Raw genomic sequence first — 72089 nt, forward strand, 5'->3', positions numbered from 1 at the left:
GCGTGTTTCCAAGCTTACTTTCCTTTTACTTTCTCATACCTTCCCCCTCAAGCCCAATTTAGGGCCTTAGAATTAGCAGTTTCCTTTGCCCCAAATGCTTCTGTGATATTTGCATGTCTGTTATGCAAACCGCTTCTTAAATGATTCCTCCTCAAAAGGGCCACTCCATTGCAATCGTCATCACATCATTCCTTGCATTTCTTTTGCGTGGAGCTTAACATCGAGATATTTTTCTCCCGAGGATGCTCAATCGAGAGTCTGAATAGTCCCTAACATAGAAGCTCAACAAAAATTTGTTAAGTGAAGAAACGAACATATGAATATGCTCTTTCTTCCTTGCCCTCCTCTCTTCCAACCAAGGCAAAACTCATGACGATGCAGTTAAAAATGTCCTCATCTATCAGGTATCTCCACTCTTGAGGAAAAGATGTCTTCGAGGAGGCTGCAACTTCACTGGACTAGCCTTCCGATTCTACCTTGATTCTAAACATATTAGCTTTTCATCTCCGTCTTGATTTCTCGGTGATCAAGGCTTTACTTCCCGATTCTGACATCGCCTCACGACGGAAAGGTGAGCACTAGGGCCTGGAGATCCCTTGATGCCAATTGTTGAGGTCTGCACGGGGCCGTGGGCCTGGAGCGCTGTGAGTGGTCCTCCGGGAAATGCAGGGAGGAAGGGGCGGAGCTGTGTCAGAGGATGAGCCCTTCTAGAGCCATCGGATCTCGAGGGGCTGCCGCTATGGGAAGGGGCCCCCGGAATCAGAAGCAAGCACAAGCTAGGGGCGAAGAAGGAGCCCAGCTGACCTCCGGCGGTAGAACCTAGGGGACGAAGGAAAGGAGGCAGGGCCTTACACCCGAACCGCAGAGCAAGCCAAGGTTTGGATATTTTGCCAGAGGAAAGGGTTAAACGGTTCCCCAGGTAACGGACCAGGAAGCGCGCAAGACGTCTGCGGGAGGTTCGTAGGTCAGCCTCGAGTTTAAAGCTCCCGTGGGCCAAGCGGACTCTGACCAATGGGAATGCCGCTGGGCGTGGTCACGTGACGCGCGCGGCCATCCGGCAGGCAGCCCCGGAGCACGTGGGAAGGCTTGTTCCTGTTCCTTCTCTCCCGTTTAAAAAGCCCACCCACTTTTTGCGCGGGCTTGGTCGCGGAGTTCTTCTCGCGAGAGGCGGGGAGTCCTCTCGCGAGAGCGAGTGGGAGGCGTGAAGACTCTCGGAGGTGTTGCGGGGTGGACCTGTGGTGGCGGAAGCCGGGGGCGGGCGGGCCGGCCGCGGGGCGGGGAGGGGGGGAGGGCTGGGGGCCGCTGCGGGAGGGGGGCGCCCGCCTCCTTGGCCGCTCGCGCCGCTGGTCGTTGCGGGCGGGTGTCATGCTTGTGAGCTGCGGAGGCTGCGGCCCCCCAGGTGAGCCTTGGCGCGGGTCCGCCAGCTGAGGTGAGCGGCGCCCGTTGGCTGGGGCGGCGGCGGGGCGTGGGGCCTCGCTGGATGGAGCGGCCGGGAGCGGCCCGCAGCCCAGGCTCTGACTGCGGGGCTGCCCGGAGCTGCGCCTTCGCACGGCGGAGGGAGGAGCGGGGCGGGGAGAGGCGAGGAGAGGAAGCCCGAGGCTCTGGGCCTGAGGAAACGGGGACGGGCGACCTCGGGCTTCCTGGGGTCTGAGGGCGGCGGCGGGGCGGCAGCTCTTTGGGTGACAGACAGGCCTAGTTTCCGTCCCCTAAGGTGGTCTTCAGAGCCGGGGCCCCGCCGTGCGTGCTGCTGCGTGTGCCTCGTTGGTGTGCGTGCTGCACGCACAGAAACCTTTGCGGGAGGAATAGGAGGATGCACTTTGTCCCCCGAACCAACAGCCATCCTCTGTCAGATCTCTTTGAGCCCTGGAATCGGGCACAGCCCAAATATTGTGACAAACGGAAAGCGTCAAGCAGCTCCTCGGCGTGCTACTTGGATTTATCCGCTCCCAGATTTCCTTCAGCGCTGTTAAACGGCTCAAATGCAGGCCACCACTCCTCATCTGAATGGACTGGGTAGACTTACTCTTTTATTCCAGGCACTTAAATTGCCTTATTAAAAAAAATACGTGGGTGTGCCCAAAGTGTTAAAAACGTTGGCAGAATAACAATGGGAGTAGAATCTGAACCGCAGTGTATGACGTGGGGACAGGCTTTCTGGTTTCCTTCCACTGAAACCCCTGGTAAACTGGAGGTAGTTTAGCTTAAGATGCTAAGGAAATAACAGGGTGAGAAATACTGCTGAGACATATCTGATGGCCTTTTTGCAGCCTGGCGTTAAACATTCTGGTTCGCTTTTCAGCCTTGTAATTCCTAAGTCCCTTGCAAAACTCATAAGCTTTCCTTACCTGTTTTCCACCTTGTTAGGGATGATGTATTGATTGATACTGATTTTGGTATGTCTGGAAATAGGAAATGTACTCAGAAAATTCAGGGTTCTCAGCAGTTATTTTAATGTCTTATTATTATTTATGGTTTTAGAGGAAATGGCATCCCAGTGCCCAGCACAATCACTGTCAGTCTAGATACTACCATTTTAATGAAGCTCTTTAAACTCACAGTTATATTTTTCAGGAAGTACACTGATTATGCATACTTCTCTATGGCTCTTGTGGCAGAACTGACCCAAAGGTTGACAGTGAATTTCACTCTTGGCTGTAACAGAAGTTTATGAGAAATCTGAGAATGTAAAGGGCAGTCAGAACAAATTCCCCAAATTGAACTGGTACCTAGTGATGAATATCTGTACCCACTTAGCTGCTCTGTTAATAAAGGCCTAGTGGTTTACCTCCAGGCTGATGATATCTCCCAGTTATTGAGGAGATGGGACCTGCCGAAGACCCTGAACCACAGTAAGAAATTATCTAGCTTTTCAACTCTTCAGAGAAGTCTAGAAGCTGAAGAAGTCTTCCTTTGCCTTTCAAGGCTGGAAGAAGGATGGTGCATTTGTTTTTCTTTTTTTTTTTTTTTAAATGAAAAATTCCAGGAACTTAACTGTCTGGAAAAGTAAACCAAATCAGATGATAAATTTTAGGTTATTCTTAGGGAAATTTCCACTAATGAGTAGGCTGTGCTGTTATTTGTACTTGGAGAAAACATGAAAAACTTCAGCAGTATCTTTCTGAGAATGGGCAAAAGAGACTTATAGATTTAAGAAGTTCTCTGCCATTTCATCTTGGGAAGCTGATTTTCAGGGATAGAAAAACTTTTTTTTTATTTTGCTGGTTTTTATCACTTGTTGGCAATATTTTCAGGTTTAGGATGTAGATACTTGTTAATGAAGTCACTTTGGGTAGGGTGATTATTTGATAAGCTAAACTATTCTTTTTCTGGCCTGCATTTTAGTAGTAAAATCAGTGATTTAGAGGAAATGAGGAATGGGACAGGTCAGGAAAAGATCTAAGCTGGCCTGGGCTTGAGTTAAGGGTTAGTGTATAAACTGGTAAAGTAAGGAAAGAAACATACTTCTTCAATTTAGGAACAAATCAGACAGCTCCAAGTGGCTTTATTCTGTCACTTATCTTCATATATTAAAGTTTATTATAAAATATTAGCATCAAGGCATTTGAAATGTATAGGTTAGAGCCTGGACAAGAGAAAAGAAAACATTTTTGGACTAATCAGAGAATGTTTCATGGGAAAAAATAGATAAATGGCATAGAGGATTGGAACAGATTAGATATTACTTGAGTGAAAAAGAGGTACAGTGTAAAAGAAAAAAGTAAAAAGAGTTTGTGTTTGGGAATCCAGCAGATCTGTTCGTTGATATTACAAAGCCTCTTTTTCTTCATCCCTGACAGGAGAGTTTTTAAAACCTTAGTTACTGTGAAGCACATAGTAACTGCTTACCCAGTGTTTTTTCTTTGACCTCTTTTAATGTCTTGAGGATTATTTGCCTGCAAGAAACAGAAACCGTTTGAATTAACTTACTTAAAAAGGGCGTTTGTCAGACAGAAGCGTCTGAAGTCCAGCTCAGCGTTTGGAAACCAGAACAGGCAGTTAACCAGCCTGTTTTCCCCTGGGAAGCCATGACATGGGTCTTGTGTCTCTGTTACTCTGTAATGTCTTGTTTCGACTTCTTTCAGACTGACTCTTTCAAGTTCTTGGTTTCTGTTTCCCCGTACCTTTGGTTTGTATGAGACTTTGGTTTGCTTTAGTGCCGACACAAGATGTTTTGATTTTGCAGTATGGTTCTCTAGAGATATCTTCATGTCTTAATTCCAAATTTCTGGAGAAATAGATAGTCCAGTTGGTCAGGTACCTACTTGTAGTCCTGTTGCCTGAGGGTGGGGAAAGATGGAGAAGATGTAGGTGTGCCCTACACGAAAGTCCCAAAAAAGTCCCACAGTTTGTATTTTTTCAGGCTGGGTACTATAAGTTCTGTAGTAAAGGGGGTGTGAACAGGCAGGAAAAGGTGGGTACTTCCGGTGTACTCTGACCTCCTGCAGTTAGAATTTTCCCCTTAGTAATCCTCTGAACTTGTTCTCAGCAATGATCTCCTTCAGGACAGGTTCTAGGTGTATGAGGGCCAAATGTGTATGTAAATCAGGTGTCCCCAACCTCTAGGATCTAATGCCTGATGATTTGAGGAGCTGATGTAATAATAGAAATAAAGTGAACAATAAATACAATGTGCTTGAATCATCCTGAAAACATTCCCCCCCTCCCCAGCCCTGCCAGTTGGAGGAAAAATTGTCTTCCACAAGACTGGACCCTGGTGCCAGAATGGTTAGAGGACCGCTGAAGTAAATGTTTTGTGTCTCAGTTTTCTTATGTAAAAATGGGTATAAAACAGCAACTTCTGCTGTGAAAAATATGAATTCTGTTTATCAGCAATTCAGCAGTGCCTGCCTGGCAGAGTGTAAGGGATGTGGTGTGACTGTGACTGAGGGCTGTGGGTACTGCGGTGTGGCTCCTGCAGCATTTGAAGAAGAAACTCATTCCTAGCTAAGTCTAGTGCTGACCACTGCATACTTAAAACTGTTTCTTGACTTGAGTGACACCTAAATTCTCCTAAATCTCTACCTGCTTTGACTGCCACTGATTTGGGGTTCTTCGTTTACCTGCCTGGGGACTGTTCGGCATGATTGTCTTCTGTCTTGTCAGAGTCTCTTGGGTCAGCTTTCAAGCTCTCTCTATGCAGATAATTCCTAGATTAGCGTCTCTAGCTCTGACTACCACAGCTAAATGTATTTTTTAGGTGCTCTTTGGATATTACCTTGACATAAAATAACACTATCTTCCACACCCTCTATTTGGCTTCGCTTACAGCTCCCGAACCTCGAAACCTTAAAATTACCTTTCGCACTCTTTTATGCCTTGTGTATTCTGTTGGTTAATAGGCTCTGCACAGAATTTTAGAATGCTTCACATGTGCCAAGCACTGGGCCCATCTGCAAAGGAGATCTGTTCACTCATTCTTGCTGCAGTTGGGGGTAGAACGTTGTTATTATTTGCACGAGCTGCTTAAGTGCCTTTTCAGCAATGTATTAGAGCTGTGAAATCACAGATGCCACTGACATGGAGAAATACGTTCCTGAAGTAAAATTTTGAGCATACTTTTTTGTTAAAAATAATCTTGTAGGTGGGGATTATGCAGAAGGTTAAGAACATTATTACCCTACTTTCTAGGAAGCGTATTCACATTGCGCAGCCTCAGTATTTTAGGGTATTTTTTTAAAAGTTGTGTTTGTTGTTCATACACAGGAAATTATAGAGAAGCAGATATCTTAGCAGATAGTCAGATTACATTCACACTTTTTACATGAATGATTATTGTGTTGAAAGACAAAGGAGTAAGTGATAGCTGTGAAATTTTTAGATTTTATAAATCAAACTGGAGGACTGTACCCAAGGAAAAAGCTAGCATTTTTCAGTTCTTTGTGCATCAGGTATTGTTTTTAAATGTGTTACTTAACTGTATCCTTATAACCGTCCTGTGAAGATGAAGCCTTGGGTTCCTTATCTGCAAAAAGAGAATAGCACCCTTTCACACCACTTTGTATTTGATGGTTGCTCTGGGGTTAACAAGATAGCTTATCAATATTGCTCCTTGTATAGTGTAGGACAGGATTTTTTTCAGTTCTTAACACACGATATGTTTTGTCATACATCATACTTATATGTATGTTGTAAACCACATAATTCATTGTTATTTTCAGTTTAAAGTTATTTTTTAAGGAATTAAAAAAGCAGAAAATATTTTTTATATTACCCTTATATTGACCCTTTGAGATATTATGCTTAGTTTAGATCCAGATTTGCATGTGATATTGTTTTTCTTTCACCTGTAGAAAAAAATTTTTTTAACATTGATTATAATGATGGTTGGTTGGTGATGAATTCTCATAGCTTTTTTTAGTTCAAGTAAATTTATTTTCTCTTAATTTTTGAAAGATATTTGGGAATGCGTATCTGGGTTGACACTCTTTAGATGTTTGCCCATTGTTTTATTTTGCGGTTTGGCATAGTTTCTAATAAGAAATTCATTGCCTTTGTTCCTCTGTATGTAATGTGTAGTTTTCTGTCTGGTTGCTTTCAAGAGTTTTCTCTTTATCACACATTTTCAGAAATTTGGTTGTAGTATGTATTGGTGAAGTCCTCCTCATGTTTGTTTTCCTTAGGGTTTGTTAATCTTACATCTATCAGTTTATGGTTTTCATCAATTTGGGGACATTCTGAGCCATTTTGTCTTCATATGTTGCTCCTTGTTCCCACACTTTTTGGGATTCCAGTTATTCATCTTTTACAGTGAGTCATTTGTTTTTAAGTTTCTCTGTACAGCATTTTGGGTAGTTTCTATTGCTATGTCTTTAAATTAACTGAGCTTCTCTCTTGCAGTGTCTAATTTGCTGTTAATTGCATCTGGGATGTACTTTATTTTTATCTCTAGAATTTCAATTTGAATCTCTTGCATCTTCTGTTCTCTTATCATAATCATGTTTTCTCTCCCTTCTTGACTATATGGAGCGCATTTGTAATATAGTTTTAATATCTTTTCTGTGCATTCCATTATCTCGGTCATTTCTGGATCTGCACTTAGTGACTTTTATCCTCCTGCTTATGGGTCTTATTTTTCTCTTCTGTATATCTGATAATTTTTGACTGTGTGCCAGCCATTAAATTTTATGTTGTTACTTGCTCAGTTTCATTGTATTCCTTAAGTGTTGGAGTTAGTTGGAGTATACAGCTAGATTATTTGTAGTCTGTTGGGTGTTTTGAGGCTTGACTTTTATCTTTGTTAGGGTAAGTCCAGAACAGACTTTAGTGCTGAATTAGTTCCTCAACTGAGGCAAATTTCCTTCTGAGGAGTCCATCCATTTCTTGGTATGTTAGAGAGTTTTCCCACTCTGGTTGGTGGGACTTATTCCAAAAGTCCTGTGTGGCTTAAGGTACTATTTGGCCTACTGCTCTCTGGAAAGTATTTCCCCATACTCAGCTACTCGGCACATATCAGCAGTAGACCAAGGACCCTAGGAAATCCACCATGCAGATCTGTAAAGTTCTGACTCTGAGCTCTTCCTCCAGTACTCTGCCCTGCAAATTCTAAGCACCTTGGCCTTCCCAGACTCTGGCCCCTGTTTCTTTGATTCGGTGAGACTGCCAGACTGCTTGGCATGCGTCTCCTTGTGTTGCGACCTGGAAGTGTTTCTCTTGGATCATAGTCTTGCATAGATCCAGTCTTGTGTTGTCTCTTGTCTGATAGTGTCTGAAACTAATGTTTCACATATTTTGTCCTATTTAGTTGGATTCATATTCAACAGAATATTTACTTTTAACACTGGATATTTCGGATTTGGCCAAAATACGTGTTTGGAGTATTTATTATAAATTGTTCAGAAATATTAAAAAATAGAAATTATTGGAGAGTTATATTTTTAGAAATAATTCTTTAAATGTAGAGGTATCCATTTAAACATTTAAAGATCTACTTTGTACTTTAAAAATAATATTTTATTTTTCCAGCGGATGTTTGAATGCTTACTGTGCTTGAATACAAATACAATAAAACACCTTTGTCTTCAAAACTCAAAAAGAGGGAAGCATACAGTGTCAGTTTTGTATTATATAATTTTTTAAAAAATCACTGAGAGCACACTATTTACGTTCTTCTGTAGCTTTCTTTTTTCCTTAATATATTGTGAACGTTCTGGACTATCGTCAGTATATATTGCTTTCTTTCCAACACAGTCATATGAATTTATTATAATTTATTTGACTTGTTGGGCTTCTAGGTTATTTTTAGTTTTCATCCTTTTTGTCTTAGTGAATATTCTTTCACATATATCCTCGTGAATTTTGTGTGAGTATGTATATAGGATAAATTTTAAGAAGTGAAATCGCAGGATCAAGGATAGGTACAGTTTATTCAAAGTGTCTGATACCTGTTTTCTGTGCTCTTTATAATTGTTTTTCTGCTTTTCATTTGTTTTCTTTTACATTCTGTGGTATTTACTTTTCCGTTGTGATAGTTCTTAAAACTTTCTTGGTTGTTTCCGTTTCAGCAATATCTATTCTGCTTTTTTGCTGCTTCTCAGAAGATTTCATTTATTTCGTGGTGTTTTATATTCTGTGGCTTTCCTGAGCTCTGACAGCTTACTTTTCAGTTGTTTGCCTTGTCCATATGTACTTTTTTTTTCTTTGAGCTGCTTAGTAAAACATTATCCAGGTTCACTCTAATATTTGACTCTAGAGAAAAACCCTTAGTGATTTCCTGTTTAGGACTCTTGTTTATTCACCCAGAATGGAACACAAAACAAAACAGCATTAAGGGAAAAGTTCTTAACATAAAGATGCTCCAGGGAAAAATGCTGTATTTTTGCACCTTTTGTGAAATCTGTTTAAAAGTAATCTTCTGTAATTATGAAAGAGTGAGGAACCCTGTCTCCCTCTATATGCCTTTGTGTCTTTTCTAAAGAGATTTTTGTTTCTTTGCTTTATCAGAAGTATGAGTCATACCATCTCTTGCTGGATTCACTTTTATGGACTGTTTCATAGATATTCTTTGATAAATTTCTTTTCTCTGCTAGGTTAATATTTTGCTTATGTTTTAAGTGAAACACAGAAGTAATACAGTAGGATTCAGTAAGTATTTTTCTTCAGTGAGTGAAGCAGAATGTAAATATGGGATTAAAACTAGTTTCTTAAATTCTAAAAATAGATAATGTGAGTTTTGGGTGTCATGAGTGTGTTTGGAGTTTTTTTTTTCCTTTCTTCAGTGTATCTCGTGTGTGTGTGTGTGTTTTAATGATTCTTTGTAGGTTCATACTGGATTGTTTAGTTCTCAGCTTTGAAAAGGGTGTCCTGTTTAGGTCTGCCATTCAGGAATATTTCAGGTAGTGAGCTGGGGTAGCACATGGTGTCAGATATGGATGTTGTGTCAGAGGCCCTGGCCTTCCCTGAAGGCCTTGTGACTGCTTCTTGCCTCGGGGGCTTGGCCTGTTGCAGCATCCACCTTCTAGTGAGGTAATGGGTCAGTTTCATGTTTGGTGACGCCGCCATTGAGTTCAAGTTTAATCTTTGCTCCTGTTACCTTTATTCAGCAGCTGCAAAGGTAATTGCTGTCTCCCATCTGTTTTAGCAACTCCATCTCTTGGGGAAGATTAGGAGTCAGAGAAAGTAAAGATGCTTTGCACGCTGGTTGTCTGTCCTTGCTCATTGTGTACCATGGCCATCATCATGCCATGGTGGGAAGGCCCTCTCGGGCTCTGTTTCTGACATCTGGGGTGGTCCTTATTGCTATTACAAAGTGTGATGAACAGCTTTTCAGGCCTCTGTGCACTGTAGAGAGGAGGGTAAGCGAGTGGGTGCTAGAGTTTGAAGATCTGGATTTGCGTCTCAGCTCTCTGCTGCTCACTGTGTGGGCCTGGTGAGTGGTTAACTTTGCTCACCTCTGTTTTTCTCGCTGTAGAACTGGATTCTGCCGGTCCCAAGGATTGAATGATACGTGCAAGGAAGTCTTTTAGCACAGCTGTTGGTGTGTTTTAAGCTCTCCTGAGAACCCTGGCTGTTCCAGGGGCATTCTTTCCTTTGATGAATTCCCAGAAGTGGAGTGGCTGTGTCAGAGTGTAGGGGTGTTTTCAGGGTTTTGGCATGCATTACAAAATTGCGCTCCAGAAAGGTGCTAGTTGACTCAGGAACTGAGTTAGAGTTTCACTGTTGTGGCAGTGTTGGCCTCTTAATTGTATATGTTTTATGTGAAGTTTGAGGCAAGTCCACTTGTCTCAGGGGTTTTGGTAGCTGTAGAGAACTTGGGGTGGGGAGAGGAGGAAGGGAGAGTGTCTTGGACTGGGACGAAGAAAAGGATTATTTCTTTGCTTTGGTTACATAAACCTTTATGCCTTGTTTTGAGAATTTTGGTCCTCTTAATCATTTTGGTAGGTAAGTAAATATTTTAGTTCTCCTTTTACCTAAGTTTTATAGTTTTTAAAGTGCCTCTTATAAATTTCTATTTGGCTCTTACAATAAATTTGTCCAGTAAGTAGGGTAGTATACATAGAGGTTAACATGCGTCATATACACACAGATATATACGTAGAGGAAACAGATCCAGAGATAATGCAGTTTGCCTAGAGGGAACAGAGCTAATGAGAGTCACAAGGGGGATAGATGCTACTTTTCTGCATCCCAGTGTATTGCTCTTTTATCTTGTGCTGTCTGGACATTCCTTGTCTTTCTGACAACTCTGCTTCAATTCCAGTCATTAATCACGTTTTACTGTTAGACCAGAATAGAATAGAAATTTATTTTAATTCAGAATAGAAATTCTTTGTCTAAAAATATTAAATTCTGGGACTTCCTGGCAGTCCGGTGGTTAAGGTTGCAGTACTACTGCAGAGGGCACAGGTTTGAACCCTATTTGGGGAGCTGATATCCTCCCCAAAAGTGTGGCCGCCCAAGAAATAAAAAATATAATTCTTTGTGAAAAATTAGAATCTAGGAACCCCTAAAGTGAGGTGCATGTGTGTGCAGGCACTGATACTTAAGTTTTATCTTTGTAGCAAAAGAATATAAAATTAGAACTCCACTATATAATTTAGATTTTCTTTTTTTTTTTTTTGCAGTTCTGTGGGGGACTAGTTTGAAGTTTGGTTTTGTGTATAAATCTCTTCATAGTATACTATCAACCAAATGTCTTGAAAACCTCAACTAGGTAATTCTTGATAAGACCAATTTGACTGAAACTGATTAGACCTGTCTTCAATCTCTGTTCAGATATTTTTTAGTATTAAGGATTTAGAATTCAGTTCTCACTCCTGCCCTTTACAGTAATAAAGCATTTTCCTTGTAAGGCTCTGACCCAGAAGAGCTGTATATGCCCTGTTCTATACCTGTATGCATAGCATCTGGTGCCCATAGATTTTGAACGAAGGGACAAGTTACTGTGGTCAAATGTGGGTATTCAGTGGTTAATACCCAAGTTGATTTAAGCTCTCAAATGTATTACATTAAAGCATTGATAAAAAGTGACATAGCTCTAGTGTTTTCTACCAAGGAGGGTGTGTGTGTGTGTTTTAAATACTGTGGTATTAATCATTTGAATTGGATGTTTTTGTCATTGGTATGCTCCTAAGAGTCCCGTAGAAGGGATTTGTTTTTATCTGATATGTACAGATATCATATTTTCATTTGTATATTATTAAATCTTTCTCCCCAAGAAATAAGAATGTCTAGAGCATTCATGGTTGCTGTAGGAATAGAGTCACTTTAAGGAGACAAGAAGGTTGAGGTTCTTTCTGTGATATCCTATGTTTTAGGTTTTTTAAAAGTTTTTGAAATCTTTCTCATTAAGGCTTTCAGATATTATTTGTAATTAAAAAGGGCTAAGACTGACTAAATATGGGTAATTTTTAATATATAATAATTTTGAACCTAAAAATAACATTTTGTAATGGTTTGATCTCATTAAGGTGCCAGTATTCATAGTTTTCATGAATATTCAAATATTCATGTTAGACTGTTGAGTACATTTTTATGTCTGAGAATCTTTGTTTTATGTTTTCATTTTTCTAAGTGACTGAATTTGAAGAAGTTATTTTAGGACAAAATGCTTGCCTGAATTACTCAGATCAATAAATTAGTTTCTTTTACTATTTTTTCTTTAGGTCTTTAGTGGATTAACTCTTCATTGATTACATACAACAGCAGTATAGTTATGGCGACCTTCCAGTCCTTCAGGAACAATCACATGAAAACTAGAGCATCTGTCAGAAAAGTAAGTTCACTATATTAGATTCCTTTTAGTGACAGTTTTAGTAAAAACGTTGATCTTTTTTGAAGTCAGAGTCTTTAAGCAGCTGTGTTATGATATTACTGTTTTTATTCACTTGATCTTAGCCAAAAGGCCAAGAAGGAATTGATATTACTGTTTTTAAATGAATCTTATTTATTGAAATCAATAATGATAAAATGCAGAGATTGGGATATATGAAAATAGTGATATGAAATCATGGAGACAATAAACTTTATTTCCCAAAGATCAAAATCTCTCCCTATTTCTTCTCAGTAAGTTTTCTTTCTTCTTCTTCACAATATAAGCATCAGGTGTGACTTTTCTTACATAAGCGTTAGCTTTACCTCAAAATATTACTGTTCACTGATTTACTCAGCAGATATAAACTTGAGTGCTGCTAGTATGCCTGGTCCTAGGCTAGGTAGCAGGTGGAAAATAAAGAGCGAGCAAATGAAATGTGATTCCTGATGCTTTCGGGTTTCTAGTCTGAGGAGGAACCCTCTCTCTTTTCCTCTCTTGTGATGATTCTGTTACCCTTTCATTCTTGACATTTTTCTTGACTAACACTGTGGGGGTGTCACTTGACAAAAGGGAGAATGAACACTGGAGGATGGTTAGCAGTCTTTGTCAAACCTTTTTTTAGCTTCATCTCCTGCATTATATGACACTGTTGACAAGTCCTTGCTTGATAAATGGTCTTTGACTTCTTGCATTGTAGCTTTTCCTCGCTGCTCTCTTATGGTAGCTCTTGTCTTCTCTGCAGATCTTCTTTCCAGCTTCTCATTGTTAGTGTTCTTAAAAGCTGCTAGGCCTGCTTTTTCATTTAGCTATTCATTTCTTCAGAGATCTAAGAAACATTTGGGTTTGACTGTAACTGGAATAGAGTGGTTGTCGAAAAAGGTGCCTGCAAAGTTGGAAAATAGAAAGTAAACTTACTTATTTTATAGTTTTTAATTGGAAGATAATTGCTTTATAATATTGTGCTAGTTTCTGTAGTAATTATATTTTTAAGTAATATGCCCCTTGTGTTTTCAGGGACCTTTAAACTTAGTAGGTCCCCTTTTTAATTTGAACAAAGAGACCTGGGTTCGATCCCTGGGTCAGGAAGATCCCCTGGAGAAGGAAATGGCAAACTCACTCCAGTACTCTTGTCTGGAAAATTCCATGGATGGAGGAGGGTGGTGGGCTACAGTTCATGGGGTCGCAAAGATTCGGACACAACTGAGTGACTTCACTTCACTTCACAGTAAAAACTATTTTCTCTGTGTTTTTACTTTTTGTAAACTATAGGTATATTATAGTTTTTTCAGATTAGCCATTGGATCCATAGCTTTAAATTAGTAATTAAATTGTACTGATTGCTTTAAATTAATATTAGAACTAAGAAAATGCACATATACAGAAAATATAATAGTGAGCTAGTGACCATGTACTCCAGGCATTGTACTACCTACCTATTTAATTTGAATTCACCAGTGTATTCAGCCACAGCCGAAACGTCATACTGTTAATTTAATATTGTTATTTAGCCCATTGTTTATATTAGACACATGATAAAGTTCTGGTTTGAATTCTCTTGACTATTTGGAAACCCTTTTAGATAGAAGTGTATGAATCTAAATATTATGTACTCTTTGTATGTATGTGTGTTTTGTATGCACAGTACAACTTTGACATCTTTATTTCAAAAGGTGTATGTGTGTGTGTGTATATATGTACGTATTTATATATATTAGCTGACAGAAACTTCCCTGTTGGCTAATGTGGAAATTGGAAATGTATACTCAGATTTTATAGATTTCACCTTACTTTGCATGAAAGATAAAGAGATACTTTGAATATTATTGGGAATCAGGGACTATGAGAACCAGAAAGAACTGCACTTTCTATTCCATTAATTTTTTCTAACATTTTCTTACGAAAATTTCAAGCCTATAGAGAAACTATAGTACACCCACATGTAAACCTACATACCAGCCACCCCTATTCAGCAGTTAATATTTTTGTTTTATTTCTGTGTGTGTATTTAATTTTTGGCAGAACCATTTGAAAATTAATGGTCTTTTTTTTTAACTATAATTGATTTATAATGTGTTAATTTGAGGTGTAGAGATTCAGATTCTTTTTCATTATAGGTTATCACAAGATGTTGAATATAGTTCCTTATGCTATACAGTAAATCCTTGTAAAAGTTAACATTCTTGATGTCTCTTCACTCCAGACATGATCACATTCAAGAAAATTAAATACATCCCCTTGTATCTAACACGCAGCCATACTCAGATTCCCTTATTACTCTGAAAATGATTTTATAGGCCCTCATCCACCCCGCTTCCATTTTGGGTTCAGTGTAGGCTCCTATTGCATTTGAGCTAATTGCATTTGATGGTCATGACTCATATTTTTGAGGAGTGGTTCTGAAAGAGCTTCTCCTCTTTTGCTTTGTTTTTAAATTCAAGACTGACTGGTTGAATGGGCCAGGCCCTTGTACAGTGTTCCACATTCTGCATTTGTCTGGTGTGTTTAACTTATTCTTCTCCCCTCTCTATATGTTTCATATAAACTAGAAGTGAGGTGTAAAGGCTTAACTTAGATTCAAGTTAAAAATTTTTAGCCAGGATACTAACGGGTAGTGAGAAGACAAAATTGCAGGTTTTCCTAATGATTAGTGATGCTAGAATCGATCAGTTGATTAGGGTAGTAACTGTTGTCCATTTTAAAAGTGTATATTCTGTTTTTTAGTTAGCAAATAATCTATGGGATGACACTTGGTGGTGTGCAAGCATCTTGTTTTTTCAACTTTCATTAACACTTTTGGCATGCCTTGATTTTCCTTTCCTGCAGCTAATTCTTGAAAGTTGCAAAATGGTGATTATCAATTTTCAGATGAATGACTTGGTGGAATAGTCACCTTAAATGGATGCAAGTAGTTTAAATTTATTTGTGTTGCTCTGGAAGCATTGATTTTAAAATAACTATGTTTTCTCATCTTTTATTTATTTGCAGTCATTTATGTATTTATTCACTCGTTTATTTAAGTTGCTCAGATTGCCCCAGACTTGGTCCCTATAAGCCCTTTCAGGCAATGCCAAAGTCCTTTTCTCAGGCTTATAATTCTTTACTTGCTTCCTTGCTTTCTCGTATAAGACTGACCCTGTTTCTGCTTTACCTTCCTCAGACCTGGAATGGACTCTTTCTCCACAGAACCTTTTGATTTAGAAATCAAGATCTGGGTACTAACTGTGACTCTTGTTCTTTTACTGTCATGAGTTTATGTTGATTGCTTATGTTCAGATATCACATTTCATATTTTTTCCTATTTTAAGTTCATGTTCATAATTTAGCCTGAAAATTTCCACTCATCAGTGAAGAGAATCATTTAAAATTTTGAATATTCAGATATTGGGGGGAAAAGCAGTACAATGAACATCACATACGCTCTTCACTTAGATTCACCCTGTTAACATTTTATTAGACCCATTCTGTGTGTACATACACACTTCCCTTTTGAAACCAAATGAGAGTAGGCTACAGACATTATTTTACTTCTCGTCTTCATATGATAGCATGCTTCTCTTAGGAACATCAGCATTATTACCATCCTTCAGAAAATCATTAATTCAGTAGCACAGTCTTAACGTGCAATCCATGCATAAATTTCCCCAGTTGTCTCAGTGTCCTTGTGATGATTTCCCCCTGGCCTCTCATCTAGGAGTCAAACAAGGTTGACATTGTCTACTTGGGTATTGTATCTTTTTGATCTCCCCACCCCCGTCGGCTCCATCTCTGGTCTAAATTCTTTTCTCCTGATGGCAAATCTTTGGAAGAGTTTGTACCACTTATCTTGTAGAACATCTTCATATTCCTAGTTGACTTGTTTTTCCCTGGGGTTAGGTTCAGGGGGCACACCTCAGGATGATGTCGTGGTCATTCTCGTGTGTCGGATCAGAAGTTGCATCTCGTTAAGGCCAGGCTTGACCAGATAGTTAGCTACCCTTAACTACCTTAACTCTGATAAACCACCAGTTATCTCCAGCATAAAGACACATAACCCCTTTATAATTAATACTGTTAATAAGTAATCCATAGGGTGATGTGGCAAAACGCTGTATCTTGTTCCCCAGTAGCTTTTAATCTGGTGGATGAGGATGCACTGATAGTCCTTTCCTGAATCAGTAGTTATATTGGGAGTTACAAATGGAATTCTTAAATTTTGTCATTCTGTTCATGTTTGTTAGCCAGCGTTCTAAGGTAAGGTAGCACAGTCCTCCAACCCCTACCCTTTTATCTGTCTCTCTTAATGGACTTGTAGTTTCTTTTAAAACTCAGCTGTTGTACTCCATTACCATCTGTATTCTTCTGATGCTTAGATTATCCCGTATTTGGCCAATTGGAATTCCTTCAAGTGTTCTTCAAGCTACTGTGTTCTTTTCAGACACTTTCTTTCGTTGTGTCACAGTAAGATGTTCAGCTGCACTTCATAAGTTTCTGCCTCAGACCTGGAATTCCTTCACTCAGGGAACTTCTAGTTCTTTTAATTGGTGAATGGTATTTAGAAACCAAAATTTCTGTGCTGGATATGCTCATTGCTCTTAAGGGTCATTGATTCTATGATCTATCAATGGAAAAAATGTAGTACATACGTTTAAAGAGTCCTGAGTTCATATTGAAAGTTCAGATTTAACATATTTTTTAAAAATTGCCTTGATTTCATATTTGCATCTTTTCTCTTTGTTGAGTTCATATTGTATGTGAGGTACTGAAATCTGGGGTAATAGATTGAGTAAATGACAATTACTTCAGTAATTTGGGTTAACAGGTAGGAAAGACATACTACAAAAGCAGTAATTATAATACATTGTGGTATAGATTAAATGATCTTAATGTGCAAACAATACAGTAGGAAGTTTGGGAGACCTTTATTACGACTAAGGGATGGGAAATCTTCACGGGTCTTGGAATATGTAGGATTTCTACAGGGAAACATTAGGGAATAAGGACATTTTTGCTAGAATAGCGATCAAATCAGAAGGGGGGAATAAGGTAGAGAGAAATTAATGTTCTCTTTATATTCAACTATAATACTCATTTCTTTATGAAATTTTCCTCCTCCTCTGTTTCTTAGCACTTATGACATCTTTTTCTTTCAAATCTGGAGTGCCTGCCTTCTTTCATCATATTGCTGCTTTAAGAACCCTGAAAAGCCTTATTTTGGGTTATTACCGCTTTGATTTTTCCATCTCCAACTTTGCTATGAAATTAATCACATTGTTAGCATACCTTATTGTAAGCTCCCCATCACCATCTTATGAATTGTTGCTTCTGTTCTGCCAGTGGCTTGGAAATCAGGTGTGCGATCTGCTAGGTGTCAGTGCAGGGTGAAAGGGAGAGGACCTGGCTGAGGGCCTCACGTCTCTCCAGGTTGAGAGCCTGGGGTTGTTGAGTGTTGAGCATGTGGAGTTCTGCTTCAGCCATTTGTTCTTTCTTTCTCTCAGTTGATTGAGTTCTGTTACCTCAAAAGGTGCCCAGTGAATACTCTTTGGAAAGTTTGATTCTCGTTTTAATCCATCATCAGGATCTTTTACATTGTCTTAGAATTAAGTAAATTAAGAGTATCTTGTGTTTTCAGAGCTTCAATGAAGATGTGTTCCAGTCTGTGAAGTCTTTATTGCAGAGCGAGAAGGAACTGTGCAGTGTATCAGCCGAGGACTGTTTGAAGCAGGATGAACATGCCAATTTGACTGAGGTTTGACGGATTACTCTGCGTACAGCACAGTGTATTTTCAAGTATCTTTGTAGAACTGCGTGGTCTGTTTGTAAATGCCTAAAATCTCTGCACATTAATTCATGTGTGAGAAGTACCTGTTTAAAGTACCTGCTAATATGGTGGCACTAGTGGTAAAGAACCTGCCTGCCAGTTCAAGAGACGTAAGAGATGTGAGTTCAGCCCTTGGGTCAGGAAGATCTCTGGAGGAGGGCTTGGCAACCCACTCCAGTATTCTTGCCTGGAGAATCTCAGAGGAGCCTGGCGGGCTATAGTCCATGGGGTCGCAAAGAATCCCACACACCTGAAGCAATTTAGCACGCACACACAGCATAGTCATTACTGACCACTCATCAGACACACAGCTCTGTATTAGATGATTTCTACTATGTTCAGTAATTGGGACTTAAGTTCTGAAATTTTCTACTCTGAAACAAAATATATACTTATTTCTAATACTCATTTATTGGTTGTTTAAATTCAGTGCTTTGATTCAAAAATGAAATAGTAGTGATATATTTATTTTGAAGTAAGATATTTGCCACTTAAGGATATGATATACTACTTGCTCACCTTTTTCTCTGTTGCGTCAGTGTTTCCAATCTTTGTTTGAATTTATTACTATAAAAAAGGGGTAAAGTTTTTTCCTACAATATATAACCATAGTCCATCTATACATTTATTTACCAAAGAAGAGAGACAGGGTACTGGGGTCATTGAAGCTCAAAACTGATAAATATGTTGATTAAAGATTCTTTTTTGGAATCAGGGTTCTAATAAAAATATTGGTTATTTTGTGTATGGTTTTCTTTCATATTCCTTGAGGAACTGTTTTTGAAGTAGCTGCATAGGATGGTGAGCACAGCTTTCAGGCCTGCAGTGGCTTCCGACCTGAGCCTCTTCTTTTTGTGTGAGCTCGGTTCTCTGGCTCTGGGCTGCTTTCCTGTTTGTTACCCCTTTCTGCTTTAGTCGAGCTGAGCCGCTCCTGATCTCGGCTGCTGCCAGGCATGGCAGGGCTTCTGTGTCCTCTGCTCCCAGCCGGTGTCCCGTTTACGCAGTGCCCTCTGAGCCCACATTCCTTAGGCACTGTGAAACGCAGTACTCTGCTGGCAACTTCAGACCTCCATGCCAGCTCACCTTCTCTCTTGTATTCAGTAAAAGGAAGCTTGAAAGAATAGAAGGAATTTCTGTCTCATGTTAGGGCGTATATATTTCCCAGGTATCTTTGTTGAAGAAAGGGAGCTTGTTATTTGAGTATCTCTTTGTTATTGAGTGCCTGTGATATGCTGGGCACTTTCCTCCACATTCTCATATTAATCCTCACAACTGTGGGAGAGGAGTTGTGTTGCCTTAAGATTTATATGTAGGGAGACAGGTTCCTACAGGTTAATGACTTACCTGGACACCTCGAAGTTTACTGTAACATTTCTGTGAAGGTAGTACTCATAATTAATGAGAGTAAAGATTCTACAACAACCCTAAGATTCTGACTTGCTTGTGAGTCATCAGAAATATGTCAAAAGTATATTGAGTGTTGCTTTGTATTTTAACTATGCTGTTTTGTATTAATTCTTGAGAATTGATTATCTATATTGTTGCCACTTATTTCATATTTTTAGTCACAAAACGTACTTGGTAGACAGTTTACTAGTCTCTCTTCAAGCAGTCACAATTTCTTGTTATGATGTCAAAGACAAGGAAATACAAAATTTTTAATTAATACTATTCAGGTTATAAAACTGTACATATTCCATATAGCAAAATAAAAAATACTGAAAGTATTTTTTTAAAAAGTCATTAATCCTATAAGTGAGGAAAGAAAAAACCATAGGGGGGATAAAAGTAGAGAAAGATAAGATCACTTATAATTCCATCATTGAAAGTTAATCCCTCCTTATAATTTGGTATATTAACTTCCAGAATTATTTTCCTGGTGTATATTTTTAAAAATAAGGTTGAAATGGTATGTATAGCCTATATCATTTTTCTATAACTTGTCCTTTTTGCTTAATAATGTGACATTTCCTCAGACCATTAGATTGTCTTTAAAAATTTAATTTCTATAAACTTTTGTAGAGAAATCTCCAGGTAAAGGTATTGAAGGAAATAAATGTGATACCACAGAGAGTCAGTCAGGAGGCAGCTTGGGAGGTTCCCAGGGAAAGCCTCTCTGAGGAGGTGATGTTTAGGTTGGAACTAGAAGAACAGAAAGCAGCTAGACAGGTAAACATGGCAAGGAATAGGGGTCCAGGTTGAAGGCACCACTCTGAAGCCCTTAGGCAGGAACAATCAGGAGTTTCCTGGACCCAGAGAGGGGGCCCATGTGTTTGAATGAAGGTGAGGGAAAGTTGAAGCCACCAGCTAAGCCAGAGCCTTGGGACCTCCATTAGGACTCTGCATTGAGAAGCTTGGAAAAGTTTTGACAGGGAAATGACAGGATGATTCCTGAGGTAGGTAGGAGAGGACTGGGGTCGTGTAGGGGAGAAATGGCTGCAGAGGCTGTGGAGAGAAGAGTCGTGTGCTTTATGTTTGAGGGTGAGGATTGAACTTGCTAATGAGTGGGTGTGGGAGAGGTTCGTGTGGGAGAGGTTCGGGAACCCCAATTATGGAGCCAGACCTTTGGTGAAAAACCTTTGTGATCATCTTTGAAAAAATTAATCATCTTGCAGCAGCATTTTAATGCATTGTGTGCTTTGCTTTCTGTTTCTCAGCTCTGTCAACAATCTAAATTGAGATAAGACTTAAAAATTTTAATGGACCTTTATTCCTTTTTTATTCAGGTCACATTTCTAGGTTTTAATGAAGAAACAGATGCTGCTCATATACAGGTATGGTCGACTTATTGAACTGGAAAGGGACATGAGAGATTATTTGAAACAAATTTTGAGAGCATGGAAAATTTGCCTCATTAGCCCCAAAGTTACATTAAACTCTTCTGTTATCATTCCTATTTAAAGTTAAAAGATGACATTTTGAGGTCATTTTGAGTGTGTCCTCGACATTTTCACTCTTAGTGTTTTCACTGAGTGTTTCTGTTATGGAAAGCAGTTTTAGGTTAGGGGACCACAAAAGTCATTTATCTGAGAAGGTTGCAAACCACAGGCTAACTTTTTCTGCATCTGTCATAACGTAGAATGGAAGATTTATTTTTTATTTCAATGGTTTTTATAATCTAACTTCAACAGTCGTATTCTTATGTTTTTAATTGAGAAAAGAGTTAAAATTGTTAAAGTAAGAATAAACTTGTAAAAAATAATGAAGAACCAATGTAAAAATTTTAGCCTGTTTGATTTAGGCAGGTGTTTATAGAGGGACTGACAGTTGAGATTAGGATCAGCAAAGGAAAGCTGCACACTTACGTGAGGAGGAGTTGAAGCTCGGGTAGATGTGATAGGGGTACTTTCTTTTCACCTTGTACTGCTTCTTAAAACTTGTGCTTGTCGTGTTTCCTTTTGTGTCAGTAAAACATCTAGCAGAAGCAGCAGCACTGGCACTGCATTGTTTGTAAAGATAATGCGTGTCTGGTGATGAGAAAAGAAAACTTTGCTGTGTGTCTTGATCGTGCCCTTGCCTGCAGGAAGTAGTCTAGACAAAGGGCACAGGAGAAGATATAGTTGCGAGAACGTAAGGCTGAAAAGACATATCCAAAGTTATTTCTTTCATACTCCACTTCCTCTTTAAGAATGACTGATAAAACCAAGTTTATGAAGGAAAACTACTGTATGAATGGTCAGAGATGGTAATAATTCTTGCACTGGGCAAAACAGTTGCATAAAAGGGGCAAATGGAAAGAAAAACAGGCATTTTTCTTTACATTTTCATAAAATTTTCCCTAAAGGGAGGAAAGGCAGAAAAATAGACTTGGATTATACAGATATGTAACTTAACCGTCAAAGAAGTGTAAAAGCAAGAATCCCATTTGAGAAATTTCATGGTTAAACTTGAGGACTCCAGGTTTGACATTTGCTGCTGAAAACTATTAAATGCCTCGTTGTTGATGTGTTAGGTACCATGTAAAATCTTGCTACAGTTGGTATCATTATGTTTAAAATGCTACAAAAATTGTCAGTTTTAAAATATTTTAGTACGTTTTATTTTTGAGTTTCCAAATAATCGATGGTGGTCAATAAACTGCAAGTGTTAGCTATTATGAACTGGAAAGTTTATTAACTAGTAGACTTTAGTGTGCTGCAGTCCACGGGGCTGCAAAGGGGCGGACATGATTGAGCAGTGAACAACAGTGACAAGTGGACTTTATGATTTTAGTTCAGGGCCACAATATAAGGGACTTTAAGTGTTATGCTGCAGTGTTATTTATTGTGTATTGCTTTACATTAGGATTTGGCTGCAGTTTCTTTGGAACTCCCAGATCTTCTGAATTCACTGCACTTCTGCAGTCTAAATGAAAATGAAATTATTTGTATGAAGGATATAAATAAATCATCAGATACAAACAGTGATCCTCTAAACCAGGTAACTTTTATATATTATTTCTAATGAGTTTTTGTTGGCACATTTTATAAATGACTTAATTGAGCGTTTTTGTAGTTCACTCACTCAGTCCTGTCTGAATCTTTGCAACCCTATGGATTGCAGCATGTCAGACTCCCCTGTCCTCCATGATCTCCTGGAGTTTGCTCATATTCATGTCCATTGAGTTGGTGATGCCGTCTAACCATCTAGTCCTCTGCCTCCCACTTCTTCTTTTGCCTCAAGTGTTTCCCAGCATCAGGGTCTTTTCCAGTAAGTCAGCTCTTCACATCACGTGGCCAGAGTATTAGAGCTTTAGCCTTAGCATCAGTCCTTCCAGTGAATATTCAGGGTTGATTTCCTTTAGGACTGACTGGTTTGATCTCCTTGCTGTGTGAGAGACTCTTAAGAGTCTACTCCAGCGCCAAATTAGAAAGCATCAGTTCTTCGGTGCTCAGCTTTCTTTTTGGTCCAGCTCTCACACCTGTATATGACTACTGGAAAAACCATAGCTTTAACTATATAGGCCTTTGTCAGCCAAGTACTATTTCTGCTTTTTAATATGCTGTTTAGGTTGATCATTGCTTTCCTTCCAAGGAGCAAGCGTCTTTTAGTTTGATGCCTGCAGTCACTGTCTGCAGTGATTTTGGACCCAAGAAAATAAAATCTGTCACTACTTCCCCCTTTTCCCTTTCTATTTGCCATCAAGTGATGGGACCAAATGCCATGAGTTTTTTTCCATTGTTGAGTTTTAAGCCAGCTTTTTCACTCTCTACTTTGACCATCTTCTGGGTTTGCCAGGTGGTGATAGTGGTAAAGAACTCTCCTGTCAACACAAGAGGCAAGAGACTCTGGTTCAACCCCAGATGGGAACCTCCCGTGGAGGAGGGCATAGCAGTCCACTCCAGTGTTCTTGCCTGGAGAATCCCATGGACAGAGGAGCCTGGCGGGCTACACGTAGCACCCACGCAAGAGATGCTTTTCTTTAGGTGCTCTTCACTTTCTGCCATTAAAGTGGTATCATCTGCACATTGAGGTTGTTGCTGTTTCTCCTAACAGTCTTAATTCCAGCTTATGGTTCATCCAGCCTGGAATTTGGCATAATGTACTATGCATATAAGTTAAATAAGCAGGGTGTCAATGTGCTGCCTTGACGTATTCCTTTCACAGTTTTGAACCAATCACTTATTCCTTATCTGGTTCTTTTGCTTCTTGACCTGCATACAGGTTTCTCAGGAGACAAGTAAGGTGGTCTGGTGCTCCCATCTCTGTAAGAACTTTCCACAGTTTGTTGTGATCCACACAGTCAAAGGCTTTAGCGTAGTCAGTGAAGCAGAAGTAGATATTTTTCTGGAATTTCCTTGGTTTTTCCATGATCCAACAAATGTTGGCAGTTTGATCTCATGTTCCTCTGCCTTGTCTAAATCCAGCTTGTACATCTGGAAATTCTCAGTTCATGTGTTGCTGAAGCCTAGCTTGAAGGATTTTGAGCATAACCTTACTAGGATGTGAAATTAGTACAATTATCTGGTGTTTGAACATTCTTTGGCATTGCCCTTCTTTGGAATTGGAATGAAAACTGACCTTTTCCAGTCTCACGGCCACTGCTGCATTTTCCAAATTTGCTGGCATATTGAGTATAGCACTTCTATAGCATCATCTTTCAGATTTGAAACAGTTCAGCTGGAATTCCATCACTTCCACCAGTTTTATTCATAGAAATGCTACCGAAGGCCCACTTGACTTCACACTCCAGGATATCTGACTCTAGGTGAGTGATCACACCATTGTGGTTATCTCGGTCATTTAAGATCTCTTTTGTATAGTTCTTCTGTGTGTTCTTGCCACCTCTTAATATCTTCTGCTGCTATTAAGTCCATACCATTTCTGTCCTTTTTTGTGCCCTTTTGAAATGTTTGCTTAGTATCTTCAATTTTCTCGAAGAGATCTTTAGTCTTTCTGGTTCCGTTATTTTCCTCTGTTTCTTTGCATTGTTCATTTAAGGCCTTCTTATCTCTCTTGCTATGCTCTGGAACTCTGGTTTCAGTTGGGTATGTATTTCCCTTTCTTCTTTGCTTTTTGCTTCTCTTTCTTGCTCAACTATTTGTAAAGCCTCATCAGACAACCACTGTGCCTTCTTGCATTTCTTTTTCTTTGGGATGGTTTTTGTTACTGCCCCCTGTATAGAGTGTTAAAAACCTCCTTCTATAGTTCTTCAGGCACTTTCTCTACCAGAGCTAATCCCTTGAATCTATTGATCACCTCTACTGTTTAATCATAAGGGATTTGATTCAGGTCATACCTTAATGGTCTAGTGGTTTTCCTTACTTTCTTCAGTTTAAGCCTGAATTTTTCAATAAGGAGCTGATGATCTGAGCCACAGTCAGCTCCATGTTTTGCTTTTGCTGACTATAGAGCTTCTCCATCTTTGGCTGCAGAGAACATAAGCAGTCTAATTTCGGTATTGACCATTTGGTGATGTCCATGTGTAGAGTTGTCTCTTGGGTTGTTGGAAAAGGGTGCTTGCTGTGACCAGCATGTTCTCTTGACAGAGCTCCGTTAGCCTTTGCCCTGCTTCATTTTGTACTCCCAAGGCCAAACTTGCCTGTTACTCTAATCTGGTTATCTCTTGACTTCCTACTTCTGTATTCCAATCCCCTATGATGAAAAGGACATCTTTTTTTTTGGTGGTAGTTCTAGAAGGTCTTGTAGGTCTTCATAGAACCAGTGAATTTCAGCTTCTTTGACATTAATGGTTGGGGCATACACTTGGATTACTGTGATGTTGAATGGTTTGCCTTGGAAGCGAACCAGAGTCATTCGATCATCTTTGAAGTTGCACCCAGTTACTGCGTTTTGAACTCTTTCATTGACTATGAGGGTTACTCCATTTCTTCTAAGGAATTCTTTCCCATAGTAGTAGATACAGTGGTCATCTGAATTAAATTCGCCAATTGCTGTCTATTTCAGCTCACTGATTCCTAAGATGTTGATGTTCAATCTTGCCGTCTCCTGTTTGACCACATCCAGTTTACCTTGATTCATACACCTACAGTTCAGGTTCCTATGCAGTATTGTTCTTTATATATCTGACTTCACTTTCACCACTAGACACATCCAAAACTGAGCACGTTTCCACTTTGGCCCCTGGTCTTCATTCCTTCTGGAGCTATTTGTAATTGCCCGCTCCTGTGCCCCAGTAACATATTGGACACCTTCCGACCTGGGCAAGCTCATCTTCTGGTGTCATAACTTTTTCCTTTTTTATAGTGTTGCTGGGTTCTCTAGGCAAGATTGTTGGAGTAGCTTGCCATTCCCTCCTCCAGTGGACCACGTTTTGTCAGAACTTTCAACTATGACCTGTCTTGGGTGGCCCAGCATGGCATGGCTCATAGCGTCATTGAATTACATAAGCCACTTTGCCACAACAGGCTGCAATCCATGAAGAGGTTAATTTAGAGCATTAAACTTTAAAATGCTTGGGTAAAGTTTCTTTTTGTTTAATACCATCTCAAGGAAATATAATTCATAAGAATCTAACTCATAAATCCTTGAACTCACTGAAGGATAAAATAATTTTGGTCATAGCTTTAAATTAGATTTTCCATGTGTGAAGCTCCATAAGTGGTATGTAAGACATATTAATTTTTTTCTGAAAATTGATTATTTCTGGATTTCTTGAATTTTTACCTATGTGTAAGTCATACAAAATTTTCCCTTTTCTTTCCACCTCCAAATTTATGTAAACATTGAGCTGTATCTTTTAAAGAATATACTTTAACTCATTTTCTGGTTTAAAAAATTTCATGTTAAATCAATACCTGAAGATATGTTCTTTATTTATTTATAAGCAAAAATGTCACCATTTCAGTGAGGTCATTAGTTTCATTAACATTGAACATTTAGGTCTTTACTAAGTGTTAATTTCTTGATAATGCATCAAACAAAAATGCATTGCGTATTTTCCCTCCTAAAACTTGAATCAGTAGGTTTAAATTTAGGTTGCTTATTCCTTCAAGTGTTATAGACTACTGTGTTTTTTACGAGATTTACAGATAACAGTAGAACTGTACTCATTTCCTTCTTTAGATTCTTCATTTATATTTACTTTGTTTTATTTACTAGAAGAGGTGATCAGCTATTTTATCTCATTTCTAGTCTTTTGAACAAGTCATTTGTCAACATTTGTCTTTTAAAATAATATGTATGGGAAAATTCAGTTGACTTTTTATTTTTAATCAAAGCTATAAACCTTGGAAATTGAAATACTAGGAGAATTTAGGAGAAAGGAAGGGACAGTTCTTTTATAATAGAAGAGAATGTATTATGCTGAAAGCTGCAGGAAAATGGGATACAGGAAGACTAAGACCTGGTTCCTGTCCTTAAGCAGTTAATAATATAGTTGGTGAACCAGGTGAATGATTAAGAAAAAGCACAGGGCTGTATAGTAATACAGGAAAGCATCATTGCCACAGAAATGGATGGTAAGTTCTTCTGACATTTAAGGAGACGTAATAGGTAGAATTTGAATACCTGGATAAGAGAAAGGTGAGAGAAGATACTGGAAAGTGAGAAGTGTTGTGGAGAAAGAATGAAGAAAATAATTAAACATTACAAAATCAGGCAGCCTTTTAGGATGCATGTGTTTCTTTTTTTTTTCTTTTAAAATGGTATCGTGTTATTTCTGGACTTCATTTCCAGGTAATATGTCTTGTAAGTGTAGTATATTTTGAAATTAAAATTGTTACCATCTTTTATCTTTTCCCAGAGTCAACATCCTGGAATGCTTTGTGTCATGAGAGTGTCACCTACATTACCAAGACTTAAAATTGATTTTATCTTTAGTCTCCTAAGTAAATACGCTACTGGCATAAGGTACACCCTGGACACATATTTGCATCACAAGCACCAACTTGAGGCCACCAATGAAGATGATGATGATACTAACCAGTCTGTATCTTCCATCGAAGATGACTTTGTCACTGCTTTTGAGCACTTAGAGGAGGAAGAGACTTCAAAGCCATATAATGATGGTTTGTTCTTCACTAGATTTTTTTCCTTGAAATAGAGAATTAACGTTTAAAGTTCAGTTTTAAAAGTTTTAAGACAGACTTGTTCAGTTGAAATTTATTTTGAAATTTGATCAAATTTAAGTATTGATACCTTTTTTTTTTTTCTGATTGAAGAATTAACTTTCTCATGTCTTTTAAGATCATTGTTACCCACATCTATTGCTAGCTGGCAGGGTCACCTAAATATTAGTGTTTCTAACATGTGGCAGCATGCTAGATATTCCTTAGACCAGGTATTTCTAGATGTGGGGTAGAATGAGAATATTTTAGTAATGGGTAAACTCCAATACTTTGGCCACCTGATGCAAAGAGTTGCCTCATTAGAAAAGACCCTGATGCTGGGAAAGGTTGAGGGCAGGAGGAGAAGGGGACGACTGGCATCACTGACCCAATGGACATGGGCTTGGGAGGACTCTGGGAGTTGGTGATGAACAGGGAGGCCTGGCATGCTACGGTTCATGGGGTCACAGAGAGTTGGACATGACTGAGCGACTGACTTGAACTGAATAATTGTTCTTAAGTACAACATGAGATAAATCTGTTAATTCAGTGGTCCCCATCCTTTTTGGCACCAGGGGCTGGTTTCATGAAAAATAATTTTCCCATGGAACTAGGGCAGGAAGGGGATGGTTTCGGGATGATTCAAGTGCATTATATTTATTGTACACGTTATTTCTAGTATTATTACATCAGCTCCACCTCAGGTCATCAGGCATCACATCCTGGAGGTTGGGGATCCCTGTGTTAAAATGAAATAGTATAGACGATACTTATAATACAAATGAGTATTTCATGCTTCAAGTCTACTTATTCCCATTTATTTAAATCAATTAAAAAATTATTTTCAAGAATAATCATTTTCTTTTCCTCTAGGATTAAACATAATTGCACCAAGGAGCCAGTGTGATGCTGCTTCACAGACTATTTCTGGTCACCATTTGGATACCCATGATTTCAGGGTTCTGGTTGGCTCTGAGCAGCAGAAGTCGTTGGCTAAACCTTCAGCTTCTTTAATAAACATTCTGGGACATAAAAAACTGCCTCCAGTGAGAACTTCAGTCACGACATCAGTCTCTGAACCATGGGTCCAGAGGAGTTTCTATAGGTCCTTTGCTGCTTCAGAGAAAGGTAGTGATGCCCAGAAACCGTTGTTCTCCTCTTCTCCTGCCTACTCGTCTGAATCAGAGTGCTCAAGTCCAAGTCCTGTTATTTTCTTGGATGAAGAAGGTTATCAAAAAAGTTTGAAAGCAAAACTTGAGTTACCTAAAATTCCTGTGACGAAAGATGATATTGAGGATTCAGACTCAGAAGTGAGTGAATTTTTTGATAGTTTTGATCAGTTTGATGAACTAGGACAAACTTTAGAGGCTGCTTGTCCGTTTCTGAAAGATCTTGCTATAGGGAAATCATCGCAAAAGAAAGGGCACAAACATGAAAAATTGTGCTCTGTAACCACTACTATGAATCCTCAAAAATTCAAGTTTGATCGGCCAGCTCTCCCAGCTAACATTAGGAAGCCAACACCTCGTAAACCAGAATCCCCTTATAGTAACCTGTGTGACACCCCAGATTCTCCCCGCCCCGTGAAGGCCTCAGGGGAAGACAGTGGTTTGTTTAGTCCTATTCGATCCTCTGCTTTCAGTCCTCTTGGAGGCTGTACTCCAGCTGAATGCTTTTGCCAAACAGATACTGGTGGAGATAGGAGTCATGAAAATCCTGATTCTCTTTATTACACCTATGAAGATTATGCAAATAGCATTTCCTGTGAAGTTCTGGGCTCAGTTCTTCATAGCCATCATACAAATGCAACATCCAACACTAATAGTATTAAAAAGGGAGAAAATAAAATGGTAGCTCTTCAGCATGGAAGCCTTGATCAAAAAAGTAAATCTAAAAATAAACCCTTAATGATTGATAGCATTCAGAAGTTTGCAGCAGATCTCGTGGAAAAAAGTTTTGGCAGTGCATTTAAAGACTTACAGAAGGGGGTCTCTTCATGTACCAATGCCTTATGCCAGTTAGCCATCAAGTTGACGTCATCCGTTTTTCAAATGGCATTTAACGAACTGAGAAGGCAGCGTGCTTTTTCATTGAAAGAACAAGCCATTGGTGGCCTGGCTAGTTTTTTGGTGAGTGAGGCATTCTCAAATGCTTTAAAAGATCTACAGTATGTAAAGAAACAGATCTTCACTAACACCGTCACTAGATTTGCTGCGGATCTCGCTGAAGAGCTTATTTTTGAAGGCATCATGGAAGTGTGTCAGTTCTCGTATCCTCCAACACCTGCGTCTCTGCAGGGTCGGTCATTTCACTATGAAGACAGAGTGGTGAAGTCCTATGCAAGAGATCTGTCTGAATCTGTAATACAGGAAGCGTTCATTGAGCTGTCTCAGGTTGATGTTACCTTCACCACAAAGGCAGCAGTTAGCGTTTCCCCAGAAAACATCAAGTTCGTGAGCACAGAAGATGTAGTGTCAGCGACACAGACTTCTGTGTGTTCCCCTACTTCTAACAGTCAAACAGTTGTGGTAACAAAACCAGTGCAGGAGTATAAAAAGGAATACACGGTGCAGCAGGCCTTGTTCTGTACTTCAGGAATTGTTACTTCAATCCCAGTGCCCTTGGCAGGAAGTGCCCTTCTCCCATACCGTATTTCTTCTAATAGGTATCAGACAAAGTCTTATCCATCATGTGATGATAGTCATTTGAATGGTGGTCCTACTCTAGCAGGTGTTGCCACAAAAAGCAAAGAAGAGGAGCTAGCTTGTCTCAGGAATATTTGTTTACCTTCAGACCACAACTCCGGTAGCCAGAATGAGGTGAAACCAACTAGTGATGTTGTTGAAACAAAAAGCTCTTCAACGTTAACAAATGATCCTGTCATTATTAGCGATTTTTCTGCTGCAATGGTGCATACGATAGTAAATGAAACTATAGATTCAGTGACATCTTCCAAAGTTGCAAAAACAGAAGAACACACAGATTGTTTAACTCAAACAGGAAAGGGAAAAACCCCTTCTTCGATCCCCTACTGGGATCAAGCAACACTGCCACAGAGTGAGGCTAGCAAGAAGGACATGTTCGCCGATCAGTTATCTAAATCTATTATCAAACATTCCATAGATGAAAGCAAGTTAGTGATCCTAAATGTAGATAAAAATGTCCTCCACAAGAAAGACTTGCCTGTTCCTGGAGACGAGTCACAGACCTTGGAAGAGTTCCCCAAGTTTCTTGAAGCTGAAGATCATTTAACTCACTGTTCACTTTCAGAAGGAAAGGATTGTGTTCCAGAAGGTAAAGGTTCTGTGGCTTCTGGATTTTCTTTGGAGACACTACCACCTTGTCTACCAGCAGCAGACCAGAAAGCCAACCTGAAGGAAATTGCTAAGGACAAATCTGTGAAAAAGCAGAATTTGCATAATTCAGCCCTTGAGCCCTTGGCTTTTGGGCAGGAAAACTCTTTTCCCCATTCACATGCTTTCTCATCCACAGTGCTCACCTGTGCAGATGGTTTGCACGTGGAAGAGAAACAGAAAATGAGAGATGGGAACGTAATACCTGACACCCCTCCATCAACTCCTCTGGTTCCATCCCAGGCTCCTTCTGAGTGGGATATCAAGAAGTTAACCAAAAAGCTTAAGGGGGAGTTAGCAAAAGAGTTTGCACCGGCCACACCACCGTCCACACCTCACAACTCGTCTGTAAGCAGTTTGTCTGAAAATGAACAAAATGCAATAGAAAAAGAAGAGTTCATGTTGAAGCTCATGCGGTCTCTCTCAGAAGAAGTTGAAAGTAGTGAAGGCGAAGAGCAGCCAGAGGTGGACGTGAAGTTGGAGCCAGCAGGGAAGAAAGTTCAGTTTGCAGACACGTTAGCGACACACATCGTTTCTCTTGCAACCGAAATGGCGGCTTCCCATTTGGATAATAAAGTGATTCAAGAAGCCAGGGTGAAAAGCCCTTGCTTAAATGTGCAGAGTCAAAGAAGCCTGTCACCTGCTTTTTTAAATTGCTCAGATGAAAGCTTACAAGCATTATGTAGTTTTGCAGGGGATATGGCAGCAGAAGTCATTACGGAAGCTGAAAAAATAGCAAAAGTTAGGAGCTGTATGTTTTTCAGGAGGAAGAGGAACAGTTGTGTTGATGGTGACCAAGATTATAGATCAGAAGAGAAGTCGGATGTAGAGGCTGTAGCACACCCGGGAGGAGTAGATCCGTTTGTTCTTCCTTTACCACCAAGTTCTTGTCTGTCAGGTCTAACGTACAAGTATCCCAGCTGTGAAAGTGTGACAGATGAGTATGCAGGTCACATTATCCAAATACTAAAACAGGAAGGTGGTAATAGTGACTTAATAATGGACCAGTACGCCAACAGACTTGCCTATCGGTCTGTTAAGTCAGGATTGCAAGAAGCAGCTAAAACAGCCAAAGTGAAGTGCAGCTCCAAAATATTCCCTGTGCAGAGCTCACAGATGAAAACCAACGATGAACTGTTACTGTTTTTAAATAAAGAACACCAGCAAGAAGCAGATAAAAAAAGACAAAGCAGAAGTGGTGGAAGTTACCTTCATAAAAACCAGACTTGTGAGTGGACACGGGACATGTGCAGAAATGAGTGCTCAGAACTACATAGTTTTTCAACCTGTCTTGCTCACAGCATCACAAGAGATGTTACAAAAGAGCTGATGGCATCAACAGGTGGCTTGCCAAAATCGTTAACAGATTCTTGCCTTTATGAAAAAAACGCATGTGACGAAGATACTGAGACTCATGTCGGGCCAGAGTTTCCCAAGTCTCTTCAGCCTTCTTCACAGAATCACAGATTTTCTCAGAGTACAGGCAGCTTGAGTGGGTGTGGCTATGGAGAGACTGTCGTTCAAGCTATAGAGCAGTATGCTAACAAAGTCGTGGGCGACACTTTAGAGGTGGGTTTAGGATCTGCCGTCTTCCACGTGTCTGAAGCCACAAAAGCAGTTGATAGGATCACTTACGCAGAAAAGCTGTCGCATCTGGTGGGTCAGGCTTGCCGATACTGTGACCGTAAAGAGCTCCATGACTGCACTGGAAATTCGTCTCCTTGCTTTCCCAGACCGGATTCACTTGCTGGTAGTAAGCCAGTTTCTCATTCACAGCTTAGCAGCTTCTATCAGAAATCTAGGATTTTTCATCTTGATGTCCCTCAAATTCACGTTAATCTCGATAAGAAGGCAGTGCTTGCTGAGAAGATAGTTGCTGAAGCGATTGAAAAGGCAGAGAGAGAGCTGAGTAGTACCAGCCAGGCAGCCGACAGTGGGATCGGACAGGAAGGCGCCAGCTTTGCCGAAAGCCTCAGCACAGAGATACTGGCGTCAGCAGTGGTCAGTGCTGGACAGGCCGTCAGCAGGTAAGCTTCTGATTTCTTTTGGGTTTTGCAGTAAAGAGTTAACTTGATTATTTATGTCTTAGAAAGATGTTCAGAAAGATGTGATTCTTTTTAATCCTAAATGAACAAAAAGAAATACTCCCTATTACATTTGCATATCGTTGCTATCCTACCTGTTACTTTTCGTAGACACTGTCTCATTATCCCCCAGCAGCCCTTTGGGGGAAGGAAGGTATGAGCCATTTCCTCAATTGGAAGGTGAGGCTTAGAGTAGATAGTCACCTTGCCCAAGTTTACACAGCTGTAGAGTAGGTAAGGTTGAATCAAGGAAACAGCTGGAGAAGTTCATACAGCAAATACTGAGTATCACCATATTAATGTACCACTCTGAGATGATGTTTTTATTTCTGTTCACAAAGGTAAGTTTTCTTACAAAGAGCATAATTGAACGTGCCAGGCATCTCTGTCCATGGGATGTCCCAGGCAAGAATACTGAAGTGGGTTGCCATTTCCTTCTCCAGAGGGTCTTACCCACCTAGGGTTCTGTGTTGCAGGTGGATTCTTGACCAGTTGAGCCACCAAGGAAGCCCCGTGAAGAAAGCAAGCATTCTCTAACTAGTTCCCTCCTGCCACCACTCCTCTGGATAAACCGCCGTCTAAGGGACAGCTCTCTGTGATAGTCCTACAGTGTTCTGTGTTTTAGAGGCTGTGCCTTGTGCTCAGTGGTCCTAACAGCTTAGTTCAGATGTTCACTTTTAGCCTTCTCTCTCCCTGGGAAAACATCAGGACTGATTGGTGTTATTAGTTTGTAGGATTATTTTTGTGAGTCTCATGGAAAGAGAAAATTTCTTGAGTTGAGGAGGAATTTCATTGAGCCACATGGTAACCCAGGATATTTTAGTATCTTTTGTCAGTGCTGTGACATGCACTGCCTCTTTTCTTGGCCATCTTAAGATAGGGATATGCAGGGAGCTAGTGCTGGGGGTGGTGTGCAGTTTTGAAGAGGTAGCAGGAAGCAACTCTGACAAAGTGACATTGGAGCAGTGAGCCAAAGGTGAAGAGACAATAGCTAAGTGGAAATCAGGGAAATGGAGTTCCCAGCCAAGGTTAGTGGGACTGCGTATTGGGGAAACAGCAGAGAGGCTTGTGTGGCTAAGGTGGGTGAGCCAGGGAGAGCAGGAGCCCGGTGGAGGTCATGAGAGGTCATCATACCAGATGCATGTTAAAAGGGTTTGGACTCTTATTCTGATTTGATGAGAAGCCACTGGAAGGTTTCGATCAGAAGACTAATACTTCCCCTCTTCATGTTTGAAAATATGGGGCAAGATTGGGGTATAGGGTTAAGAGGCACAAACTACTATGTGTAAAATAAGCAACAAGGGTAAGTTTTATAGCATTGGGAAATAAATATAAGCCATTATTTTTTAATAACTTTAAATGGAATATAATCCTTAAACATACTTACTGTGTTGTACACCTGAAACTAATAAAATAATGTAAATCAGTTCAGTTCAGTTGCTCAGTCGTGTCCAACTCATGAATCGCAGCACGCCAGGCCTCCCTGTCCATCACCAACTCCTGGAGTTCACTCAAACTCACGTCCATCGAATTGGTGATGCCATCCAGCCATCTCATCCTCTGTCGTCCCCTTCTCCTCCTGCCCCCAACCCCTCCCAGCATCAGAGTCTTTTCCAGTGAGTCAACTCTTCACGTGAGGTGGCCAAAGTACTGGAGTTTCAACTTTAGCATCATTCCTTCCAAAGATCACCCAGGACTGGTCTCCTTGAGGATGGACTGGTTGGATCTCCTTGCAGTCCAAGGGACTCTCAAGAGTCTTCTCCAACACCACAGTTCAAAAGCATCAATTCTTCGGCACTCAGCTTTCTTCACAGTCCAACTCTCACAGCCATTACATCACTACTGGAAAAACCATAGCCTTGACTAGACGGACCTTTGTTGGCAAAGTAATATCTCTGCTTTTGAATATGCTGTCTAGGTTGGTCATAACTTTCCTTCCAAGGAGTAAGCGTCTTTTAATTTCATGGCTGCAATTACCATCTGCAGTGATTTTGGAGCCCCCCAAAATAAAGTCTGACACTGTTTCCACTGTTTCCCCATCTATTTGCCATGAAGTGATGGGACCAGATGCCATGATCTTTGTTTTCTGAATGTTGAGCTTTAAGCCGACTTTTTCACTCTCCTCTTTCACTTTCATCAAGAGGCTTTTTAGTTCTTCACTTTCTGCCATAAGGGTGGTGTCATCTGCATATCTGTAAATCAACTGTACTTCAACAAAAAGTTAAAACATCACTTTAAACTGTGAGTCAAGAATAAAATGTAGAAGGGGCATACACAGTAATTGAACAGAAAATGGAATTTCTTGTGAAGATAGAATAAAACTATAAGTGCTTTTTCATTGAGGAAAAAAAATGAGAGGGATTATGATCCGTGCTCAGAATCTTGAAGAGATTTGGCTAGTCTGACTGTAGCCTCGATTGATAGTCCATAATTCCTTGAACTACTTTTTTTTTTGTTCTTAAAGCCAGAAAAGGGGTAATTTTTGGTACAAATAAAAATACTGTTTACAAAGCAGATGTGGCAGACTTAGGAACTTGTGCTCCGTCATAGTGTCCCAGCTGAAAATATGAACTGCTTTGAAGAGAATCTAAATAAGTGCTGTGCTTGGGATGGCCCCGTAATAGATGAACAGAGTAGGTTAGGGATATCAGTGGGTATCTCAGTAAATTTGGAAATTAATAAGCTCTCCTGCCAAGTCTCTTTATTAGCAGACCCAAACAAAGGGTTAGATCGACCACTGGTCTAACTCTGAAGGTCCCATTTCTTGTTTTTGTCATCGTTATCATCAAATGGATAGTCCTATTAATAATACAATTCAGAACCTGATGCTTTTGGACTTATTTTCTTTCTTTTTTCTAGTCCAAAAGAAACAGAAGACTTTCAGTTGGCTGAGTCTCTTGGTAGCCAGCAGATGCATCTCAGTATTGGTGAGGACAGTACTGGAAGCTGGTCCAACTTAAGTTTTGAAGATGAACACCAGGATGAAAGCAGTAGTTTTCACCATCTAAGTGAAAGGTAACTGTGATTTTGAATGTAATTGCATAGTTTAGGTACTCGGACTCCTCAGAAATAAGTTCCAAATTTATACTGAATTTGATTTTAAAATTCTGAATTTGAAAACCTAACCATTATTATCAAAGTGTATTTTGTTCCAACATTATTTCTAATGGTTTGACATTTATTAAATATAGTAATTAGCTGGACTAATTTCTTTGTGCCAATAATTGAAAAATATGTCATACATTTGATTTTACATGCTTCATGCTGTACTTGACTTTCTCATGAACTTTGAGAAAAAAATTTTCTTTCTCACTTTAAAGGACAGGAAAAAGAATAATTATCTGTAAAAGGCATCAAAATGGTCCTGTAATTTTTTTGATATTATAGTAGTATTTTTCTAGGGGAAGGATTCCTTATTTGTCCATTCAGGATCACTGTAACTTGAGCAGTTATACTTGAATGACTGAAAATACGTAAACTCATTACAAAAATACAGTATGATAAAACAGAAGGCACTTCGTGTATCATTCTCTCAGTTAACCTTGTTCCTAAAACCAGTTTTAGAATATTTTATTAATTATAATAGAATTATTTCTTTTATTCCTAATGCTGTACAGGCCTTCCTGAGTAACCTATAAAATGTTACAAAATCTTTATTCACATTAAGTGATACTTGGAAATAGTAAACACTGACCATAGCTGAGCCTAGGGAGAGGAAGGGGTTTTGGGCACTTGTAGAAAGGACCCTGTGAAGCTTCTGCAGAACAGGCCCTTGGAATGGACTTACCAGGAGAAGGAGGGAAGAGGGGATGACGAAGCAGAAGGAAAGGAAATGGCTTTTCAACTGTTAGAACACATCATCTCAAAGTACTTGGTTTGATCCTTGGATTAACCAGTGAGTGTTAATATTTTTATATTTTTATTGTCATAGTTTTTAAAATGTGACACAAGCCACCAATATTTTACAAAATTTAAATCCAGAAAAGGCAGTCTTTAAAACTAGTAGTAGGAAGTGGGGTAATATCACAGATTATCATTTGCCCCTCTCCATACCTTTAGAATGTTTACACTTAAATTCTTCTCTCACTTTGAGAAACAGGCTTCTAGAATTTCAGTGGAGTTAACATTGTTGCTTATGAAATCCTGGTGTTAAAATGGGAGAACTTAGAGGCTAGTGGCCATAAAAGGGCTGTAGCTGGTTGAATGACTCAATATGGAATGCTGTCCAGTATGATGAAAAGAAGGGAAGTGCCTACCAGGGTCAGCCGTTGGTTCTTCCTCTTTAGCATTATTTTATCAGTGGTGTAGAACACTCATTATTTGTGAGTGACTCAAAACAGAGATGAAAAGGTAATCCTGTTAACAGAACCAGAGTTCAGAAAGACCAAATCAGGCTGAGGCTAAACCAGTTGTGTTTAACATGAGTAAATATCTTTAGGTTCAGAAAATTAATTACTTGAATGGGAAAAACCTGACCTGATAGCATTTTGTCCAGGGGAAAAAAAAAAACACACAAAAAAACCTGTGGTTTAATTGACCATAGAATTAATAAGAACTAACAGTACTGTGTGAATTTAAGTTTCCGGCACAAAGAAAAACTTAGTGGGGCTCATCCAGGGTTGGTGGTGTGCTTGCCTCCTAGAGATTAAGATTCGCTGGGTCATTGGCAGTCCCAAGATTCTGCATGCTTGATAAGTGCCTCAGATGATTTTAAAGCAGGTGTATCAGAGACCACACTTAAGATACATGACTTTAGTGTAGAAATGGGTAAAACTTTTAATTTTGTAATTTTTTTCTGTGCTTAGTTAACCATTCTATTAATGGAAGTAAATTATGGTGTTTGAGATCATTTATTTTCTCTCTCTTTGGCTCACAGCTGTCTAACCATTCTGTATTTCCATATTTTCTCGTTTTTGGTTTGTCTGTCACCAGACTATGTAGGCAAAACTGGCTGGTTTCATGGTTTTACACTAGGGCTATATTTGTTTGAATGTAATGTTGAAAAGACATTGATCAATTTAATTTTTATGTAATGCATTACGGTTTGTGACAGTTGAATAGTGCTAATATGTACCTGTTAATTATTGAAATAGCCTGGAAACTCTTTAGAACTTTTAAATAATCAGCCCCTTTTCGGTAACCATATCAACATTTACTGATGCATAAAAGATGATTTTATGTTAATTCATTTTTAGAACCCAAATTTTATATTGTGTAAATATTTTTATAATTGTCTAGCCTACTGTGGGAAAATACAGCTGCTTATCACTGCAAACTAATGTGCTTACTAACTATTTTAATGATAGAATTTTTAAAAATTGCATGTTTAGATTTTAATCTGAAAAACTGAATTTAGTTTTGTTTCCGAACACAGTTGCTTTTTGTGTCGTGTTGCTTTGCTGCACTTGTAGAACGTAGTTGCTTTCTTCTTTTGATTAGGCAGTGTAAGAAGGTGTCGGTGAGGTGTTAGTGACTGGCTGATCTGTCAAGTGTAATGCTTGATTAGACCTTGGCTATGCAATATTCTGAAGAAAATGTATATTATTTGCCACCTGCTGAATTATACATAATGTATGAAATAAAGATAATTGACATAATAATGAGTATCTTAAAATCAGAAGATGTGTTTTCTCCCCGTAGTTAGACAAGGTCTTTTGGGACTATGTTTCAGTGTTTTCCTTCTCATCCTTTCCCCATCCTCCTTCCCTGCCCTGGCCGTCAACTTTGTGCAGTCTCTAAACACTCAGGGAAAAAGACTCGGGAGAATGTTAACCTGTGTAAACTTTATCCAAACTGGATACCATTGGCTTTTTACAAATTATGTCCTAAGTTTTGCCATAGACATTAATTTCATTGTGAAACTTTTTGTTCTTCCATTCATTTACTGTCCTAAAAGTCACTGTCTGAATCTGTAAAATAAATATAAATTTAGGATAATTTTCATGAACTGCTGAGGACAAGTAAGAAAACTCCCTAATCTCTGAAGCTGTTGAACACCTCATGTAGTAGCAACGATGGTCTTCAAATAGCTCCACGGATGCTGTGCCCACTGAGGCAGCTTCAGAACATCCTCAGTTATCAGTGATGGACGCCGTTCCAAAGAAAACCAGGGTTGTTTTTACGATTCATTTTCTAGTTCAGCTCTGTTCTTTTCTTCCTCTGGCAGTAATGGTAACAGCAGTAGCTGGAGCAGTCTTGGTTTAGAAGGAGATTTGTGTGAGGACAATTTATCCTTTCCAACATCAGACAGGTTGGTCCAGTCCAGAAATCTAAACACTGATGAGTCTTTCACCACTAATGCATGATATCATATTCTTAAAAGAATGTGGGTTAAAGTGCCAACATGTATCAACCTGCTTTTCTCCTGTATTTGACATGATTCTGCTTGATAAATTTACATCTAATGAAAAAATTCAACTCTGCTAAGATACGACTGACACCTAATTGCAAAATGTGTTACTTTTATGCATGTGTTGCACTGCTTGCTATTTTTCATTCTACCAATTACTGTTTCATTAAAAAGAGCTTGCTTCCTACAGGATTTCTGTTGCTTTGTTTTTTTTGTTTGTTTGTTTCTGTATATAGTTTTATTCCATTTATAAGAAAAGTATAGGAAAAAATGTGTTTTTAACTGTTAAAAATATACAAATGGCATCAACTGAAGTACTAATAAATAATTATTCATGGCATTCTGTGATATTCAAATGCTGTGTTATCTAAAACCAAATTAGCATATTTTGGCTTTAAATTATTTTAAATTTTATTATGTAATTACTTGACACTGTATATCATGGTCAGGTGGAAATTCTGTTACTGATAACTTCCTTTTAGGCATCATTGGCACTTGAGATTTTAACATGAAATGGTGTGAGAAGCAAAGCTTCCTTTTTTTTTTGTCATTTCTCCCCCTTTTAAATGTCATATGTCATATTGTAACATTCATTTTTTTGGTCACATTTTAAAAATTGGCTTTAATACCATTATTAATTAAAGCTTTTTTTTTTTTTTTTTAACTGCTTTTGCTTCATTTGGTAAGTGATGGGCCAGATGATGAAGAAGAGGAGCATCAGACTGATGAAGAAGGTAACTGGCTGTTTGTTTTTTAAAGTGTTTGCCTGTTTTTTGTATAAGGTATAAAGTTCTTTAGGAAAGTCTTTAATGTTTGTGCATTTTCATCAAATAGGCACTGTATTATTGCTGAGTTATCAGGGTTTTACATTACAAAACATTCTTTTTTGTTTAAATTCATTAATTTATTTGCCATTTTACTAGACTTGGAACATTCAAACAATACAGACATACCAAAAAAAAGACATTTATAAGAATCTATATGGAGCCCTATCAGATGGGAAATACTAACTGAAGGCTGTTAATAATAACCAAAAAATCATTTTATAATTCCATAATGGTGTTTTTTCCCCTTCCCTTTTGGTTATTAATGTCTTTTGAGATCCCTTCAACACATTATTACTCATTTAAACTATTCAGTGTAACTTGAAATTATTTATTAGGACAAACGTTGATTTATTTTTAAATTGTTTTCTATTAAAATTACAGAAGTTTGCAATTAGAGTAGACCCAGGAGAAGTTCTTGTCTACATTTCTTATTACACAGATAATAAAGAAACTGAAGAAATATTCCAAATCAGAGTATTCTTGAACTAATCTATCCAGTGTCAGATCTTTTGCTGAGCAGCTTGTGTTATTTGATTGTTATAAAGACCAAACTACTTTAAAAGAAGTATTCAGTTATTTGAGGGAGAAATTTATAATAGTCTCTTCATATAATTATTTTGTTTAAAATATAAAATTCTTAATGTTATGAGATATAATTATTATAATTATCACATCAGTTTGTTTTCCTTTCAAACTAGTTATTTCTAGAGTTAGTGCTTGATGTCAATCTTATAAAAATCAATAAATAGAAGATATTTTTAAACCAGTTCTCCATTTCATTAATTCCAGTCTTACACTCACACATATATTTGAAGAAAATACTCATTCCTTCCTTTAATGATCATGGTTGCAAATGTGTAAATACTAGAGTTCTGGAATGTGATTTGTAATTCTTAATTAAATATATTAGAATGTCTTAAGTGAATCTCAAAAACTTCTCACGTTGAAATTGAGTTTTCATTATATTTAGATGGGTGTTGAGTTTTTTTCCAAAAATCTTAATTTTCCTTTATTTCTGAAAATACCAATAATGTCTTCTATAGAGTGGCATGTAAGAATATTCATGTTTAGACATTAGTTTTTGAACCAGTGATTCTTTAATCATCTCTTCAGAAATAGGCAAACAGAAAATTGTAGGAACAAATTTCTTAAAATGTACTTTCCACCTGGGTTTCCAGTAAGTTTTATTACCAATTGTATTTTTTTAATTTAGAAAGGTCATGTATCAATTTTGAGTCCAAATCCTCAAACCTAAGATTATTATTATTTTAGTTCTAAAACCACTCCTTAGTAGCCATTTTTCATACAGGGTTTCTGGAAGTAAGTTTTTTTTTTTCTGATGAGTTATACTTCTGATGAAAAGTAGGTGTGAAAAGGGAAAGTAACAGTGAAAGTCACTCAGTCGAGTCCAACTGTTTGAGACCGCATGGATTATACAGTCCATGGAATTCTCCAGGCTCGAATACTGAAGTGGGTAGCCTTTCTTCTCCAGGGGGATTGGGCAATATTTTTAGTTTTTGTTAGAGTATTTGTTTGTTTATACTTAGTTGCTCAGTCATGCCCAGCTCTTTGCGACCCCATGAACTGTTGCACACTAGGCTCCTCTGTCCATGGGGTTCTCCAGGCAACAATAGTGGAGTGGGTTCCATGCCCTCCTCTGGGGATCTTCTCAACCCAGGGATCGAACCCGAGTTTCCCACATTGCAGGCAGATCCTTTACCATCTGAGTGAGCCAGGGAAGAATATTTGCTTTATTTTTTGCTGAGTGAAAACAGTTCAGAATTATAGAAATCCTAAGGCAGCAAGCTTGCTTTATTTATTGTTTTTGTTTGTAGTTGCAGGATGTCAGTTCTCTCTCTTTTCACTAGAGTTGAATGACCTCTCTTAGAGATCACTCTTAGGCAGCCAGACACCCTGAACTGGAAAATCAAGTGGTACAGAGAACCTTTCAACTCCATGACCTCTGCAGAGTTTATAGAATGGTCCAAAGACTGTGATACTATTGTGTGCCAGACCCATTTTTGATTGAGAATCAGAGTGCGGAAAGGAAGGAAATGATAATACATTTATTTTAAGAGAATAGCAGGAACCAATTTTTTTAAATGAAAAATCTTACAGGTCAGTAGGAGCCCTAAAAATTAGTAGTGGTCTAAAATGCCCTGCCAACTGTAAAAAAAAAAAAAAAAAAATAGGGACATTCACCAGCAAATGTCCATTACTGGTGCAAATTGGTATGGTGTATGCCTGCATGCCCCCCTGCCTGCCTCTTGTGGGGGAGGCCCGGGCCTCAGCACTGCTGGTTGCTCAGCCACCATTAAGCAGCGGTATTCAACACAGGATATTGGTTTAGTTTTATAGTCAACAGAGATTCATCTTTTTTAATGTTGAAAACATAGTTTTTATTAAAAACAAAACAAAACAAAACTTGAGAACAGTGTCTTCTACCACTGTCCCTGGTTTGGTTTTGTGGATGTAAGTGGTTGTATATGACTCCCCCCCCCCCATATTTTGCCTGAAAAGTGAAGTGATTAAGAGCATGGAACCAGATTGCCAATGTTAATATCCTGGCTCAGCTGTGTCCCAGCTGTGAGACTCTTGGTCTGTCTCTACCCCTGATCCCTAACCTGTAAAATGGGATGGTCGTGGTTCCCTCCTCCTAGGGTGTTTGTGAGGGGTGAGGGAGTTAGTGTGTCTAAAGAGCTTAGATCAGCACTTAGGCTATACTATGTGTGATCCAAGTATTCACTCCTGCTGCTGTTTCTCTTAGTTCAAAAAGCTTTCTGAAAGTCCATTTAATATATTTATTTGTGTTTTGATTGTAATTGTAGCATTTTAGTTTTATTTGCTATACCTGTGGATTATACTTTGACATAAAGTATGGCATTTGTGAATTGCCAGTTGAATTCAGTGCCTCAGAATAGAGTTTTGCATTATGTTGTCACAGATGATCAAACTATTTTTTTATTTTAGCATTATTTTGCTCTTTCAAAGTAATACTTTAGTTGGTGTTACGGTGCAGTTAAGAAAAGATTATTTTTTGGAAAATTCCTTGGAATCTTAAGAAATGGAAAATGCTTATATATCCTTAGAAACCAGAGTACTGAGAATTGAATTGATGGATTTCTTTGCATATTGCTTAAAAATTTAAATTTTAGGTTTGGAGCAAGATGGAAAGACTCTGCTAATTACAAATATTGACATGGAGCCATGCACAGTAGACCCCCAGCTAAGAATTATTCTTCAGTGGCTTGTTGCTTCTGAGGCAGAAGTTGCAGAACTTTATTTTCATGACTCTGCAAAGAAGGAGTTTATGCAAGTAAGTACCTGCCTTGTAGGGTGGGTGTGAGGGCACAGTGTGTGCTGCTCTGTATCACAGTTGATCTGATAAGATGCCCACTGATAGCAAATGGGCAGATGCCTGGGCATTAGAGTCCAGTGCTTGGGCTCAGATATCAGCTCTGCCGCACTCTTGCAGTGTGACCTTGGGCAGGTTCGCTAGTCGCAGGCTTTTTATCTGGGCTGTGGAAATGAGCATAGAATTTACCTGGCAGAGATTTGTGAGGATTAACTATAACACTGTTAAAAGTTGCTTAATCCAGTGCCTGGCACATCCTAAATTCTCAAAGCTGGGTGTCTTTAATAAGCAAAAAGATCGAGTTATTCTTTGTACTTGGGAAGTGAAGTCAGTCGTGTCCAACTCTTTGCGACCCCATAGACTGTAGCCTACCAGGCTCCTCTGTCCATGGGATTTTCCAGGCAGTAGTACTGGAGTGGATTGCCATTTCCTTCTCTAGGAGATCTTCCCAACCCAGGGCTCGAACCTGGGTCTCCCGCATTGTAGACAGACGCTTTACCTTCTGAGCCACCAGGGAAGTCCATTCTTTGTCCTTAATTGATGCATAATTATGCCTAGTAATGAGTATGTCTCTTCTGTTAATCCAGTGTCATTAGTATGAGAAGCTAGCATAAGCAAAAGCCAGTAAAAGTTTATAAACATTTAATAAGGGACAGTAATTCACTTTGAGCATTTAGTAGGGTTCTAATACTAAAGCATTCAGTTTAGGTGCATTAATTAAATATTTTTATTGATAATTTACTGTGTACCAGGTATGTTATTAGCCAGAATTTTTAGTTTGCAGCCTTAAGGTTTTTGTCTAGGACTTTTCTTTATCAGAACTTTCATTTAATCTTACTGTATAATGTAGAATAGTTCAAAGAATAACCAGTATAAAATGATTAATAATGACAAAAAAGGAATTGTCTTGATTTCCGGTTCAGAATTTACAAAAGTACTATTGAAAGAAGTATGTGAAAAAGATATAAAACAATTGTTTTTTGTATTTTGTTGTTTTTATTTAGACTTCTTGAATTTTTCCAGCATAGATTTCTGTTTAGAGGCAGAGGGAGGAAATAAGACAGAAAGGGGATGTTCAGGAAATGAATTGTCAAGGGGAAAGAATGGGTAGGGAAAGTATTAGAACTGACTATGGAAGCAAGCGTTTTCAAGTCGTTTAGTCTTGGATAAATTGAGGGCTAAGGAAGGCCTTAGGCAGAGCTGAGTGTAATGGTGCTGAGGTAAGGGAACCGCATCCCCATATAACCTAAGAAAACATTCTTGCAGTTCCTCAAAAAGTCAAACACAGCATTATTATATAACCCAGCAATTCTCCACCTAGGTCTGTACCCAAGAGGAATGAAAACATATGTCCAAGGCAGTGTTATTCATAATAGGCCAAAAGTGGAAACATCCTAAATGTCCATTAACTGATGAATAAAACGTGGTCTGTCCATGCAGTGGAATATTGGCTGTCAGTAAAAAGGAATGAAGTAGAGACATGCTACACCCTGGAGGTAGAGGACCCTTGAAGTCATTATGCTAAGTGAAAGGAGCCAGGTCACAGAAGGCCATATATTTTGTGATTCCATTAAAATGAAATGGCCAAAATAGGCAGATCTGTAAACTGAAAGTAGCTTAGTGATTGCCTCAAGTTGACGGGGTTGGGAGGAATGGGCAGTGATTAACAGGTAGACTTTTCTTTGGTAATAAAGGTATCCTAATGTTTGTGGTGATGTTGCATTCAACTCTGTGAATACACTAAAAACCATTGGCTGGTCTATTTTAAATGGGTGAATTGTGTGATATGTGAATTATATCACAGTAAAACTATTTTTGAAAAGGTTAAGTATATTTATATTACAAACAGTTTTTATAGAACTAAATAGGAAAAAATCTGAGTTGAAGACATGTTCAGATTGGTGATGATAGTTTATTTAAACCTGTATTTTTATACTTAAAAAAAGGTATAATTGATACATAATACCATATTAGTTTCAGGTGAACAACATAATGACATTTGTACATACTACAAAATGATTGCCACAGTGTTTGATATTTATTTACTTTTTTCTGAAATATGAACATTTCTTGTATGTTTTTGTTGAGCCTGGAGTGCGTATTCCAGGGGAGAAAGCCACACTGTACGTTGTAGAAGGAAAATCCACATCCTTTTATTAAGCTTGACATTGTCTTTATTATTTTATGTTCCCGGTTGAGGGTGTGGCAGATGTATTTAGTTCAGTTCAGAGTTTCCTGTAGAGATGGAGTCTCTCCACGCCCACACAGACACTATGCTGGGTGAGGTTTATGGGGTTCTGGCTCCCGCAATCCCAAAGTGTCACTCTGTGGAGGAGAGTATTTATAAAAGCCAGGAAGGAAAAACGTTTAATTTGTGTAAAGAGTGGTGGTTTAGGGGAGAATACCTTGTTATAACTGGGAAACAGTATTTTGCTGCAAACAGCAGTTTCATCCAGGGTTATAAATAAAAATGAAAACTTTATTGTTAAAAAATTGCTTTCGGTTAATGTTTGGCTTATCTTCCTTTTTTACTAGCTTTCAAAACGGCTACAGGAAAAAGGCTGGAAAGTGGGAGACCTCCTGCAGGCTGTGCTTAAATACTATGAGGTGATGGAGAAGACGTCCAGTGAGGAGAGATGCAAGTCCCTGTTTGACTGGCTCTTGGAAAATGCATAGAACAAACTCCAAACCAGTGTATTTTATTATTTGTTTTGGGAGAGGAAGAAACAGATAAAGACGCATAGGGTAAAATTTGAGTAGTGAATATTAACATTTAAAGTGAATTGGGGGGAAGGTAAATAGCTATTAATGTGTTGTGTCATCACATGGTGTATATAGTTCATACTTTCGTCACCTGTCAAATATTATCTTTACTTATTCTTCTGTACACATGTGCAGTGTGTTACGTAAGACCCTAAGAACATGTATTTGAAGAAAGGTCTGACTATGAGGCTTTCAGGAACATTGACTGATGGCGTTCTTTTCGCATCCAAATAGTGCTGCTAGAAATTGCACTGAGGTGGCTGAAGGGGGGTTCCAGGGATAAAGAGTTATAATTTTGCTCCTTTTCAAGCAAACGGTTTCCTGTTAATAACAAGTCTGACATCAAAAAAACAGCATTGAGGCTAATTTATTTTTCTGACATCTTTTTCTATTTTTAAGGGTCAGTTTTATTTTCATGGTTCAGCTATTGGTATTTTTTTGAATCCCCCAAGTTATTTAATTTCTTATAAACAGTAGTTTAGGTTTCTATAAATACTATAAATGATAGTTTCCCCAGCCTTTCATTAAATGATCTTATTTGCTAATGTTTCCAATTGTTCTGGCTTGAGAGTGAGTGAGTGAGTGAGAGAGAGAGAGAGAGAGAGAGAGAGTGTGTGTGTGTGTGTGTGTGTATGTAAAGGAGAACTTTAACCTTGCTAGTGGTGGGTACCCTCTTTTATTTTACTCTTTTCTGGTTACAAACCCACTGTTAACATTAAAAAGGTGCTTTAAAATAAAATGTCTATAAAGATTGTGCAGTAAGAATTTTTCTTTTTTGACTATTTTGAGTCCCCAACTTATTCTTTAAATGAAAATAAAGGTGCAAAACATATTGAAATTTTAAAACTTAATGTTCATTTGGAAATGTATTTAGAGAAGCCCAATAATTGTTTTCTCTGTTGGGATTTTGAAAAAATCCTTTAGCAAGGATTTTTAAATTAAAACTCCACTTTAGCTTTTTCTAGAAAAATCGGGACCTTCCCACCAACCCCTTCCCCGGTAAAATGTATCTGTACTGTTTTGTAAAGTCCTCTGACACAGTCTTTCTGGGCTCTGTATTTTGTTCCACTCGTCTTTAGTAACTGCGAGTTGATTTGAATAGAGGACCAGGATTGTGTTTTGTATGAGGGTATATGCGTGTGAATTTTTGATTCTTCCATTAGCAGATTTTTAAATGAGGAAGTCATTTTTTGTTGGAGGCTTTTGGTTTTGCTCTCACTTTTTTTCCTGAGAACTGACTCTTCTGGAAGCTGCACAAAGTATCGAGGACAGTAGCACCTGCCGGGGACAAGGAACAGGGCACTTGCATTGATTTGAATTACAGTTATGGCAGGGAAATCATTGGTTCTTAAGAAAAATGGCAAAATCTATTTAAATGTTTTGAGGTTACACTTACAGAAGCTTCTATTTTTCCCAATTTAAGATGAAGAAATTAAGCAGGCCTTAAAGATAAATTTTGCGAAAGTTTCTTCAGGTGTTTTTTAAGGTTGGAGAGATGTAGGAAATGTATGTAAGCAGAATTGATTCTGTCTTTAGCTTCTTAGAATTTGACCTGCAGCAGCACTGGACTAGGTTCTTAATTGTTAGGAAGCAGGTTGTTTTAACATAGATTAATTGATTATTAAGCTTAGGTTGAATTTTTACAAGTGTATAGCTATCAAATTGTATTTGGTATTTTCAGTGTATGTACGGGTGTTATTAACAGCAAAACTGAGTTCTGAATTTCTTTTAAGCTAAAGTGACAATATGTTAGTTCTGTAAAACTCTGTACTTGAAAATGTTGATTTCCTGTATGGTAAGGTTTTCCTCCTGTCTTTGTTTTTGTTCGTTTTCTGGAGCTGTGCTGAATTCCGAGTTCCCTATTCAGCCACTGTGGCCCAACAGACCAGTCCTTGGACTCTAGCATGTATAGTACTGATCACAGTGGAGCTCCACACACAGCGGTTCAGTGCAGGGATGTAGAGAAAATGTTAAACGTTGGCAAATGTGAAAAGAAGTGGGAGTTAAGCTTCCTTATATATAGAGAGAACATTGAAGTTTAGAACAGTATCTTTTAATCAAGAACAGTCTAAACTTACTTTGTTTAAAGGCACTTTGTGATTTTTCCAAAGATGTAGAATCTATTTGGTTGCTTAGCCTTCAGAACAGATCTGTTTGTTGAGGAAGACTGTCATATTTTGTTAAAAATCTATTTGATGTAATTTTATTATGATACTGTAATATTGCTATTCTGCATACTTTGGCCCTTATGAAATATCATGTCTTATTCAGAACTGTTAAAGTTGTGATGTGCTTTGGGTTGAATTTTCTGTTTTATCAGTTTCAGAACCATTGGAGAACTGTGAAAAAAAAGTGAAGGAGGCCTTGGATGGGGTTTTTAGAACATTGTTTCAGACGGAACTTCTTTTTCCAAGCCAAGTTTAAAATTCCATTTATATTTGGGGTATTAACTCATTTTGATTTTGATTTATTTCCTGATTTTCACAAAAGGAATGATTCATTTATAAATCACAGAAGAAAATTACAGTATCTCTGGGATGGTTTAACACAGTTTAATGGTTTAATGGAGTTTTAAAATCTTTGAGAACATTTACTCAGTGAATATATGTGATAACATCTTCATAGTTTGACAACCATTCTATTTACCCTTTTAGATATTTGATATGAATTAATTCAACTCATAATACTTTCATTTTGCTTAATTAAAGGTTTTATTTTGCTGGTAGGAGAAATTAGTTACTTATTAAATGCACCAGTTATAAAGTAAAAGATGGGTTACCCATGTGGTTTTGATATGATGCACATTCCCCAGATGCAGTGTTTAACCTTAACTCATCACTAGCGTCTAGACTCAGAGTAGTAAATACTACTCTCTCACAACTAAAATGATCGATTTCCCATCAGTCTGTTGCTTTAAATTTTGTTTTTTCAAGAGAAACTTTCCATAGAATTAAGAAAAATAATAATGCATCCATATTCAGGGTGTAGGGAAAATCCTTTCCATTTCGAACTCTGTCCACCCGTCACCAGCACAAGAGAAGTAGAGCTTCCGTGGGAATTATGAAGCTGTGCTCAAGTGAAATGCTTTTTTTCTCACTCTTGTTTGAGGCCCTGCACACGTTGGCTCACTCAACGTATTCCTGCTCTGGAGATGCAGACGCAGTGTTGGTCACGCTTGTCACTTTATTTATTTATTTTTTTTTCTACCATCTGTGTACATTCCTTTCACAGGGGTAGAATCATAGGTCTAGAAGTTCATTGTTTTGTTTTTTTGTTGTAATGTTTGAACACTATTTAATACAGGTTTTAATATTGCTGGATTTGCTACCTTTTGTTACTTGTGCAGTGTTAATAGTAATAATTCACATTCTTGTTTAATATACCAGCTGTAGAGCAAAAGCAGCTTTGAATAATTATAGCTGTTTATTTGACTGTGCTGAATTATTCCGTTAAGATCTTGTATAACAGTAACTTTTTTCTTTTGCTTTTTCAGTAATTTAATATGTTCATTTACCAAAATATGAACTTCAGGATGCACTAAAATTTTGTTTTTGCAGTGGCTCAAAAATAAACATTTCAGAAATTACTTTTGTAATAATTTGCAATCAGTTGTTCTTTTATTTTTTCCAATTGTTTAAGTCTGTGATCTTTCTCTCCCAATTAAGAATTTCCCAATAAACTTAAGAGATGCCTGACTTTGGTTTTCAATCTGTAGTATCGTGTTAACACACTCAATATTGAACTAAAACAAACGCATAGAAGGCACATAAAACAACCTCTATGTTTCTCACATTATTTTAAAGAAGAACGGAAGCTAGAATATTTTAATTGGACACTGAATCCTAAGTTCTTATTCGAGTGCCTCTGAATGCTGACAAGATGACTTGACAGGCTGTTTGCCTTTTGGATTTTAGTGCAAAGTGGAATATTGTGATTGCCTTTGAATATAAGTGTGTTAGGGAATTCTCCAGCCTGGACTGAGCACTTCTTCCATAGGATATACAGATCAGACCTTTGTCATGCTGTATAGCATCAGGCACTTCAAAGCTAGGTGCTTGATTATTTATTACTAATGGAATTTGACTTTAAGTGTCTTCAGCCTTGGAATTAGTGATTTTCTAGCTTTTCATGAATGTTTCAAAATGTTAGGAAATAATGATCACATATAATGGCTTGGGTATGAGTACATCTCAGGAACCAAGAAAACAAAATGCTCTGAAACCATAAGATTCTTTTGACTGTAATTCCAAAGAGGAAAAACATTTCAAAAGGAATGGGACCTTGTGACAAATGACATTTGAATAACTTTGCAGCATCATTTATTTACAGCAGAAACAGAGTTTAGGAAGTTGCATTTTGGGAGTGCAGTGGTGGTTGCATTTTTTCCTCTTATCGTTTGAGATCTGTGTTTCATCTGGGATAAGGAGGGAGGATGAGAGACAAGTCTTGAAGAATTACCACACATTTAAAGTGTGAAAGATGGAAGAGCCACATATCCCAGGGTAAATATACTCTTGGTGCTATTATGCAAAGGGTAGGAGTGAAAACCTCAGAGCCTTTAGCAGCAGCATTTATAGCAGAAACGAGTTCAGGAAGGCTGCCCCTTGGGAGTGGAGTGGTGGTGGTTTTTTTCTCTGTCCTTTGTAGTTTTGTAATCACCTCACCCTCATTTTACTTTTGTGCTCTGGAGCAAGAAGGGTAATATTTTAGATTGGCTAGAGATGAAAAGAGACATTTCAAGAGGATTGAAGCTTCAAATTTGACATTTTAGGTCTTTCCCACCCTGCCTTTCCCCATCCCCTACCCCATGTCATCTTTTAAACAGACACTTCAATTTTTTAGTTTAGAGCAAGGGATTAAAACTGGACTCCTGTGTGCTGGATTCAGCCCGCTGTTAAACTTCTGCTTTGGTCCAACGTGAGATCTGATTTTTAAAATAATTGCCAACACTTAAAAATAAGGAAATTTCACATTTAAATAGGTTTTGTGTTTCAGCATCTCTTGAAGCGTTGGATGCCGTGGAGTACTGATTGGGGGCTTCCCAGGTGGTGCTAGTGGTAAAGAAACCCGCCTGCCAGTGCACAAGACATGAGAAACACTGGTTTGAACCCTGGGTCAGGAAGGTCCCCTGGAGGAGGGCTTGGCAACCCACTCCAGTATTCCTGCCTGGAGAATCGCATGGACAGAGGAATATGGTGGGCTACAGTCCATTGGCTCGCAGAGAGGTGGAACAGTCGACTGAAGCAACTTTGCATGCACGCACGCGCTGATTGGATTCCTGTGTAGCAGCAGTTTGACAGGAGCTGCATAATGGTTGCTCCTGTAGTCCAGCCTTGTGTTTCTCTTGGCCTGTGGCCTGACATGCTTCACTTTGCTCGCTTGTGTTGCCTGCTGGGGCCCTATAGGTATTTGAGATGCAAACTGACTTAAAGCAGATGAGTTACATGATGTGTTTAGGAAATCTGAATGATTCTCTAGCAGCTCTTCGCTTCTCTAGGATTGTGCAGAGTTGGGAAGGAGAGTCTAGAAATTACAGACTTGGTGAGTTTATTGCTCTTGAACAGGGAACAGATACTAATTATTAAGAGCAATATAGAAATGAAAGAAGGGAAAGCCAGCCTGGGTTTACCAAGAGCAGCTTCAATTTACATTTCCTTTTTCAACAGAACTACCCAGCGGGCATGAAGGAATACCAGAGATACAGTATCTATTTTAATGAGGCATTTTATATGGATAAAGGAATGACAAATTGTGGCTTCCTGACTTTTTGAGAAGGCACAACAGTTCGATGAGCAGTCTGCTCAACAGTGTGCTGAAAGAGAATAGCTTCAAAGTGCTGGTTAACCATCAGATCTAGAAATTCATATTTTTCTAAGCTATTTTTCAAGAGTGATCATAAAAATTAAGGTAATTTCTGATAGACTGAAAGTTTATGTTTACCTCTGCTGAGAAGAAAAACTACTGAAGTGGATACTATTTTTCTAAGAAGGAAATTGAACTCTAAAGGCACAGGGTTATTAGCAGCATTAAAAAAAAATAAGAGAAAGTGAAAGGAGCCACCCAAATGCAACACTTGTTCACACAATAATCCTATTTACCATTATGGCAAGCATTCCATGTTATTGGATCCAGACATCAATCATGTTATGATTCCTATTTTTCCTGTGAGAAAACTCAGGCTCAGGTTGAAATTTTTTACAGCAGGCATAGTGGTGATGCCGTGATCTCCCAGGCTCCAGAGCCTAAGTTCTGCTCGTCACACAACATTGTTTCACCATAACTAAAACCCCAAATACAAAACCATGATGAAACCACCTGCAGGAATACATGTTGCTAAATTGTCTCTGACTCCTTTGCCACCCTGTAGACCAGCTCACCAGGCTTCTCTGTCTATGGGGTGCATTTACATCTAGTTCCGGAAAGACATCTATTTCTGCTTCATTGACTATGCCAAAGCCTTTGTGTGGATCACAATAAACTGTGGAGAATTCTGAAAGAGATGGGAATACCAGACCACCTGACATGCCTCTTAAGAAACCTATATGCAGGCCAGGAATCAACAGAACTGGACATGGAACAATAGACTGGTTCCAAATAGGAAAAGGAGTACGTCAAAGCTGTATATTGTCGCCCTGCTTGTTTAACTTCTATGCAGAGTACATCATGAGAAATGCTGGGCTGGAGGAAGCACAAGCTGGAATCAAGATTGCTGGGAGAAATATCAATAACCTCAGATATGCAGATGACACCACCCTTATGGCAGAAAATGAAGAGGAACTCAAGAGCCTCTTGATGAAGGTGAAAGAGGAGAGTGAAAAAGTTGGCTTAAAGCTCAACATTCAGAAAACGAAGATCATGGCATCTGGTCCCATCATTCAATGGCAAATAGATGGGGACACAGTGGAAACATTGTCAGACTTTTATTTTGGGGGGCTCCAAAATCACTGCAGATGGTGATTGCAGCCATGAAATTAAAAGATGCTTACTCCTTGGAAGGAAAGTTATGACCAACCTAGAGAGCATATTAAACACCAGAGATATTACTTTGCCAACAACGGTCCGTCTAGTCAAGGCTATGGTTTTCCAGTGGTCATGTATGGGTGTGAGAGTTGGACTGTGAAGAGAGCTGAGTGCCGAAGAATTGATGCTTTTGGACTGTGGTGTTTGGGAAGACTTGAGAGTCCCTTGGACTGCAAGGAGATCCAACCAGTCCATCCTAAAGGAGACCAGTCCTGGGTGTTCACTGGAAAGACTGATGCTGAAGCTGAAACTCCAGTACTTTGGCCACCTCATGCGAAGAGTTAACTCACTGGAAAAGACCCTGATGCTGGGAGAGATTGGGGGCAGGAGGAGAAGGGGACGACAGAGGATGAGATGGCTGGATGGCATCACTGACTCGATGGACATGAGTTTGGGTGAACTCCAGGAGTTGGTGCTGGACAGGGAGGCCTGGCGTGCTGCAGTTCATGGGATCGCAAAGAGTCGGACACGACTGAGCAACTGAACTGAACTCATATTATCTATTGATATCTATTGATACTTGTCTATTTATATCTATCCATATCTATCGATACCTATTTATCTTCTATTGAGAAAGATTTATTTTAAAGCATTAATTCACATGATTGTGAAGGCTGGCAAGTCCAAAATCTGAGCAGGCAGCAGGCTGGAGACCCAGGGAAGAGCTGATGATGTAGCTCTAGTCCAGAGGCAGCCTGCTGGAAGAATTCCGTTTTTTAGGGGGAGGGGACTTCAGTCTGTTTTCTTGTAAGATCAACTGGCTGGATGAAGCCCACCCACACAATGTAGTGTCATCTGCTTTACTCAGAATCTACTGATTTGAATGTTCATCTCATTAAAAAGAATTCCTTTTCAGGTAAATATATCTGCACTCCAGATGTGTGTGACCAAGTATCTGGCCCTGTGGCCTAGCCAAACTGAAGCATTTTTCCTTAACCATCACACCAAACTTTGGGGCATGACCAGAGTGAAGACCTCAGATGACTACACCCACAGTATCAAAGTGAAGTTGGGGTTGGGGGAACAGCTTTCGCACTCTGAGGCTTGGAAGAAAACTTCTCTCAAACTTTGGCAGTGACTCAAGTTAAAAATCTTTCGTGAGACTTGATAGGCTAACTCTCATGTGAGCAGTTCCTCAAAAAGTAAAAGTTATATAATTCAACAATTCTATTCCTAAGGAGATTCTCAAGGGAAGTGAAAATACAGATTTCTATAAAAACTTGTGCATGAATATTTATAGAACTATTCATAACAGTCCCAAAGTAGAAACAACTTAACTGTCAATCAGTTGATGAATAGATAAACAAAATGTTTATCCATAAAATATTCGGTCATTAAAAGGAATAAAATAGTAATACGCATCACAACATGGATGAAGCTTAGAAATGCTATGCTAAGAAGGCAGACAAGTGGCCACATGTTGGGTGATGCAATTTATATATAATGTCCAGAATAAGCAAATCCATAGTGACAGTTAATTGTTTCCAGGGTCTGGAGAAAGAAGGGAACGTAGAATGACTGTTAATGGGTACAGGGTTTCCTTTGGGTGATGAAAATGTTCTGGAATTATATAGATTGAGAAGGCGATGGCACCCCACTCCAGTACTCTTGCCTGGAAAATCCCACAAACAGAGGAGCCTGGTAGGCTGCAGTCCATGGGGTCGCAAAGAGACATGACTGAGCGATTTCACTTTCACTTTTCACTTCCATGCATTGGAGAAGGAAATGGCAACCCACTCCAGTGTTCTTGCCTGGGGAATCCCAGGGATAGAGGAGCCTGGTGGGCTGCTGTCTATGGGGTCGCACAGAGTTGGACATGACTGAAGCGACTTAGCAGCAGCAGCAGCAGCAGTGATTGAAGAAATCAATCATCAATATTCATTGGAAGGATGTTGAAGCTGAAGGTCCAATACTTTGTTTGGACCCCTGATGTGAAGAGCCGACTCATTTGAAAAGACCATGATGCTGGGAAAGACTGAAGGTAGGAGGAGAAGGGGACAGCAGAGGATGAGATGGTTGGATGGCATCACCAGCTCAATGGACATGAGTTCGCGAAAACTCGGAGATAGTGAAGGACAGAGAAGCCTGGTGTGCTGCAGTCCATGGGGTCGCAAAGAGCTGGACTTTTGCGACTTAGTGACTGAAAGTCTGACAGGTCTTAGCAACTGAAAAACCATAACAAGTGGTTACGCCACTCTGAATAAAGATGACTGAATTTTATAGTTAAAAGGATGGATTTTGTGTGATAAAAGTTATATATCAGTAAATTGAATTAAAAACAGCAGAAAGCAAGGAAATAGTTTTAAAAAACAACTAAAAACTTCTAAAATTAAAAAAATAATGGAGCCAAAAAACAAGAGTTTAATAGCAGATTAGTTATGGCTTAGAATATTGAGTTGAAAAAAAAATATCCAGAATGCAATGTAGAAAGACAAAGATGTGATATATTAAAGTTTAGGTGAACTTGAGGGAAAGGAGAACTAATACAAGGAGAATAGGGCATAAACAGGATCAATAGCTGAAAAGATGAGTGTTGGGAATTTCCTAGAAGTGATGGATGGACCACTTACAGTTTCAAAAAACCTAACAATTCTTAAGTAAAAACAATATACATATTAGATTTCCTGGGGAAAGCTATACACATACTTGTCTACTTTTTCAGATTATTCAATAAGCAAGCTAAAATTTCTAGGATTGCCAGTAAAAGAATATAAATTTTATATATATTTAAAACTAGTGGAGAAAAAAGATTAGAAACCAAGAAAAAATAGAAAAACAACTGGGGCAAAAAGTGAAAAGCACAAAGTAAGATGGCAGATCTCAATCTCACTTCCCTCATCCTCGCAGATGTTCCTGAGAGCACCCCCTCCCAATAAACTTCCTTCCAGGAACATCCTGGTCTGTTTGCCGGGCAACCTCATCTGTGAAATGAGGACAACTGCTTTGGAAAAGGATGAGGGAGGGAGTGAAGTCGCTCAGTCGTGTTCGACTCTTTGCGACCCCATGGACTGTAGCCCACCAGGCTCCTCTATCCATGGAATTTTCTAGGCAAGAGTACTGGCGTGGGTTGCCATTTCCTTCTCCAGGGAATCTTCCTGACCCGGGGATCGATCTTCCCGACCCAGGGATCGAACCTGGGTCTCCCGCATTGCAGGCAGACACTTTACCGTCTGAGCTACCAGGGAATCCCTGGAAAAGGATGATTACTTAGTTAAGGTGGACTTGTGTGTGCCCTGTGACACGTCTGCCCTTAGATGGAGACTCTAGAGAAAATCTTGCTTATGAAGACCAGGAGATGTGTACAGTGTTTACCAGTAGCGTAAGTTATGATAGGTTCATTCAATGGAAGAGTCCACAGTGGTAAAGAAGGATGACAGATAACATGCTTCAACACAGACACGCTGCAAAATCAGCCAAAGAGGCAAGTCACAGAAGAATATAAAAGAGTGAGTCCATCTAGATAAGGTTCAAAAACAGGCAAAACTATGTTCAGTTGACCCTCTATATCTGTGGGTTACGTGCCCCTGGATTCCAACCAACTGTAGACGGAAAATACCGTTTCAAAAACCCAAAAAGTTCCCCAAAGCAAAACTTAAATTTGCCGCACGTCTACAACAATGTACATAGTATTTACATTGTGTTTACAGCAATTTGCTTTGTAATTATATTGTATTAGGTATTATAAGTGATCTAGAGTTGATTTAAAGTATACAGGAAGACGTGCATAGATAAGTGCAAATATTAGGCTACACTACTTTATATAAGGGATGTTAGCATCTGCAGATTTTGGCATACAAGGGAGTTATGGAATCAGTCCTCTATGATGACTGAGTTATGTTGTAATATATACATCTACACATACATGTATGGGCTTCCCAGGTGGCTCAGTGGTGTAGAACCCACCCACCAATGCGGGAGGTGCAGGACGTGAGGGTTCGGTCCCTGGGTTGGGAAGATCCCCTGGAGGAGGAAATGGCTACCCACTCCGGTATTTTTGCGTGGGAAATCCCATGGTCAGAGGAGCCTGTCACAAAGAGTCTGACATGGCAACTGAGCATGCGTGCACACATGTATTATATATACCATGCATTCATTAGAAATGTCACTGTCTCTTCGGCTGTGCTGGGTCTTCGTCGCTGCAAGCCGGCTTTCTCTGTCTGTGGTGAGTAGAGGCTACTCCCCTGTTGAGGTGCAGGCTTCTCACTGCGGCGGCTTCTCTCCTTGAGCACGGCTCTCGGGCTCTTGGAGTAGCTGTGCAAGGGCTTAGTTGCTCCACAACATGTGGCATCTTCCAGACCTGGGACTGAACCCGTGTTCTCTGCATTGGCGGGTTCAGGGAAGTCCAGGGACTCCTAGGAAGTCCCATACAACCACTTAATAGTCAAATGTGTGTATGTGTGCAAAACTGTAAGGGAACAATTAATACAAAGCTCAGGGTAGTGAATTACCGTGGAGATGGGAGACCGATAGGGAGAGGATGTAACAGAGTTCTGAGGTACCAGTGATGTTCTGTTTATGAGAGGTAGGTCCCTGGATGTTCACTTTATTATTTTTCTTCAAATTATACACATTCTTTATATAACACTCTTAAAATTTCACACCCAAAATATTCATTCAAAACAGATTACTCAACAGAATTTGTTCAAAGAGGTTGTGGGGCATATTAATTAGGCGTTTTCTCAAATGTTTGTAAAAACAACTTTGAAGAAAAATTCATTTTTTAAGCACAGCTGAAGATTAAGGGAAAAAAGCTGAAACCTTCTCTGTTTCCCAAGTTGTGCCCTGAAAAGGTACGCATTACCAAGGCTTTCTGCTTGTCAGCCTGTTCGAGTTGGAGTGGGTGGCAGTGAGGGAGGATGGGAGAGAAGCCGGGGCTGCCTCCTCTCTACGTCTGTCCTGCATTTCCTGGTCTGTATTCCACGCCTGGACTCCACCCCAGCTCCTGACACAAGCTGGGTTTACCCACTCTTGTTGTTTAGCCACTGAGTTGTGTCTGACTCTTTTACTGCCTTGTGGCCGCCTGCAGTGCAGGAGAGGCAGATGACGCGGGTTCCATCCGTGGGTCAGGAAGATCCCCTGGAGGAGGCAATGGCAACCCCTCCTGTATTCTTGGGCTACAGTCCATGAAGTCACAAATAGTCGGACGTCTGAGGGACTGAGCAGAGACTGTAGCCCACCAGGCTCCTCTGTCCATGGGATTCTCCCGGCAAGAACACTGGAGTGGGTTGCCATTGCCTCCTCCAGGGGATCTTCCTGACCCAGGGATCAAACCTGTGTCTCCTGCACTGGCAGGTGGATTCTTCACCACTGTGCCTCCCGGGAAGCCCTATCCACTCTTCTCTGAGGTTGTAGCAAGAAGTGCCTGTGGCCCTGCAAAGGGACTGGATCTGAGGGAGAGGATGGAGGGCGGTGGGGTCAGGCAGGGAAGGACACGGGGAGGCTTTAAGCCAGAGCTAGCACCGTCAACAGGCGGCAGTGCCGGATGAAAGGACACCATTCAGCCAGGGGATGTTGAAGAAGGGCGCAGCGCCCCGGCCAAGAGAGGGGAAATGCTGAACAACCCCCGCCTCCCCCGGCCCGGGAAGCTGCCTCGTGATCCAGCCTGCAGAAACAGGAGCCTGAGATGCCTGAGCTCCGGGCTGAGGCGATCATTTTGGCAGCTTGCTCTCCACAGTGGTACTCTGCACGCCCCAGCCAGGCTGGACCCGCCATAGAACAGGCGGGCTGGAGGCCCTGCCCTTCTGCAGGTATCCTGCAGCCTCTCCCACGGGGTTCACAGCAGGGAAACCCCATAGCCAGCCCCGGGGCATAGGGCACTTTGTTACAACAAGAGGCCGTCTCTGGGAAGGGGCCGCAGAAGCCCAGCTGAGGGACTTCGGGGAGGCTGCTGTCCTAAAGCTGCAGTCTCAGTTTGAGCCGCTAGGTGGTACAGCAGCCCAGCCTACGGCTTAACAAAAAGAATTAATACAGCTTTGCACAACGCTTTGTTGTTCAGTCACTAAGTCGTATCCGACTCTTTGCGACCCCTGAGATGCTTCCTGAGGCACAATCCCCACCCCCCGGCTTGAACCATATCTCGGGCACTTGCGGGCATTCTTTATTTCAAACAACCTGACTCCTACTCCAGCCCGGATTTTAGGGTCTTTTCTTGCGGACTTCCCCTCTTCCATCCCTGGTCCAAATCTGGTTCATCTCAGGGTTCAGGCTTCTGTTCAGGTTCACCCGTCAGTTTCAGAGGGCTGAGCTGCTGCCCTGTGACCACGGCCCCTGTCTTCATGCCCTGCCCCCACCGCCCCGCCCCAGACAGTGCCAGGCACACGGGACAGGTAAGTGCCATTCCTTGTGAAGTCACGGGGAAGCCCCGGTGAGCAGCCTGTCACCACCAGCATTCCTTGGGTGTCCAAGCCACCTCCTTCCTTCTTATCTTACCTGTTCCCACCTGCTTCCCTTCCACACGCATCCTCAGTCACTCCTCAGGCGCTTTGCTAAAATTTTTCTGGAATTTTCTATTAGCGTTTCATTATGTCCCTGCCATGCATGATCAGCTTTTATTCTGAGTGTACTGTAAATTGTAATTCAAATTTATTCTCTGCTCAGTGTCACCTTATGAGTATGGTTGTCCCTGAGCTTGCATGGGAAACAGCAACCACCTTGCAGCGCTCTATCCCCTTGTTTAGTTGCCAAGTCATGTCCAACTCTTTTGTGACCCCGTGGACTCTAGCCCACTGGGCTCCTCTGTCAGTGGGGTTTCCCGGGCATGAATACTGGAGTGGGTTGCCATTTCCTGCTCCAGGGGATCTTCCTAACCCAGGGATCAAACCTGTGTCTCCTGCATTAGCAGGGCAGATTCTTTACCACAGAGCCACCAGGGAGGCCCCTCTTTATCCCATTACATTGCTTTATTTTCCTTCTTAGCCTCTTTTCCACCTGAGATAAGTATGTATTTGTACTCTCTTCATTCCCTAGAGTGGAAGCTCCCTAAGCACTGGAACTTGGCTGGTTTTGTTCTCTGTTGTGGCCTCAACGCTAGAACAGTGTCTGGCATGTGGTGGGCACTCAGCAAATGTTTCTTGAATGAAAGGGTGGATGGATGGATGGATGGATGGATGGAAGGATGAATGAGTAGATGGAGGGATGCATGGATTCGTGGGTGGAAGAGTGGAAGGATGGATGAGTAGATGGAGGGATGGATGGATTGATGGATGGATGGATTGATGGAGGGATGGAGGGATGGAGGGATGGATAGAGAGATCTGCCTCTCCCCAATAGGCCAGAGGGGAAAACAGTGTCCTGGGGGTTTGGAGTCTAAGGTTTTTGGCTCCAATTGAGCCACTATTGGACTTTGAGCAAGTAATAAATCTCCCAGTGTGGCCTATTTCCTATTTTGTAAAATGAGTGGGCTGGACTTTGTGATCTGGTGTTTGTTCCTGCCCTGACCAGTTTTGGTTTTATAATTATTTCCAAAGGTGCTGAGGTTTTTTGGCAGACAACAAGCTTTTTTGGCAGGAAGCTGTTGCAAGTAATAACTTAGAATCAAAAGATGCATTCATATACGTGGATAAAAACGTAATTGCTTCACAATATTGTCTTTAAAAAAAACATTTTCCTATGAAAATATTGGATGCGTTGGTCCTTGCTTTTATTTCCACCTTGACCTCTGACTCCATGTAGTAATGATTCTGATTATTCTGACAAAGGGATTTTTTAAAAAGTCATTGTTCTTCATTTGGAATTTTCCTTGGTTATTTCTTTTCATTACTAATTTATGATTATTTAAAGAGTTGAAAATATTCTATAGGAGACACACCTACAGGCATTGGAAAATTAGTAACATTATTTTCAAAAAGATATCATGTTTCTAGTGCACTTCCAGGATTGTAAGCAGATTTTAAAATAAAATACTACTGATAATGTAAAAATTCTTAACCTTGAAGAATGATCACCCAATGTTATGATTTTCCTTTTGCTAGTTGGTGTGATTATTTTGTAGGATTGGCTTGTGTCTGGTATCTAGAAAACCTTCAGATGTTTTTTGAGTGCATGACCAGTGGCCGGTGAGAGAAGACTCATCCCGCGATATAGGTAGAATTTCATGAAAGTAGTTCTCTCTTTCTTTTCCAAGAGCAGAAATCTAAATGAGCTTGGGAACAGAAGGAAGGACTCTCTCCTAAATCCTCAATTCTATTTAATCAGTTTGTTAATTTTTAATCAAGGCTGTCTTTTTTTTTTTTGAAAGAAACTATATTTATTTAAGATTTTTTTAATGTGGGCCATTTTTAAAAGCCTTTATTGAATTTGTTACAATATTGATTCTGTTTTATGTTTTTTTTTTTTTTTGCCTCATGTGGGATCCTATGTTCCCCATCAGGGATAGAACTCATGACCTTTGCTTTGGAAGGCAAAGTCTTAATGACTGGACTACCAGGGGAAGTCCCAGTCCTCAATTTTAAATGTTTACTCTTCTCTGTAATAAGGGGTAACAAAACTTGATACCTGTGGTTAAGTAGAGCAGTGGCCCCTCAAGTCCAAATCCTTCTCCCCAGGAGCTGTGACTATGCCACCTCATCTGGCCAAAGGGACTTTGCAGATGTGGTGAAGTTGAGATGGAGACAGTATCTTGGAATATCCGACAAGGCCAACTTCACCTTGAATTGGAAGACTCTTTCTTGGCTGCTGTTGGGGGAAGATATGGTTAGAGAGGAGGAGTGAGAGGTGGGTGGCTGGCTTTGAAGATGAAGGAAGATGTCAAGGGCCAACGGGTGCAGGCTGTCTCCAGAAGCTGGAAAAGGCAGAGATGTGGGTTCCCCCTCAGAGCTTCTAAAAGAAACGCCTCTCTGATGACGCTTTGATTTTAGCCTTGTGAAACCCAAATCAGACTTCTGATCTACAGACCTGTGACAGGGTGCAATTTGTGCTAAGCCACTAAATTTATGGTAATTTGTTACAGCAGCAACAGGAGACTAATACAGTCCCTTTTCTTTTTAACTTAATTTTTATCGGTGTATAGTGTTTAGTTGCTTTACAAAGTTGTGTTAGCTTCTACTGTAAGCAAACTGAATCAGACATACGTCTACACATATCCTCTCCCTTTTGGATTTCCATCCCATTCAAGTCGCCGCGGAGCACTGAGTGGAGGTTCTGAGCCATACAATATGTTCTCATTAGCTGTCTGTTTTATACAGAGTATCCATAGTAACAATACATTGCATGTCAGTCCCGTCTCCCAGGGTCTCCCACCCTCCCTGTCCCCCTTGGTATCCATCTATTTGCTCTCTACGTCTGTGTCTGTTTCTGCTTTGTAAATAAGATCAGCTATACCATTTTTCTGGTTCCCCTGGTGGCTCAGACGGTAAAGAATACACCTGCAATGCAGGAGACGTGGATTTGATCCCTGGGTCGGGAAGATCCCCTGGAGTGGGGGATGGCAACCCACTCTAGTATTCTTGCCTGAACAATTCCATGGACAGAGGAGGCTGGCGGGCTACAGTCCATGGGACTGCCAAGGGTTGGTCACGAGTGGGCAACTAACACACACACACACATATACCATTTTTCTAGATTCCACATATATGTGTGAATATACATTTGTTTTTCTCTTTCTGACTGACTTCACTCTGTATGACAGATGCTAGGTCCATCCATGTCTCTACATGCCTTACCTTCTTGTTTGAACAAATGCTTTGAGCTCCCCAGAGTGAAAGAGAGAGGCCAGGCAGAGAGCTAGACCTGGGCTAAACAACATGGTAGCCGCTAGAAAAGCAGCTGGTCTAAATTCAGTGCTATGTGAGGAATATACATAGATTTCAAAGAGTCAGTATGAAAAAGAACTTACGAATCTTTTATTTTTATTGATCAGATGTTGATACTGCTTTTAGACATACTGATTTAGATTAAAAAATTATTCAAAAGCATTTCACCTTTTTTAAAAAATAACTTTTAAAAACTGTGACTGTTAGAAAATTTAAACCACACACATGGCTTGCATTTGTGCTTCTGAGTTAACTCTTCCGCTGTCATCTGAAGGATAAGAGGTGGTCATTCCCAGGGCAGACAGTTCTCCAGCTAGGCAGTGATCTGGGACGTGCAGGTACAGGTTTTCAAGAGGATGGGTCAGACTTCCCTGTAACTTCTTGTACTGGACTTCCTGGAAGAGAAGGTGTCTCGTGGGTCTTTATATCCTCAGCACATAATACGGTGGCCAGCTCATGTGGAGACTGTTTGCAGAGCACACACAGACGCCGCTGACCCTAGAAGGTGCTTTGACAAGGCACAACAAGGTGATAAATTTGTCTCGAGCAATTGTTCCGAAAGACCTAGACACTGTGGTCTAACAGAAAGCAGGATGCAACGGCTGAGCCTTTCTCCCTTTTAGCCAGTATTTGTTCCCCTATCTTTCCCATCCCGGAGAAGCTCTGTTAGCATTTCCAGGAAAGAGAGATGTCAAAAAGAGAAACCAAGAGGCAGCCTCAGATGTCTGCGAGCCTAAATACCAAGATCCATTCCATATAGTGATTTCTGCTTGGCCTGTTTCTTGTCTCTGTGGCAGCTTCTCAGTAACGCTGAGAAAAGGGGCTTGAGCTGAGAACCAAGAGACACACTCTTCATTTGAAATTTTGGTTCTCTCACTGATGCGCCCCATGCTGAATTTACTTCCCTGTAGTTCCCTTCATCATGCCTGCATGAAGAGGCCAGTGTTTACATTGATCAGTACCGAGCGCCGTGAGGATTAATTAATGACTGTGATTAGAAGCGTTCTTTAAATATCAGGAATAATTTGTGTCCTGGGAACAGGATTGGGGATCTGATTGGTTGCTTAGCTGCAACCTTGAATTTGGCATTTGCAGAATATTTTGGGATTCAAAGCTGAAGCTATGAAAGTCAGGACTGCCTGTATATACAAATATGTGCTGTCCATGCACAAAACAGTGAGCTTTCTTTGGGATCCTGGAAGAATAGAAAGCACGCCCCAAAACCATTTGTCATTATTTAGTTGCTCAGTCACATCTGACTTTTTGCCACCCCATGGACTGGAGCCCACTGGGCTCCTCTGTCCATGGGATTTTGGAGGTTCAAAAGTTATTAGAGGTCCAAAATGCCATATTGGAAAGTGTCTACCATGGTTACATGCAGCTAAATGTTGCTGTTCTCCCCTTCCCCACCGTGTGATAGCATTTACTTAACTCAAATGAACTTTGTGCCATTAAAAATGGGGAAATGCAATTGATTGCAATGCCGTTTGAGTCTGTTTTGAGGTCTTGTGGACGGAAATATCCTGGTTACTTGGTTCCGATGATTCATGTCATAAACTTTATCTTGTCTTTATTTTTGTTTTCTATATGGAAACTCATCATTTGAGGTTGGCAACGTGGATGTGGACTGAAGTTCTTCAATGAATTTTTTTCCGTGGTTCTCTGTTTCAGACCCCAAATCTCCAATTCTAGGCTGTTTTCCAAAAGCAAACATAATCATGGGCCCTCTGAAAGATGGCTGGCCTGTCGGATATTACAGTTAGCCCTCCTCTGAGGTTGGTTAGGCTCAGAATTTATTGCGTTTTAGTCACAAAGAGAGAGTGTTACAATTCATTCCCAGGAGGGAGGAAGCAAATTAGTCATGAAAACGTCGTCTGGGAGACTTGCTGGTACACAGGACAGGCTCATTAGTCTGATCACCATACTGGGGCAGGGGCCGACTGACAAGGAAGGAAGTGCTGATGACCAGGGAATTGAAGACGTATGAAAGCCTATGTTCATATTCATTGCCCTGCTCGCAGAGCTGTCTTCAGCAAGCGATATGGCTGTTTGGGTTAAACACACACACATACACACACAGAGTTATGCCTTTCCTGATGCTTCAGCAAAGTCTGTAAGTTAAGGCAAATGATACGGGCTGGGAGTAACTAACCATCCTGTCAATATGGAAATGTTGTATTTGCCGAACGTGAATAATTTGCCCAGTAAGAAAACAAACTATATGAAGAAAGAGGTCAAGGCATTACCTGTCCACAGAGGGATAACAGACAGATAATCCAACCATACCGTAGCAGACACTAACAATCTCTTCTAACGTTACAGTAAGATTTCTAATAGCCGTGTATGTTTATCCTCTCTAACTTGTTCAGTCACTAAGTTGTGTCTGACTCTCTGCACCCCTGTGGACTGCAGCACGCCAGCCCTCGCTGTCCTTTACCATCTGACTAAACGTATGTAATAGTCTCCAGGCTCCTATTTAAAATTGAAGACCACTCCTTAGATAAAACTGTATTTCTCCGAATTGACCGCATGTAGAGTAAATATCCTAGGGCTTTGAAGTATATCACGAGACCATGTCCAAGTAAGCCCTGGTGGATCAAGCTTTGAGGATATACACAGCACAACCCTGCCCTTGCTCCCCACCTCGTGAACACATAACTTTGTCCATGTGATGTTGTGTTCAGTTTGAGGGCTGCTGGAAGCAATGTCTTTTATTTCCTCTTTAATTTTCTTTGTCTTGCTAGCTCGCAGGGCTGGAGGCCTCAGGACAGTGTGTCATCACCATCGCAGTTTAAAGCTTAACACGCTGAATGTGATCACACGTGGGGGCTGTCAAAACCTGAGGAAATGTGTCCTTTGGTGAATGGCCCTGGGGTAACAGGACAACATTTTCAGGGTGGCCGGGCACTTGGAATGCAACTCATGGGCCAGGCAGGCATGAATTCATCATTTTCAACCTTGGAGCCTCCGGTCCTCAAGTGTGGAGGGAGGTAGACATTTTGTTGGCCATTTGTCTGTCTCTTCAAACAAATATGGGGGCTTCCCTGGTGGCTCAGATGGTAAAGAATCTGCCTGCAATGCTGGAGACCTGGGATCAGTCCCTGAGTCGGGAAGATCCCCTGGAGCAGGGAATGGCTACCCACTCCAGTATCCTTGCCTGGAAAATCCCGTGGACAGAGGAACCTGGCGGGCTACAGTCCTTGGGGTCGCAAAGAGCCAGATATGACTGAGTGACCAACACTGACATGCTTTCAAGCATGGGTATCTGGACGGTAGCCTTTAAAAGACGGCATAGGTGCCTGCTGTGGCTTGACCTGGTTCCCTCTCTGTACTTGTCCGCGGGTGAGCCCTGCACCAGACCTCCTGAACCACCACCTTTGGAGATGGGGTCCCCAGGAATCCTAATTTCTTAAAGCTTTTAATTTTAGAAGAGTTTTACGTTAACAGAGAAGTTGCAAAGATAACACAGAAAGGTCCCATTTGTACTATTCCCAGTTCTTTATTAAACTCTTACACTAATATGTTATAATTTTAATGAGCCAATATTGATGTGTGATTATTAACTAACATCCACATTTTGTTCACATTATGCCGTTTTTCCATGACAGGACCCTGTCTGAGATAACCACATTACATTTGATTGTCAGATAAATGTCTCCTTTGGCTTCTCTTGGCTGTGATGGTTTCTCAGACTTTCCTTATTTCTGATGACCTTTCAGAGTTTTGAAGAGTCCTGGAGACAGTTTTGTAGACTGTCTCTCGATTGGGATCTGTTTGATGTTTTGCTCATGGCGAGACTGGGGTTATGGGTTTGGGGAGGGAAGACCACAGAGGTGAAGTGCCCTTCCCATCACATCCCATCAGGGGTTCGTAGCCCCAACATGACTCACGCTTGATGTTCACCTTGATCATCTGGCTGAGCCGGTTTTGACGAGTTTCTCCACTATAAAGTTTTCTTTTCCCCCACCTTTTCATACTGTATTTTTTGAAAGGAAGTCATTGTGGGTAGCCCACACTGAGAAAGTGGGGAGTTATATATAGTCCACCTCCTCGTGGGGGGAGTAGCATCGGGATTCTTCTGCTTAGGGGATTTGTCTATTCTCCCCCGTTGATCTGTTCAATCATTTTATTATATCAGCATGGACTCATAGATATTGGGTTATAACCCAATAGTAGTTTGTTGATCAAATTCCTCCTGCTTTGCATATTGGGGATTTAAGTTGGCTCCTGTATCCTTTCAACAGAGCCCCGTTATTGTGGTTTAGTGGGTGTACTTCTGGCACTTTGAGCCACCAAAGGCTGCTCCAAGAATCCACATTTTAAAATGTTTTAAATTTTATTTATATATATATATATGTATGAATCCACATTAAAAACAATATCCACATTTAAAATATCCATATCAAAAATAGGCTCTAACACAGTCTAAAATTCAAGATTTATCATTTCCAGCCATGGAAACCACACATTTCCAAATGGTCTGCTTATTAATAAATGTGGGACCAAGTGGTTAAAAAGAAGTTACAGAATAATTTGTATCTTGGCGAGAGGCAGGTATTCAAATCCAATCAAGAGACTAGGGATCCCCCGACACATCATCAGGGAAGCGTATTGCTGAGCCTGGCAGGGCTTCTGGGTGACAGGCAAGTCCGAGGGAGGGCAGAAGCTGCTCTGAGTTGTCTCAGTCACTAGCAATGAGGAGCCGGAGCCATCTCAGCTGCTTCCTAGGGACTTCCTGGTGACTTCTCTGAGGGTCAGAGAAGACCTCTGGACAGCAAAGCTGAGGGCTAGCAGGGTTGGGTTAGGTGTCCTTCTGGTGGAGTTGTAAAGAGAAGACCAGGATTGTAGGAATGGGAAGGAAGTGACTGTTCGCACAGGGTACTGAGTGTGTGTTGCTGTGTGTGTGTCCACGCAGACTTGCAGAGGGGTAAACACTTCTTCCATCTTCCTTAGTTATGGCCATCTACACTTTATAACTAGATTAGACTGAGAGCCTGTTTTTTTTTGTTGTTGTTTGTTTTTTGCCAAACCTCAGTGCATGCAGGATCGTAATTCCCAAACCAGGACTGGAGCCCATGCCTCCTGCCCTGGTCGGTGGAGTCTTCCTTCCAAGTGCCAGGTGAGTCCCTAGACCAAGAACTTGTTCCCGAAGCCGTGGATGCTGTGTCAGTACGCCGACTCCACAGAGACACACCTGGTGCAGTTTCTGATTCTTGCTGAACAGTCTACGGTGATGTCGCAAATGCAACCACCATACCCAGAACCACCCCAGCAGGAAGGCCACCGGCTCCTGCTCCTCTCGGCTCTTCCCTGGTTTCCGTATTTGCTTGGCTCCTCCACCATCTCTGAACATCTGTTTACCTTCACAGAATGCTTCTGGTAGCGTTCCTAATTAGTGATCACAACAAATTATATGTACTCCTAGACCTCACGGCACGTTTAAGCTGCTGCGTGCCTAGTCTCACGGCCAGGAATCACTAGTTATTATTAGGTGTAGCCCCACATTATCCATTTTGTGATTCTTCCTCCTCTCTACACCATGTCACTCTCCCTGCCCCCATCCTCCCCTCCCCCAGCACACGTATCCTCTCTCAGTTCTGCCAAAGATGCGGAAGAACTTCCTCCAGGTAACCTTCCCCTGCAGGCTGGCATGTCAGCAGCAGCTGTCCCTGGTATGATTCCTGGCACCCTGTAGCAAAAAAAAGAACTCCTTTTTTTTTTTTTTTCAGTGCTTTAGCCTTATTGATCATTTTTTCTTATTGGGGATTAGGGGTGTTGTGTTTTGTCTCACGGGACTTTTATTCCATCTGTTGCTGGGCTGGAGTTTATGGCAGAGATTCATTTGAAATGAGCTTGCTGTCTTTTTTTTTTTTTTTTTTTTTCTTTTCCATTTGAGGCGAGAGTGCAGATGGGCTGTACTTCTAATTCTCTTGCTGCCACCTGGGAGGAATTTGTCATTTCATTCCCAAATTAAAGAAGGAAAAAAAACCCACATCTGAAATTATATGATGCCAGTGTGTGCCAACCGATCCAGCAACTGCACCACAGCAATTCTAACAACTTGCGTGATTATCTATGTCTAGAAAGATCTGTCAGTGGGAAGACGACTTCTGAATTTCCACTCAAGTCTGTAATAATGATGATAAAAGTAATGTGAACAGCGGCAATAAAGTAACTTCTGTTCGCTGAAATCTGTTTAATTGGATTAAAAACCCTTTTACCTAGTTTGGCTTTCACAATAACTTTATGAGTTAGACATATCACCTCCATTTTATGGCTGAGAAAACTGATGCTGAAGAGTTTATTTTTTCTCCTTTAAACTCATCAAACTCTTAAAAGCACGTAAGGATAATTTGACTGGAGGATCTAGGTAAATTAACCCAGGCAACCAAATTATCAGAGGGCTGGTGTCGGGACTTCCTGGGTGGCTCAGTGGTAAAGAATCTGCCTGCCAGTGCAGGAGACGCAGGTTTGATCCCTGATCCAGGAAGATCCTATGTGCTGAGGAGCAGCTACACCCGCGCGCCACAGCTGTTGACCCTGTGCTCAACAACAGGAGAAGGCAACACAGTGAGGAGTCATCACGCCACAGCGAGAGCAGCCCTCACTCACTGCAGCCAGAGACAGTCTGCACTGCAGTGAAGACCCAACACAGCCAAGGTAAATAAAATTATATTAAAAAAGAGGGCTGGTGTCAAAGGATGGATCCAGAAATAGGGAAGAAGGGTCCTTGCTTATCTTCCTGGATTGAACAAAGCATCTTGCCCCTAGGGTGCCGGTCCAGGGCTCCCGCACAGTGCCTGCCTCTCTGTTTCTCCTGGGGCTTCCATCTCTTCTGGCCTCAGCTACTCTGCACGTCTGGCCAATTCCTCTCCAGCTCTAACCCCAACTGAGGAGGTACTTTCCTGTCTATCCCCCAAGGATGCTCCTCTGGGCTTCCAGCCACCCAGCATTGACCTTGCAGTCACCTCCTTCCTTCTCTTCCTCTGAGGGAATCTCAGTGGGATTCCATGCTAACCCCTCACCCACTTCTTCTTCCCAGACTGACTGAAAGCAGCTAGAATACTATTAAGCGTTAAATGCTGAGACCTGGCTCTTGGATCCTATCCTGCAGTGGTTGCCAAGGCTCACGGGCAGGCTTGATTGATCATCACAGCGTCCATTCTCCCCCATGACCAGTTAGGAGCACTGCCAGGGGCAGAGTGTGGCACATGTGTTTCTTTTGGAGATATCTTCTCGAGTTTTCTTTGGACAAGGGAAGCTGACCTTGTACAGGCTTCAAGAAGCCCCCCTTCCTCTTGACTTTTTTTGTTTGGCTGTGCTGGGTGTTCATTGCTTTGTGCGGGCTTTCTCTATTAGCAGTGAGCTGCTACAGTGTATGGGCCTCTCTTGCTGTGCAGCGCGGACTCTAGGGCACACAGGCTGCAGCACACAGGCCCAGCGGTTGCGAGCCCCGGGCTCTCGAGCACTGGCTCAGTAGTTGTGGCTCAGGGGCACAGTTGCTCCGTGGCATGTGGAATCTTCACAGACCAGGAACAGAATCTGTGTTCATCCACTAGGCCACCAGGGAAGTTCCCCTCTTGACTTTTTGCCCCCTTGCTCTTTCTGCATCTCTCCTTCAGGGTTCTGCTTCATCCTGCAGCGAGGGGAGCATCTCTTCTTATTTAGATATAGATCGACTCTGTTAACTCTGGATCCTTAATGTACTTCAGAGCCAAGTACCCCTAAAGCTAAAACAACAGCAACCACCAACACTCCTCTTGCTAATATCAAGTGGATATGTATTCTGCCAAGCCCTTCCCATCCTGAAAACACACCACACAAAACCAGCAGTGAGGTTGAGAGAGTAAGGGTGAACAGAAGCTCGGTTTGTGCCATTAGCAATTCTCCAGGTCTATTTGGAATTGAGGAATTCTCTGGTCTATTTAATTTTGGAAAAGGAAAGGAAAGTGAAGTTGCCCAGTCATGTCCGACCCTTTGTGACCTCATGGAATGTAGCATCCCAGGCTCCTCTGTCCATGGGATTTTCCAGGAAAGGGTCCTGGAATGGGTTTCCATTTACTTCTCCAGAGGATCTTCCCGACCCAGGGATCGAACTGGGGTCTCCTACATTGCAGGCAGACACTTTACCACCTGAGCCACCAGGGAAGCCAGCATTATATCAGTTGCCCTAAAGCAGGATGCAGGGGCTTCCCAGGTGGCGCTAGTGGTAAAGAATCTGCCTGCCAATGCAAGAGACACAAGAGACGTGAGTTCGATCCCTGGGTGGGGACGATCCCCTGGAGGAGGGCATGGCAACCCACTCCAGTATTCTTGCCTGGGAAATCCTATGGACAGAGGAGCCTGGCGGGCTACAGTCCACAGGACCATGAAGAGTTGGACAGAACTGAACATACACAAAGCAGGATGTCACCTCTGTTTCTTTCCAAATGTGCACTTGCTTGGAAAACAAGTCCCTGCTTCTCACGTGAGGGATCCCTCCATCTCACAGTCAAGCAAAGATGACTAACATCCCAGAGTCCATGGGCGACTGCTCATACTTCCCACACAGTGCCATCGACTTCAGGTTTTCTTAATGACTCATGCCATCCCCTGTGCGCCATTCCTTGCAAACCTTCATTGAGTTGCTGTTCAAATATTGTGCCAGACAGGGTGAGGCGGGGGTAGTGCAATCAAGGGAAATGCTTTATTCTTGCTCTTCTGAGACCCACGGTGCAAGGCAGAGGGGGCCATTGGGTAGGCATTTTCGTAATCTACACTTCCTCCCAGTCACAGATTGTGTTTGCGTGTCTAGTGAACTGAGTGTTAAGAGAGGGCTCCAGAGGAGGGAAGGGGGAGCTTTAATGCAGATGGTCAGGAACATTTCCTGTGGGAGGTGGCATGTGGTCGTGACCTTGAAGGATGTCTAGGCCCGTGACGGGCAGGAAGACACCACTGAAAGAGTGATTCAGGCACAGCGGAGCTCAGGAGTGGGCCTTGCAAGGCTTGTCCTCAGGATCCCGTGTGGATCCAGATGACTGCCTCTGTGCCCAGCATGGCACCTGTGAAAAGACA

At 40.5% G+C, this 72089-nt stretch overlaps 1 protein-coding gene across 25 annotated transcripts; it reads left to right on the forward strand.

Annotated features, from left to right (window-relative positions):
- The first annotated feature begins 692 nt into the window (after positions 1–692).
- AKAP11 (A-kinase anchoring protein 11) lies at positions 693–49961 on the forward strand. 25 transcript variants are annotated; one of them, XM_042254645.2, is made up of 13 exons: positions 693–956; positions 11061–11149; positions 12102–12211; positions 17859–17975; positions 20774–20821; positions 22332–22466; positions 27232–27496; positions 28409–32915; positions 35832–35987; positions 39139–39222; positions 40009–40055; positions 43304–43464; positions 46039–49961. In XM_042254645.2, exons 3-13 carry the CDS (start codon positions 12152–12154, stop codon positions 46177–46179), a joined length of 5721 nt encoding a protein of 1906 aa, XP_042110579.1. In that variant the 5' UTR covers positions 693–956; positions 11061–11149; positions 12102–12151; the 3' UTR covers positions 46180–49961. The 25 variants fall into 25 exon arrangements, with proteins under 25 accessions (XP_042110579.1, XP_060250259.1, XP_060250258.1 ...); XM_060394278.1 differs by lacking the exon at positions 693–956 and adding an exon at positions 1330–1399; XM_060394276.1 differs by lacking the exon at positions 11061–11149.
- The last annotated feature ends 22128 nt before the right edge of the window (positions 49962–72089 follow it).

The sequence above is a fragment of the Ovis aries genome, chromosome 10, assembly GCF_016772045.2.
Source record: "Ovis aries strain OAR_USU_Benz2616 breed Rambouillet chromosome 10, ARS-UI_Ramb_v3.0, whole genome shotgun sequence".
NCBI classification, from domain to species: domain Eukaryota; kingdom Metazoa; phylum Chordata; class Mammalia; order Artiodactyla; family Bovidae; genus Ovis; species Ovis aries.

What these genes read in the sequence shown, in the direction of transcription:
- AKAP11 (XM_042254645.2), top strand. Translation starts at nt 12,152, where the DNA reads ATGGCGACCTTCCAGTCCTTCAGGAACAATCACATGAAAACTAGAGCA. An exon ending in TTCAAAGCCATATAATGATG is followed by an intron (nt 27,497 to 28,408) that starts GTTTGTTCTTCA and finishes CTTTTCCTCTAG; the next exon opens with GATTAAACATAATTGCACCA. An exon ending in GCTGGACAGGCCGTCAGCAG is followed by an intron (nt 32,916 to 35,831) that starts GTAAGCTTCTGA and finishes TCTTTTTTCTAG; the next exon opens with TCCAAAAGAAACAGAAGACT.